Source organism: Suricata suricatta, chromosome 12 (genome assembly GCF_006229205.1).
Source record: "Suricata suricatta isolate VVHF042 chromosome 12, meerkat_22Aug2017_6uvM2_HiC, whole genome shotgun sequence".
In the NCBI taxonomy this organism is placed as follows: domain Eukaryota; kingdom Metazoa; phylum Chordata; class Mammalia; order Carnivora; family Herpestidae; genus Suricata; species Suricata suricatta.
In genome coordinates, this window is record NC_043711.1 from 86660655 (window position 1) to 86732491 (window position 71837).

Consider the following 71837-nt stretch of genomic DNA (forward strand, 5'->3'; position numbering starts at 1 on the left):
AATTGATCTGGGATGGGGCCGGGCAGCTCAGTTTGAGAACCAGTACTCAGGGATGGGAGGCTTTCCGGAAGGCACCGCGGTTTGACCGAGAGCCTGACTGGAACGGCAAAGGCCCAGGAAGGTCACAGTCACTTCTTTTCCGCATTGGGTGGTTGTAGCAGGAAAGGGAGCTGCGGTTTCCTTCTCATTCCGTACCTTCCCAAGATGCCCAGAGGAGTGTCCAGCCAGCAAAGCAGGGAGCCAGGACAGAGGCTGGAGAGGGGTGGAAACACAGGCTGGCACAGGAGACCGTGGCTGAGCCACAGTGGAGACTCGCCCAAGGGATCTCGGTCCTGCTTTGAAGACCCCTCCTTTGCTGGCGGGGGAAATAGGGAGCGGCTGGTTAAAGAGTATCAACTTGCAGCTCAAACATGAATCAGGGCTGAAGATCCAGAGGGAAACATGGTGGCCACAGTTGATAACACTGTACTGTATCACTGAAACTTGCTAAGAAAGTAGAACGTAAGTGTTCTTAACACCAACAACAAAAATACACTGAGGGGATGGACACGTTAATGACGTGGCAGTAACCCTTGCACAATGAATACACCTCTCAGATCACCACGATGTAAACTTAGTATCTTACAGGGTCATTTGTCAATTATACCTCAATAAAGCTGAACCTTCCCAGCTCTCCCCACCACACCCCTGCTCCTGTACTCCGAGCACTGATGGGGGGGTCCCTGTACAGCTCAACTGGGTCATTACAGAGTCCTGTCAGCACAGCCTCTTATCTATGACATGGGGGTCATGCTCTACAAATTCCTAGCACGTGTGGCAAGTAGGAGGTGCTCAAAAATCCTCGTCTACACCCTAACGCCCACATCACCATGGCAGAGTTTTCATCCCACAGGCCAGCCTGCAGCCAAATGACAGCAGGCACCTAGAAAGGGAATTCAAAGGGAGTTGGGGCCAAACTGGGGATCAGTAGGAAGGATGTGGGGGTTGATTAGTGATGTCTGCCAGGGGTGCAGGAAGGGCAAGTGGTGGCACAAATGTCGTTAATTTGCCATCCTGGTCTAGATGAAATCTGTATGAAGTCAGGGACCATGTTTTTCTTGTTCCCATTTGTGGCCTTGCTGTTTAGGAGAAAGTCTGGTGTCTATTAAGCCCTCAAATGTTGGTGGAAGGAAAAGTCTGTTCATCTCTCTTAGCTACAATTGCCTTGATTTTTTCTACCCCATCCTTCCCTGGGTCTTTTCTTCTCCCAAGGAATTCTTTTTATGGAGGTCTGGTTCCTTGTCTCCTTCTCTATAGTGACAGCAACAAAGTCCCTCAGCTTTTTGAGGGGAGGGGCTGCTGTGACGTGTGAGAGCCCGTCAGGGACCTGTGGGCTCACACCTTCCGGACACTACCCTGCCCTGGTGTTAGGTAAGCCTGCTCCCCTCTCTGAGCCTCTCCGCTGTCCTTTATGTCATACAGGAGGGAATAACACTAATTTCCTCATTGTCCCGAAGGTTACATGATTAAATGCATTTACAATGCCTCGGAAACATAAGTGCTCAGTTACTTGTGAATTTCAGTGTCCACCCCTTTTCCCTCCCCTTCCAGTGGGGTGAGTGCAGGACTGCTCATAGCTTCCTCTTGACCTCACCTCTTCACTGCTAAGTCCTCACACTTTGCCTCCCTAACCGCTAATGCCCCCCTCACCCTTCCCTACCCACCAGGCATCCATCGTTTTCAAGTCTTTCCTCAATCTAGCCAGCCCCTTCTATCCACATGATTTTATTTTTTCACAAGGAAGATTGCAGGGTGGTGCCTGCCCCACTGACCCCCGCCCCCCACCAGCTAGCTTCCTCCCCCCAACTCTCAACTGGGAGTTGAAGTGTTGGAGGTGATCTGAGTATCCATCCACCCCTTCCCCCAAAGCAGTGTTCCCCCCACTCCATTTATGTTCCTTAATCCATCTGAGAGCTTATTTCATATGTAGATTCCCAGACCCTTTTGGAGTGGAGATTTCAAATCTTCCAAATTTTAAGCACCCAGATGATTCTGATTCATTCTACAGTTTGCCAGTAACTTAGAGAATGTTCCTTCCATGAGAGCCCATTCCAGTGGTCCCTTGGGATGCTCTGCTCTTTCTGTTTGCCAGCTTTAGCCTTTTCAACTCTTTGTAGCTGGGGCTCTTGATCCGCTGCACACTAGATCCTAGACTGATTACATCAGGATTTTGGGGGGTGAGGCCCTGGCATGGGTACTTTCAAAGAGTCTTCCAAGTGATTTGCTGGAATGGGTGTCTGGGGCCGGGAACCACTGGATGGATCCCTTGGATTCCAGCTTCAGAGGAAGAAGGGAATCCTGGCTCCTCTCCTTATTTCAAGAGAAGCAAAATTTTCCTTGCTCTTCCATCTTATATCTTAGGGAGTGGGGCAGATTCTAGAAACCTGACTGCCCCTTGTATTCAGTGGACAGACGTACTGTGTGCTAAAACCCCCTTTTTTCTCATTGACCCAGCATTCCTTCTTCTCTCCCCTGTGGAACTGGCATAGAGGGTGGTGATTTTGCCCATCTTCTGCCACACATAGTTTAGTACTCCCATATCTCTGTTCTTCTGCCCCACGTGGATGGGAGGGGTGTGGTATTGTATCAAGATTCCAGGTGGGCACCAGAGGGCTGGGGAGACCCTCCCAGGACAGGGTGGCTCTGGCACACCACCAGTCCTGCCCCTTCTAGGACGAAACCTTGTACCCAGGAGCCCTGCAGCCTCTCCAGGAAGTATCTCCGAGGAAGCTTCCATTTCCCTGGGCTGCTGATTCCAGACTGGAGAAATCTGGGGAGCTGAAGTCTCCTGCTGCCTTGCTCCTGGATCACATGGAAGAGCACAGCTCTCCACTGAGGTCACTCTCTTCCCAAGTCTGCAGGAGGCTCCCCGACCACCCATGTCATTCAGTGCTGCCCTCTCCCCCAGCTGCTTATCATGTCTTGTCTCTATGAACCTACTTCAGTTGGCCATTATGTTTTCCTGTTCCCGTGTGTCTAGGCTCCATTAAGGCAGGGACTAAGCCTGTTTCATTCCTGGCAAGACACAGATGTCACACTTGCGTCCCGCAGGGACTATCTATATCTACAAGGGGTGGACGGGTATAAGAGATTCGGTGTGGGGAGGTGCAGTGTCCCAGGGCTTAGCAGCAGTAAGAAGCTGTTCCTGGGATGCCTGGCTCGCTCAGTCAGTATGGCATTGCGACTTTCGATCTCAGGGTCGTGGATTCGAGCCCCATGGCGGGTGTGGAGCCTACTTAAAAAGAATAAATAAAATTAATAATAATACTAAAATGAAGCTGTTCTTACCCAGTGGCTGAGGGGCAGAGGAAGGGACTGGCACCGGAACTTGGAGGAGAGGGGTGAGGGCCACTTGGCAGGAGGAGAGGCTGTAGGTCAAGTCACTGGAAGCACCTTGGCAAATACCTTGACCTTACTCCTACCTTCTGGGTCTCACTGGCTGAGTCTGACTGGAAGCCAGAGGGGAGGGGAGGCTGTGGATGCGTTTCCCTAAGGCCATTTTCCTGGGGTGCAGAGCGGAGTGGAGGAGGGTGCAAGTGGACCTGCAGGGGCCTGTGGAAGATGAGCCACATTCAATGTTGTATGCCCGGAGCCTGGCACAGTGCCTGGCACTTAGTAGAAGCTTATTAAATATTTGTTGAACTCGTGGAGTCTGACTCTGTATTGAAGAGAATGGTCATGCTGCCCGGTCCAGTGACCAGGTCATACAATTGGCCTTCACACAATGCGTTCCTGTGACCCCCGTCCAAGCGGGTCGTGTTTTTCTGAGTGTCCTCATGATTGTGATGTCCACCTAGAGTGTGTAGTCTAGGTGTGGTCTCATTGGCCTGAATCAGCGGCACTCCCCCCACCCCCTAACCCTATAACCTTTCTGAATACAGACTTGAGACCCTGGTATATTTGAGGGGATATGTTGTGATACTTCCTTGCCGTCGAGTGAAATCTCTACACACTCCCGTGAGCTGCTGAGTGTCTAATCAACTCAATGCCGGGCTATAGGTCTGCTTTGGACACTTTCACCGGGGACTATGGTCTCCACCTAGATCAAGAATGGCAACCCCACACAAAGCCAGCTTCCGCGGCAGACATTGTGAATCACCCGAGGCTTCTCTTCTGTGGCACCTCTGAATCCTTCTCAACACAGTGTTTTAGACCGTCACTCCCAATCTGTTGGAGGAGGCATATGAGATAAGACAGATTTTGCAGTTTTGTCCCAGGTGTCGTTTTGTTATTTAGGAAATGAAAGACGGAAGGTGAAACCCTCGGATCTTAATGGGCAAGGGATTGTTTCTAACACGTGCTTAGCCACGGTGCATCTATCTAACAGGGTCTTTATAAGTCTTGAGTAAAAGGATTCAAGTGCAATACAGAGCACAGCGCCAGGCATTCAGAAGGTCGGGATGCTGAAGCTGAAGGTAGGGGGAAACTGAGGCAGAACCTTTCAGTGGGATCTGGAGTGACTTGTGCAGCCAGAGGCTTCCAGCTTACCCATGGAGTTTACAGCCTGCTCTCGGCATGCAATGGGCTTGCACGATCTGATAGAGGGGTTTCTGCCTCAGTTTCTCTGGAGCCCAGTTTGTCGGATCCAGACTTCTGACTTTCTTTCAGTAGGGTGGATTCGGCTGCCCACCCTTCAGTGGCTGGTCTATACTCCATCAGCTTCTCTTGGCTGATCCCGCTTCATCCTTCAGGTCATGCCGTCCAGCAGAAACACGACGCCAGCACAGATGCGGGTTAGCCACACACCTTTACATGTTCCAGGAGTAGCGTTAAAAAGAGTAAACAGAAACAGGTAAAATTAATTTTGAAAATACATGTTACTTCACCCAATATATCCCAAATCTTATCAATCTGACATGTAGTCAATAACTAAATGACTAATGAGCCATTTTGCATGCCTTCCTTTGTGCTTTGAAATTTGGTCGTGTCAATTTGCATGAACCACACTACAATTTCCCGGGAGCACACGGAGGTGGTGGCCACCATAGAGGATAGTGCAGGTTTACGTCTTAGGAAGGTCCCCTGTCCTCGGGCATGGCTCTGAGCTGGGATATATTTGCTCCCACGTTGGTCTCTCCTTATCAAAAGAATTGTCATAGTTTATTATTGTTGATAGCTGACTATTTCTTTTTCCCTCCAGGTAATACGTTTCCTAAGGGCAGGGAGCTCCTCCCTACCCAGCTTGCCTGGCACAGTAGGGGCTCAATAAATGCATGTTGCATGAACAGGTAAACATGGCCCTCTATTCTCGAGGGACCCTGAATACCTCTGTGTTCTATGCTCCTCCCCATCCCTGCCTCAGTTTCTCAGATCCCTGCACATCCCATGGCTTCCCAGGCCATCAGTTAGGACAGGCTTTTATCTGGCCTGGTCCTGAGGCACCTGACAGCTGGGATTATTAGTAGGCAGCCCAGGCAAGGGCCTAATGGACTTGGGCAGGGCCCATGGGGGAGCCGGCCCCGTGCAGGGGGCAGGCTGAGCTGCCGGGGATGAAGGATGGGCCTGCCTGCTGGCCCGGGGAGGCGCCACGCACGTACTTCCCACCGATCGGTGCCAGCAAGCGTTCCAGGGACACTGCTAAATGCCTGCTGTAAATCTTGCTTAAAGGGCCATCAAGAGCAGCTTTTGGCTGCGAGCATCTTTGCCATTATTCTTTACTAGGCCCTTTTAACGTAACGGGGAACAGGGCAATATTTTGTTCATGTGTAGCTGTTAGAAAGAAGCTCAGTGAAGTTAATGGCTGAGCCCTGGACAGCAGGCTTACCCTGGGAGTGACCTGGGGCCAGCTGCAGCCAGGTCTCGGGCCCGGGGTGCTTCCCATCCTGGCTCTGGGGTCCCTGGAGCCTTTGGGGCTGCAGGAGGATTGCACATCCTCCCCAGGGCCACTTCGCACCCCTTGTGGGGGAAGGTGAAGACTTGATTCTAACAGAGGCCCCTGCTGACTCCTGGGTCCTGGAGCAGCCAAGGCACAGAGCAGGAGGCTCCCAGCAGAGGCGCACTGGGGCCAGGCAGTTCTCTGTCCCCAGGTCAGGTGTCCTTTCAGCTTCGACAAGAATAGCTTTGTCTTAGCCTCCATAGTTCTTCACTGGAGGTGATCTTCTCCCTTTGGGGACCTTCCGGCCCCAGCCCCCTTCATCCTCAAACTGTCCCCATGCAGTGTGCCAGTCCCCACCAAGCTGTTTCCAAACACACAGTTAGTAGCTCATAATCCTTATTTGGGAGAAGACACTTCTATCATTCAAGTATTTGAATTAGTTAAATAGCAACCAAGAGTCCATGTGGTCCCCTATGAGTTTCTCACAAATGTGGGGCTCCTTGGTGACCCTCAGGCAAGGATGACACATTGTCCAACTCAAGGAGGGCACCACTCATATCACACTCTGTGCGAATGGTAACTCCTCATTTGTGCAGTGCACACCTTGGACAACCAGACACGACAGCCCGCTCTGCAGCCTCCAGCAGGTAGGTCTCTGCCCTGGCATCATGTTAAATGTTGCCGTAAGGTCTGAGTGTGTGGTTCTCAGAAGATGTGCTCATGGGTTAGGTCCCCTCTGCTATCACAGGCGGGTGTGAACGTCTCTTCCTGCCACTTCAGAATTCTAGACTGGAGGTTGGCCGATTATGGAGTTTTACTGGACTGCAGCCATGCTTCTCTGTTCATGCATTGTCTGTGACCACTTCCAAATGACAGAGCTGAGTAGGAGCCACAGAGATCACATAGCCTTCCAAGTCAAGGCTCTTTACTATGTGGTCTTTCAGGAAACGGTTTGCCACCCCCACCCCAGGCTGCGGTGGAAAGAAGAATGGCTTCTAATGCTTACCTGCTTGGGGTCTCTGGGTCCCCGGGGGCTTTTAGTAACTGCTCTGATCAAGCAAGTCCAGACATATCTACAGCCTTTCCTGCCGCCACTGACGTAGTGGAATCAGGGGCGTCTAAATGTCTTTGTTTCACCCTGTTGTTGGCATCTGATTCAAGAACAGGGGCCCCAGTGCCCAACCCCGGCCCGAGAGCCAGGATTCAAGAGCTCATTCTGCAAATGTTTATTCTGCTTCCGGAGTGTCAGGAGCAGAGTGCTGTGGTCCAGACAGGAGTAAGACCCAGGCCCAGAGGCTGTCACCTGGAGGGTGTCACGGACTAGTAAGGGGGAATACAGGCACACAGATAACTGGAATGTGCTATGAAAAATGTAACAGACTATTGGGCCTGTGATAGAGTTTTCCATGGAGGATATTTTCTGGAAGAAGGGGGATAAATGAGTTGGGTTTTAAAGTAAGAATAGAAGTTTTCTAGGCATAGGAGGGAGGGGTATTCCAAACACATGGGCTCAGTCTTGATGTGGACTCAGTTCCTGTGGGACTGAAGGTAGGAATCTGGAAAGCACTCATTAAAGTCACTGCCCTGGGTCTAATGTCCAATATTATAACCCTGCACATACGGACAAAGATGCATGTCTCCAGTGTCTGTCAAGGTGCACTTGTCCTCATGCAATGGACGATTACATGGACGTGCTGGGGCAGGGTGATTGGTGGCTCGTGCACAGCAGCCTCATTCACCCCCACATGTGTTCAGCGCACGGCTTTGTGGACACGTCTGCAGATGCCACAAGGCTGGGGTGTACGCACAGGTGCCCATACACTTTTGCACGGGTGGACCTTGTCCTTGGCCTTCTGCCCCCAGTGTATGTGACCAGCCACACTTCATTCTCTACCGTCAGCAGTAAGCTGGCCTCAGAGCCCAGGAATGAAGGACTGGCGGATGTACCCGAATGTGGCAGCCCTTCTCTGGTTTCCTCTTCTTCCCACTCGGTCCCCTCTCCTGGTCAAACTGCCCTTCTCGGTGAGGACACATGGTCTGCGCTGCGATCTGGGGTCAAAGAATTGGGTGTGCTATCCAGGTTCAGGACCTGAGCTGTCAGGGGCCTTACTGACTCTTGTCAAAGCCAGAACCCAGGAGGCGCCCCTGCATCTGAGCACAATTTCTGCCATTGGCTCTCTGCTTCTTGGAAGTCAGGCCGCCGGGAAACTTGTCATCCACTTAGGGAAGGGGCAGCTGGACGAGAGAGGGGGGTGGTAGATTTTAGGGGTGCCTCCCCCACAGGTGTGAAGATGACTTCCTTCTCCTCCTGGTGCGTGTGAGTCTTGGACGGTCGGTTGGCGCCCACACTGGGCAGAGTGAATGTGTCCACAGATTCTATTTATCTCATGTACTTCCCTATCGTAGATTTCATTATGGGCAAATGCTCTTGATATTGTCCACTATCATAGAGTCAAACTATAAAAAAGTTGAAATAATAAAATGATCACGGTAAGGAAGATATCAAAAATATGCACATGGCAAAGGACCAATATCCCTAATAAATAAAAAGCTCCCGCAAATTAATAAGAAAGAGACCAATACTCTCATTAAAAAGCAAGCAAAGGCAAAGGGGAGGTAATTCACAAAATACATCTGAATGTCCTGCAAACATAAACACACACTGAACTTCACAAGTAATCCAAGAAATGCAAATAGAAACAGATCACTTGTTACTGGAAGACTGGCGATGGTTAAAAATTAAAAATAACTGACTTCTTCAAGGTTGTAGGGAAGTGAAACCCTCTGGCACTGTGGGGAGTCAATGTAAATTCATACACATTTTCTGGAGACACAACATGAGAAAGTGTATCTAAATTTTAAATGTATGCATGGTTTAAGCTGGTGCTTCTACGTCTAGTCCTTTATCCTGAGGTAGTAAGTGGACAGATTCATAAAGGTGTAGGTATAAGGCTATGTATCACAGCCTTGTGGATAGGAAAAGAAAGGAAACACCTTAAATGTCTACCTATGGGGGACTAGTTAGATCATTCTGATACAATGTTAAAAAAAGGGTGCTAGAGGTATGCTTTGAGAGGCACAGTAAACGCTCTTTGACATGGGAGTTAAAAATCAAGACAGGTGGTTTACTAGCATGATCTGTTGGTAAAACAGCACCCACTGTGTGAGGTTTGTAAATAACTAAAGGGCTGAATGTTGGCGGTCTCTGAACGTCTGAGACAACAGGAAGGAGTTTGGGTTTCCTCTTTGGACCTTTCTGAAGGTGGGAATTTGTGTAACAGCCAGCATGCATGATCTCTGTCAACTTAAACATAAAAACATGGTCTGCCACAGCACTGACTTGCTTCCCGTTGCAGGTTTGCCTGCAGTGAAATCTACCGAAAGGAAGTACAGGAGATAAACAGAATCTGTGGACACATTCACTCTGCCGCGCATGGGTGCCGGCCGACTGTCCGAGCCTCACGCGCTCCAGGACGGAGAAGGATGTCATCTGCGGGCTCCTGGGTGAGTGATGCATCCTTCTCCTTTTGTAGATGGGAAATTTTGTTAATCTCAGAGAAGAGAGTGTGCCTTCCTTCCTCTTTGCTCGTGGCTGGAGTTCTCCATTCTTGCCTTTGCCTCTCGATGGGCCTTTGAATGAACCCACTGGGCTCATCAACAATGATCTGTAATCAGACAGCCCACAACACCACCTCTCCATCATTGAGACTTTGGGTGGGAATTGAGGAACAGTTGAAGGAGAAGGCGGCATGGCCAGCCCAGGTGAGAGGGAGAGTCAGTCCTGGCTGGAAAGCCCTGTCCCCGAGCATTCTTCTGTGCCATTATCTTGGACATCAATGCTCAGAGTGAGACCAAAAGGGAGTCAGAGTCCTTCTATGCCATAGGGAGGGTCTGGAACGCTGAGCCCAGGCTGGAGGGCTGATGGCTGGACTTGTTAACCCCTCGAAGCCCTATTTGGTCGTGATGACTTCAGATACAGTATGCATCAGTACGCATCTATCTGCGGTATAGGGCCTCTGCCCCACGGTCCGGACTTTCCATTCCGTTATCAGACACGTGTCTGGATTTTGTTTGGGGAAATCTGGTGCCTGCACCTTTAAGTGTGTAATCTCCTTCAGCCTCGGTGAGAAAAAGAAAGGGATGAAGTTGGTATTTAGGTGTGAGTGTGAGTGAGCGGCTGTGTGAAGGAGTCGGGGGGAGGGTGCACACGCTGGGGGACCCCGAGATGTTTTCTTTCTTGCCTGTTTTTTCCACCCTATTTCTTTTTCCTCCACGTCAACACCAAACAAGACAGGACTAAAATTAATGGGGAAAGCGGCAATTAGCAAATTAGGTTAGCGGCGTGTTGCCGAGTGCCACGGCTGCCAGGTGCGGGGTCTCTCGCAGGATATTTATTAGGGGCTGTCAGAGAAGTGGCACTTTGATAAATGGAGTTGGGTAATCAGCCCCTCGATGACAGCGAGCATTGTGAGGCCTCAGCATGCGTCAGTGCAGGAGCCACCCTTTGTTATGATTTTTTACAATTTCAACATGTACCGAAGTAACACAGCGGAGACATCTGTGGCCACAGAGCCAGAGCCTGATGACCAAGCGAAATCACAGGTCCTTGGGCTTTCCCTGTGGAACGAGCGAACGGGAAAACTTGGTCAAAGGCAGCTGATGTGGAAAAGTCTTTCTGACTTTTAGCAATGCCCAGCAGTTGAGATTTGAAAAATAGGAGTGGGTTTTACAGAACAGGCGGCATCAAGAACTGTTTTCACTGGGCTCATCTGCCAAAGGTGACCATTGGCGAGGGGACCAGAGTGCTTGGGGGGCTGGGCCGGGGTTGGGTGCTGGGACCCCGGGTTGGTGGCCCTGCAGGGTGGAGGAAACGTCTCTGAGCGTGGCTTTCCCAAGATTCCTGCTGCGGGAATTCCTCCCCCCTGGCAAACGCACTCTGCTTGACTTTCCTCTGCCAGGGCTGCCCCCTGATCTGGACTGGGTCACATCCATGTCCAGAAGTCCTGCCATGCCTAGCAGGTCTCGTCAAGGCCCTGGCTCCATGTGAACAGGGCCCCTGGCCTCCATCCTGCTGCCCTCAGTCCTGGAAAAATCTTACATCTGCCATGCCCAGCCTTCCTCAGCTACCCACTGAGTGTGATTTCTTTGGCTTTGGTCCCGTGGCAGGGCTCCCGTTGACAGAGTGACTCACTCTACGGAGTCTCAGGTGCTGGAGTCCTATTCTAACCTCAGTTTGTGGCTGGAGCCCTGACTCCTGGGCCCCTCTTGACTCTTCCCCAACCCACTGGACCCTTGTCACTCTGGCCCTGGCCATTGTCTTGTGTCCTCCTCTGGATTGGACTCATATGGATGATGATCTAGGCTGAGTGGAGATAAATTTGTTCTATCTCTTTGGACACTGGATCCTGTGCGGCTGACCTCCCCACTTGGAGGCCAGGGCCACGGCCAGGTGGTCAGCCTCCAGCTGGCCCTGAGCCAGCTACCTCTTCCTACCCATCTCCCCCTGCTGAGGTCCAGTGAGCTGCGAGCCTGAACCCGCCCCACTAATGACTCGTGTGGGTGCCGGGGTCTGGGTTAACCTCTAGCACATGTGTCCCCAAGGCAGAGTCCAGTCTCACCTTTCCCTAACAGCATGGCTGTGAGTGAAAATGGCAGTATGTGTGGTCCAGGGGAGGAGGGGAAGGTTGTGACTGCTTGTTTCCAGTATTGGCCACCGATGTCTACTGTCTTGCCTCCACGTTGGCTCTGAGTCTCTGCACTTTTCTTGGAACTAGAATCAGACATGGATGATAGAGCCAATCCCCTTCCCAGTCTGCCCTGGGAATCACCACAGTCGGATCTCGCTGAAGGAAACCGAGGCATTGGTGATGGATTTCTGGGGTCTCACACTGAGGGGATGTAGGGGAACCTGGTGCCCCCATTACCACTTTTACCAGTCTGGATTTGGGATGAAGGGTAGTGTAAGCCGTGTTTACACTCATTTGCTAGCACTTTGCTGACATTCTGCCAGACACAGTCCTTGTCACCATTGCTTGGGCCTGGGACAGGGAAGGGGCAGACCTTTGACCCAGACACAGGGCTCCAGCAATGCTCTGTGTAGCAAGGAAGGACTGGAGAAGAATCTCCTGACCCACATTCCTGTTTCTGTCCAAACAATCCTATATTTTACAGGAGGGTCAACAGGATTCCAAATGCTTTTTCCCCTTGAGTTGGGGCCCATGCTTCTGCAAGCTGTATTTGGAGCCTCAATGGGTCACACTAGAATTAGCTTTGTTGAGATTCTTCTGTTCGTTTCCTCCCAACCTGCTAGTTTGTTGGAGTCATTTGGATTCTGTCAACTCGGTTACTTCTTAACCTTTGGAAGGGAGGCATTTACGTTCTTGTCACCCAAGTGGTTTATAACATTATAGAATTATGGAAAACATGGCAAGAACTGAGTCTGTGGGCCATTTCCAGCGACTCATATGATCCCTGGGCACTCCTTAGGTGAGATTCTACTAGTGACAACTAACACCAGTATCGTGAAAATTATGTTCTGAAGGACTTTTATGCGCATTTTCATTGGCCCTTGATTTAGGGCCTCTCCGTTACAGACGGGAAGACCGAGGTGTTGATTTGCCTCGTTCCTCTGCTAACAAGTACTAAACTTGAACCAGGCCTTTGTTTTTTTAAATCAGTCATGCTAGTTTATTGGCTTTGTCTCAACCACACTAAACTACTTATTTTTATCAGTGGCTCTTGGAAAGTTAGCACACAAAGCACACAGATCTGACACATGTAGCTCGATGAATTTTCAAACTGAGCATCCTTGAGTTACCAGCACCCAGACCAGACCAAGGATGAACACCTCCCCCACGCCCCACGGTCCTGAATTCCAGCAGCGTGGATTGGTTTTGCCCATTTTTGAACTTTATGTAAACAATCACACAGTTTAAGATGCCTTAGGGTATCTCATGGTGTGAATGCACTACAACGTACTTATCCATTCTTCAGTGGGTCAGCATTTCCAGCAACTGTGAACAGTGCTGCTGTGAACATTCTAGAACATGCCTCATGGTGAACCTGGTTCCTTTCTCTGTTGGGTATATACCTAAGACTGAGATTGTTGGGTCATAAGAGTGTGTATTGTACCCATGTATTTGGTTTTAAAATCTGCCTTTTATCATATTCTCCCAGTCCCTTCTTTGCTCCATTAATGTTCCCAGGAAACATTTGAAACATCTCTCTGAGCCTTAGTCTCCCAGGCAAGTTCTCCTGTCTTGATAGACTTCAAGTTGCTGTGTGGAGGTAGAACCCAGCTACCTGCCACATGGAACCTCAGTTAAAAAGCCCTCCTTCTGCATCCCTACCCTCCTCTGCCCCTCCTTCCCCCTCTCTGCCTCCGCTTCAGCCTCACGGGCCTGATGCTCCTCACACAACCTGCGCACACGCCTCGGACCCCAGCACACGTTTCTTCAGCCTGGGATGCTCTCGCCCCAGTGACCTGCGTGGCTCCCTTCCCACCTCCCTCAGTCTCAGCCCTGACATCTCCTTCCCCAAGCACCCTACCCGATGCTCCGACTTGCCTCCTCATCAGTCCGTCTCCTTGGCTTGCCTTGGTTTTTCCCTACGAACTCACTGTAATCAGTGGTGCTGTGCGTGTCCCCTGGCTGTGTGCCGGCTCTCACCGTGCAGCCCCCACCTGCCAGGACACAGGCTCTGCCTACTGCATTCTCCACACATCCACGGTGCCAGCTCAGTGCCTACATATGGTGGTCCCTCCACAAACATTTGTAGAGTGAATACAAATACAGATATTATCAGTCTCACGTGTAGGCACCTTGTCAGCAAGGAAATTAGAGTGACTTCATCCGGCATTCTCTGGGGAGGGCCGTCAGATCTTGGTAAACGCCTCATGCTTTGTACATTACTTGCTAGCTGAGCAGTTAAGAAGACCCTGAATTGTTCTTGAGATTGAGCCCAATTGCTTCCTTTTCTTAGAACATCAAAACGTTATTTATCTTCTGGCTTCTCTAACATTCTTGGTTTCTCTGAGGCCCTTCATGTGACTCTGAGATGACGCCAGCAAGCTGCTGCTGCCTCACCTTGTCGGCGATGGCGTTTCGAGCACAGTTTTCTGTCATCACCAATCATGACGAAGCCCTGATCCGTTAGTGGTGGCCGGTGCTCCGTGTGGAGAAGGAACTTGGGTCTGGGCTTCATGGGAAAGAGTGCTGTACTCGATGTGCAATGTCTGCCATGCGCACAGGATGGGAGCAATGGTACCCCTGTGCCTGCCCAGCTTATGTTCCCAGATAACCCCCACGCTCCCCGTGAACTGGACATGGTGGTCAGAATCAGCGTCTCCTTGGGGCACGTAAGAGGCACAGTTGATTAAGTCCTTTCCTGCAGAGGGAGTGTGGTGTAGTAGCCAGAATGCACAGCCTCTGGGATCAGCAAATGCTGCCCTGTGCTTAACATGCTCTGGTCACCACCTATTTACCAGGGAGCCTTGGGCAATATGTGTTACCTCTCCGAGCCTCAGTTTCCTCATCTGAAAAATGGGAATAATGTAACCCTTGGCTCACAGAGTTATGAGCATTACTTAGGGTTGTTCCTGGCACATAACAGGTTCTCGAAAAATGTAGTTTGTGATCTTCTGTAGAAATTCTGACGCTGTGTCTGGAGCCATAGACACAAAGGAGATGCTTATTCTGACTCTGGGAAACCCTGGGCACACACATCAACCCATTATGGTTGTCTGTGCCAGAGCAAGTAAGGCATCTTGGAGCTTCCTACAGTGAAAGGGGCTTTTAGGAGCTGGTTTGGGTTGTGGTGGTGGTGGGGGGAGTTAACATTGGGCAGGGTATGGGGAGAACTGGGACTATTTGCACAGTAACTGTGGTACAGGACCACGTCGAAGGGCCAGGTGATTTTGTCTTCAAAAGCCATAGGGTTTGGACAAGAGGATGCATATCTCAGGTTCCTGCCCTGACGGGTCTCCCAAATCATAACAGAAACCAGGATGTAGGCCCCATGGGTTGCGTTCACATTAAAACATGTTTATTTATTTATTCTGAGAGACCAAGAGGCAGATAGTGGGAGAGAGAGAATCCCAAGCAGGCTCTGTACTGTCAGTGCAGAGCCCGATGCAGGGCTCGAACCCACGAACCAGGAGATCATGGCCTGAGTCGAAATCAAGAGTCAGAAGCTTAAGCAACTGGGCCACTCAGGCACCCCTGGATGCACATTTTTACATATTCCCTCCTCTCCCCCAAAGTTACTGCCGTGACCAAAACAAACGGCCACCTGCTGTGAAGAAAGGTCCCTACTCTTCTGTCCATTGTGAGTCACCAATGCCTAGAGCAGTGCCTGGTGTCACTATCTACTATTTATAGATAATTATTATCCCTAGTAGGAAAATAGTAGCATCTAGCACGTGGAGCAGACTTGTGTTCACATTTCATTTGATTCTCACAGCAACCTTACAATTTCTGGCAAGGAGTTAGCAAACTATCACCGGAACACCAAATCCAGCCCATGGCTTACCTTGTAGCCTGTGAGCTAACAACGGTTTTGACATTTTTCAAGAGCTGCAAACAAAGAAGACTGTAAGAGGCCGTCTGGCCCACGAGACCTTGAGAATTTACTCTCTGGCTCTTCGCCAAGCTCTGAGACAGAGTATTTGTTAGGACAGGCTGGGTTCTGCTGCGGTGACAAAGAGCTCGCAAGCTCAGTGGCTTAGCCTAACAGAGGTTTGTCTCTTGCTGATGTAATGGCAGCGGTGGGTCCGTGCAGCTCTCCAGGGCATCTGTCTTCCAGGTGACTGGGCTGTTCCGATCCTGCAGCGCTAATATCTTAACATGAGGCTGCTTGGTCTGGGAAGCTCATGGGACCATTTGTTCCCGCACTCATGTGACTCTGGCTTCTTGCACGTATATTTCATTCACTGAAACTTCGTCCCGTGGCCCTGCCCTGACTATGAGGGGCTAGAACCATAAAGAGGCAACTAGAATGACTTAGAATGAGGTGACGGAACTCAGCTTCAGAGAGGTGACTCTCTCACTGAAGGTTATGCAACAAGGAGAAGGCAGAACGAAGACCCATGCCAAGCAATTGTGATTTCTGAAACCCGTGATCTTATCTCTGACACTCTCCTTCTTTTCTATCCTCCTTGTCCTGGCTGCAGACTCTATTAAACATCTCCCTGCTTTGGTGTGGCTCAGACAGCGTGCCCGGGGTGGCTGGCGTATCTCCCAGAGAAGTCCTTTCAGCTCTGCACCTCCCCCACCATCCCCAGCCTCCGTTCTCCTGGCCACGGCCCCAGTGGGGGTGGAAGGTGCCATGGCCTGAGTAACTCATGGCTCTGTTGGCTTGCGGCCGTGATGAATGACACCCATCCATCGTGGGCCCTGCTGACGGCCGAGCTCATCCATCATGGCCCAGTGCTCCCAGGTGATGTATTAGTGCCTGGAGAATGGATTGCTCAATAGCCGGTCTGGTTGGGAAGGAAACTGAGCCAAAGAATGGATTCAGTCTAATTGCCTGCTCACCCTGGCCGGGCTGAGAGGTACTCTGGCAGCCTCTTGGGCTCCCTGCAGAAATATGACTTGCAGTTCTTGAGCCACTAGGTCATTCCCAACTTATGGCCGATGAACAGGGCATTATCTTGAAGGAAAAGAAAAAAGTTCAAGGAGGGCCTCTTAGTAGATTTGCTTCCTGTTGGAGATCAGGCAGCCTCGGTGAGTCTTCTGGGGATGAGAGAAATGTGGGCCAAACAAGATCGGGGTGACGAATAATCGAGATGGATCAGAGGTGCTGGGTCAGCAGACATGTCAGTGATCCAGCCTGTGAAGCCTGCTGTCACGGAGACCTGGGTCTGTGTCCTATTTCTGTCACTTGCCGTGTAGTCTTGGGCAGTCATTTAATGTCTCTGAATCTCAGTTTTATTTTCTGTAAAATGAGAGTAATGGTTGTAAGGATTAAAAGGGAATCTCTCTCTTTCTCACTCTCTCTTTTTCACGGGCCAAGCATCTTAAACCCGACACACAGTAAACGATGATGATGGCGGTGACCACAAGAATGATAACTATAATCAAAAACCCTAAAATTGTTCTCCCTTCTCTTTGTTCTCTGGAGTTTGCACTCTTGCCAGGGAGGCACTGGGGGACACTGGTGGCCGCAGGTTACTTGTTACTTTTCCCCCCTCCCCCCAGAGGTGGAAAGACTAACTCATGACTGCTTCAACCAGGAGAATATGGAAGAAGCAATACCATGTCAGTTCTGGGCCTGCCTAGCCTTTAAAAAATCAGGAATCTTCCACTTTTTTCTTAGAACACTTGCCCTGGGGGAAATCAGCTGCGATGCGAGGGACCCAATTCTCTGGAGATTGCTGAGCGGTGGGTAGACCTGAGCTGTCCACCTGGGGAGGCCACGTGGGGAGCGACTCCCAGACAGCCCCGTCTCTTTCTGCCATCCCAGCTGAGGTGCCAGATATGTGGGTGAAGAAGTCATCTTGGATGTCCGGCTTGGTTGAGCCTTCAGATGACAGTACCAGCCATGTAACTACGACTGCATGAGAGAGAGAACGGCCAGTCAACCAGCCCATGAAAACATGAGAGAGATACATTGTTACTTGAAGCCACTGCATTTTTGAGGCCATTTGTTACGCAGTAGTAGGTAACTGGCACATCGTGAAAGGTAGCACAGTCTTCCTTAGAACATGAGTCTTAAGGACAGAACAGGGCGGGAGCTGCCACAGGCCACCTTGCTCATCTTGAGGAGGGGATGGACTCCCTGTGGACACAACCAAGAAGTGAGCAGAATCAAGAGACTGATGGAGAAGGGCAGGGTTCTGGCTATGGCATCCCTTGAATTCTGCGACGTTTCAGACCAGTTCTGGGTCTTAGATTCCCAGTTGTAGAGCCAGTATGTTCCAGCTATTACCCTTTTCTTTTCTTTTTTTTTCTCTTTTCTTTTTCTTCTCTCCTTCTTTCCTTCTTTCTTTTCTTTTCTCTTCTCTTCTTTTCTTTCTTTCTTCCTTCCTTCCTTCCTTCCTTCCTTCCTTCCTTCCTTCCTTCCTTCCTTCCTTTCTCTCTCTCTCTCCCTCTCTCTCTCTCTCTCTCTCTCTTCCTTCCTTCCTTCCTTCCTTCCTTCCTTCCTTCCTTCCTTCCTTCCTTCCTTCCTTCCTTTCTTTTTTTCTTTCACTTAAACAGTTTTGAATTGGGTTTCTGTCACTCACAACCACACAAGTTTGGGTGAATACAACTGATCTTTCATAGGTGATAAAGTTATGGCACTTATGGCTCCTGTCCCTGCCTTCTATGGCCACGATGGCCATGTGAATAGCCCCCAACACCCTTTCTCCCCGAGCCTGACTTGGCTTCGGGATCCTTCTCAGCACAGAATTCCAGGCAGCGAATCACATGAAATCAGACAAAGCGCACTTGTTATCTGCAAAGGCGCATCACATGACTGGGGTTCTGCCTGTCCTGACTCCGTGGCAGGAGGCCTGATCCTGCTCAGAGCCGCGTCAGCTCCGATCTCACCAGCAACTCTTTCCCTGGGAGCCAGGACCAGGCCTTTCATTCCCATTTGCCACCTGGATGCTACTCCAAAGTTACAAAAGTCTTAGGAGTATGACTCTGCTGCCTACCTGACGTCACCTGTGTCCTCGTGCTGCCACCCAGGACTCCCGTTCCCTGGATAACTAGAGACACGGCCGTGCTGCGATCCTCTGTGCACTGGGGAAAGCCCCTCTGCCAATGCGGCAATCCCACCCTGGGCCCTTTGGTCCTGCTTTCTGCCCTTTCCCCAGACTGTGACAATGGATTTCTAACAGTGGTCCCCCCACCATCTCATGGCGTGGGTTGTCCCCTCCAGGTGTTTCATGGAAGGCTGACATAGTCCCCTTTCCATCTGTTCTCACTTCAGTCAGGGTGCTCTTTCAAAGTGTACATGAGATGACATTACTGTCTGCTTAGAGCTCTGCCCTGACCTTCCACCGCACTTAGCTTAAATTCCATGGATGCCAATGTACCTAGACTTTCAGGGCTCTCTGTGTCTGGTATCTGTCAGGGCCTCCAGCCCCAGGCAGAACAACCACCTCCTGACTGTTTTGAAACCCTCTGAGCCTCCCTCCCAGTTACCAGAATGGCCTGTGCTTTTTCCTGCCACCGGGCCTTTGCACGTGATGTTCCTATTGCCCTTTGCCGTTCCTCTCCTTAATTCTGCTCATCCTTTAGGTGTCACCTCAGCTGCCACGTTCATGCGGAAGCCCTTATTCATCTCTGATGTTACCTCCCTCTATATGGAAGATCCAACTGTAATCATGAGCTAACAATATACAGCACTCACTTTGTGCCAGAGCCGTTAAAAGTCCTGCATGCATATTATTTCATTTCCTGTTGGCATCAACTCTGTGAGGTTGGGATTCTGACCTGTTTTACAGATGTGGAGCTGGAGGCACACCTTCCATCTCCATGTACCCCTGCTTCCTGCCACTTCATGGAGCTGAAGTGTGTGTTTATTCCTGCTTTTAAAAAGAGTGCGTGTTTCTAGCCCCTGCCCCCAAGGTGAGGCCTTGACAGGGACTGCCTCTGTTTTTGTTGATCACAGTGTTCGTAGTGCCTAGCATGGGGCCTGGCACCGAGTTATATATTGCCGTGGACTGCTCTGGCAGCTCTGAGCCCCAGCGGACTTCTCTGTCATTGATGCTGGTCCCCAAGCTGCAAGGGCAGCCCCTTTCTGGGAAAAGGTTTATGATGGGCTGGAGCACCTGAGGCAGAGAGCTGGGCTTTTGTGGGCGGCGTCTCAACGGTGAGCTGAGCAGCAGGCCCCGGAAGGGGACTCGGGCAGTGGGAGAGTGGGGTGCTGCAGATTAAGGAGGAACTCAGCGCACAGAGCAGGGCGGGGGTGGCCGCTTGGAGGACAGCAAGGGCGACATTTGGGCCGCAGAGGCCAACCTCTGTGACCTATTGGGATGGTTAGGGCAGAGCTTGGTGCTAGCAGCCTTGGAAGCGACAGTGACGGTGCTAGCTGCACCCACGCGGGCATCCTGGGTCCTGCCATGTGGGGGGCGGGGACAAGGAGCGAGCTGCGTGCGTGGCCCTGCATGAGTGTGCATTGTGCGCGAGACAGCTGCGACGGTTGTGTGCACGTTCGTTTGCGCCAAGGAAGTTGCTGGCAGGATGGCAGTTGAACTGCGTTTGGCAGAACACGGGTAAGTGCAGATGCTATAAATCCGGGGAAGGGGCTGCGTATATGCAGACGCAGCGTGAGGTCCCGCTGCACCGACGGTGTTAACGCTGTGGGAGCAAGTGGGTGTGACCCGTCCAGAGGTGACGCTGCATATGCACGCATGTGTGTATGTATGCTGGTGAGCAGAGACCCGCTAATGCAGCAGGACCTGCCTGCTACCCTTAAATAACGACACTTGTCGGCTAGTCTCAGATAACGACATAGGCCCCATAATAACTGGGTGCGGCACACACAGCCACCAATCCCGAGTGGCCCAGGAGCCAGGTGTGTCCTGCATAACACTGGCCATCCTCTCTCCCTGTCCCTCTCCCCACCTTGTGGGCACATGAGAAGCTCCAGGCCCCCTCCCACACCCCCGACAGGTGCCACTGTTGACCAGACATGGGACGCGACATGCCGACCCATCTCCCGGAGCCTTCGCACCTGCCAGTGCAGGGACATTTCATCCCTCCTGCAGAAAGAGCCCCAAGCAGTCGTTAGTGTTTGCTTCTGGAAGAAGCGAAGGAAGGAGGCTTGCAGAAGTTGAGGGAGCTTGGAATAGCATGAATGGGTCCAGACATAACGGACGGGGTATGACCTGTGGAGTCAGATCCCCATCTAACACTTATTAGCTGGGTAGCTTTGGCCCAAAATCACCGAAATCGATTTCCCGTGTAAATTTTACCCAGCACCGTGCCGGATACAGCATAGGCTTCTTGGTCCCAGAGCTGCGTTGAAGGAAGTACTTCCTAGTCAAGACACATTTATGGATGTCCACTGCTGGAGTTGTTTTTGTGGCTCACCGGTATTTCTGGTTTTCAGCCTCTCAGACAAACGGTAGAAATATATGTCCCTATCCTTTTGAAGTCATATGTGGCCATGTGACTTGTTTTGGCCAATGGAGTGAGAGACAAGTGCATGGTACCACCCCTTCCTGGGGGCGGAGGGGTGGGGGCTTAGAGGCTAGAGTAGCAGGTGCCATGTTTTTCCCTCTCACCTCCTTTGGCGAAGTGAAGTTCTGGAGCTGGGGTGAAGATTAGGGAGCAGAGCTGACCTCTGAGAGATGTGTCGTGTAGTAAGAAATACAACGTTGTTGTTTTAATGGGGAGATTTTTGGGTTGTTACTAGCTTACCTTGCCTGATCTGTTTAATACACACAGAGGCCTTCCCTTAGTCTTGTCTTCTAGTCTCCACATGGGGCAAGGATTTACCCTTATTTCACAAAGGACAAAACAGGCTTGGGGTCTGCAAGGTATATCTTGTCAGTAAACAGATCAGCTTTCCAATGTAAAAAAAAAAAAGGCACATTTGGGGCCTTTGGCACAAGAATGGTGATTTAGTCTCAGAACCATTTCTGGAGAGGGGTGGGGTGTGGGCCAAGGGAGGGAGAATAGACTCTCCTACACAGGGAAGAGTCTGCACAGTGCTTTCTGATCTGACTCAGACAATAAGGGAAGCCCCAAGATAGGCAAGGGTGACATTGACGATTCCTACTTGCCCATCCCCTGTGGGCAATTCACCCAATATAGTGCACGGGACAGAACAGCTCATTTTCATTTATTAGACTTGCCCAAGTTATACATGATCATTGTGTAAAATTTATGGAATTCAGAGAAATGAATAGAATTTTTTAATAAAATAAAAATCTGAATGTATGTAGCTGGAATCACACTGTATGTAGCCTTTTCAGAAAGGTTGGCTCCTTTCACTTGGTAACGTGCCTTTAAGTTTCCCCCATGTCTTTTCATGGCTTGATGGCTCATTTCTTTGTAGCACTGAAAAAATACCCCATTCCTGGACGTAGTATACTGTATTTATCTGTCCACCTACGGAAAGATATCTTGGTTGCTTCCAAATTTTGACAATTAGAAATAAAGGTGCTATGAGTAAAACCATGCAAAAAATGCAGACCTTTGTGTGGATGCAAGTTTTCGAATCTCTTGGGTAAATACCAAGAAATACAACTGCTGAGTTACCTGGTAAGAGCATGTGTGGTTTTGTGAGAGACCAGCAAGCTGTCTTCCAACGTGGCTGCGCCATTTTGAATTTGCACCAGTGTTGAACAAGGGTTCCTGCTGCTCCGTGTCCTCACCAGCATTTGGTGGTGTGTGTGTGCTCTGGATTTGGCCGTTCTGATAAGTGTGTAATGATATCTGATTGTTTTATTTTGTATTTTACTGGTGACAGGGTATGGAGAGTGTTTTCGTAAGTTTATTTGTCACCTGTGTATCTTCTTTCAGGGAGGTGTCAATGAAAGTCTTTGGCCCATTAAAAAAAGATGTTTATTTTTTTTTGAGAGAGAAAAAGGCGCATAAGTGCCTCTATCAGTGCAGAGTCTGACATGGGGCTGCAACTCACAAACTGCGAGATCATGGCCTGAGCCTAAATCAAGAGTCAGATGCTTAACTGACTGAGCCACCTGGAGCTCCAGTCTTACTTATTTTTGAGAGAGAGAGAGAGAGAGAGAGAGAGAGAGAGAGAGAGAGAGAGACAGAGCATGAGTAGGGGAGGGGCAGAGAGAAAGGGAGACGCAGAATCTGAAGCAGGCTCCAGGCGGTCAGCACAGAGACTGATGTGGGGCTTGAACTCATGAGCCATGAGATCATGATCTGAGCTGAAGCCGGACACTTAACTGACTGAGCCACCCAGGTGCCCTGACCCATTTTTAAATCAGGATTTTTGTTTTCTTATCATCGAGATTTCAGAATTTTTGTGTATTTTGGATAACAGTCCTTTTTTTTTTTTTTATCAGATTTATCTCTTGGAAATGTTTCCTCCTAGTCTGTGACTTTTCTTCTCATTATCTTAACATTGTCTTTTGCAGAACTGAAGTTTTTAATTTTAATGAAGTCCAGTTTATCAGTGATGTCATTCATGGATCATGCCTCTGGTGTTGTACCTAGTCTCTTCCCCACACTCAAGACCACCAGGTTTTCTCCTATGTTGCCTTCCAGGAGTTCTATCATTTTGATTTCAACTATGTGATTCTATGTGATTCTTGGAAAAAACAAGACTATGGAGACAGTAAAAGGACGAGCGGCTGCCAGGGTTTGCGGGTTGGGAAGGGACGAATAGGTGGAATGCAGAGGACACTTCAGGGCAGGAAAAATGCTCTGGATGCTCTTATAATGTTGGATACGGGTTCTTGTACATTTGTTCAAACCCACCGAATGCACAAGGCCAAGAGCAAGCCCTCACGTAAGCTATGGATTTTGGGTGATGGTGATGGGTCACTGTAGGCTTGCCAGTGGTAACCAGGGTCCCACGCTAGTGGGGGGTGTTGTTGAGGAGGGAGGGGGCATAGATGGGGACAAGGAATATACAGGAAGTCTCTGTACCTTTGGCTCATTTCACTGTGAACCTAAAACTTCTCTAAAAAGTAAAGTCTACAAAACATTTAAAACCATTTCGTATTCTGCTCTCTAGAGATAACCACCATTAGTATCCCGTCTTCCAGACTTTCTCTATATGTACTTTAAAAATGGTGGTTTATGGGGTGCCTGAGCAGCTGGCTTGGTTGAGCGCCCAACTCTTGATTTTGGCTCAGGTCATGACGTCATGGTTTTGAGATTGAGCCCCGCATCCAGCTCTGAGCTGACAGAGAGGAGTCTGCTTACGAGGCTGTCTCTCCCTCTCTCTCTGCCCCTCATCCGCCCAAACTCTCTCTCTCTCAAAATAAATAAACATTTAAAAATAAAATGGTGGTTTACATCTATGTATATATTGTTTATAATTTGTTTTATCCCAGTCATCACATTGTGAACATCCTTCCATTTTAAGTAAATAGAGGGCCACATCACTATTTTAAAGGGTTGCATAGTATTCAGTCATAAGACACCTTTTTTTTATTAGTAATTATTAATAGTCACAGGAAGCCCTGTACTTCTGGATCTTTAGGCTATTTGCAAGCTCTGGCTGTTGGAAATAATCCTGTGATGAACATCCTGAAAGATACATCTTCTGGCACTTACCTAATTATTTCCTAAGAATAAATTCTTTGAAGTGGGATTGCTTGCTCAAAAGAAATGTTCTTTTCAAGGGCTTTTGTTACATATTGCCAAATTGCCTTCTAGAACCATGGCATTAATTTACAGTCCCAGCAGTAATGCATCGGAATGCCCTTTTCTTGAATCCCGTGTCAATAGTGGATATTGTCAATCTCTTAAATCTTTGCTAATTCTAGCAGTGAGAAATTGCACTTCATAGTTCCAGTGTACGTTTCTTTGATTCTTAGCGAATTTGGACTTTTTGTTTTTTCTCTAAAGGTGCATTGTTAGAATATCTTCTCGGTGTCCCTGTTGGAATCCCAGAACTCAGAGGGCAGAGTCATTCTTTCATTAGACGTGTATGTTTGTACTTAAGTGTCTGGCACAGTTTTTGGTGTTGAAGTTACAACCAGGAATAAGACACAGTTCCTGTTCTAGAGCCCACAGAGAGCAGTGCAAGTGGGTGTGGTGGAGGGGTGTGGCTGGGTACGAGAGACTTGGTTTTAGCCCAAGGGACATCAGTTGCCTGAAGCAGCAGCAGAAAATGAGAGGAATCAATGACTCACTTACACTCTGTGCTGTGCTGAGCTGTATTGGAGTCTGACATAAAAGGAAAAATCAGTATGACTGATCCGGTCTTCATTTAAATTTTGATATTTTGTTAATCATGGATTTTTGCATTCGTGGTGATTTTTTAAACATGTTGCATTATATTATTTATCTTGATTGCAGAGTTTTCTTGGCATATCTTTAGATTTTGCTCCCGAGATGAGTGCTTCATGCATCTTGTCCTAATCCTGGACCTCCAGGTGTATTCCTAATTTCTAAAATGTCAGTGCACACACAGGTGAGATCCTGCAACCTGGATTTAGGGGTCTCCTGACTTATGAATGGATGTTGTTCTGACTACACAGCTGGAAAGGTTTCAGGTCACTCTAATAACCATTATTTTGAAGGAATGCTCTGTGTTAGCCCCTGCATCAGACACTGGGGACAGAAAGTCAGGGCACTTAGTCACTGTCCCGTGGTGAGATTCAGAAGCCCAAGTAAATAATATGCCCCGTAATGGTCCATTGGCCGCCCCTGTCCCTAGAAGAACATGGCAGGTCATTATGCCACTTTGTTCCCATCCTGGCCACGGCCTTTGGTGGATTGATTTCCGCATTCTTAAGGGTCTTGGGCAACTAAGTATTAATAACATCAATCTAAGCATAATTGTAGTAAGTACAAGCTATGTATATGCCAAGCATGACACTAAGCACTTGTAACACGTCCAGCAAGGAAAACAGAAATCATTCTAAGTACTTAAAATAGAGGGGATCTAATCAGGGAGTTGATCGCACAGGTGATGGGAAGTTGAGAAGCCAAACAGGAAGTGGTGGGGCCACCCAACGTTTATGCGGTGGTGGAAAGTCACTTCAGCACCCCCCCCCCCATCTATGGGGCTGGAAAGACAAAGGAAGGAGATGGGGTTATCAGAACTCGGGAGAAGTTGGAACTTTTAGTTGGTTTTATAGGAGCTGAAACCATGGAGGAAATTCGGCTTTGTAGGAGATGTTGCCTGAGAAAGAAAGAAGTTGGTAATAGAAAAATACCTAGATTTTGCCTTCCTCCTACCTCACGGTATCTCACCAGTGCTTCCCATCGGCCCATCTCTGCCTGAAACCAGCTGACCTTGGAGCTTAGCCAGAAGTCGGATCTCTTTATGTTAGAGAACAAATCAGGGGAAGAGGGAGGAACCCAGGAGATAGAAACAAGTCAAAGAACAGCCTCCTACTGCACATAAATTTCTCATTATTACGTTGAAGTTAGGACTTGATTCCATTTTTAAAACAAGGGATCAGAAACCCAGAGGAGCTAAGAGATTTACTACAAGGAAATATAACAAGCAGTTGTTGGAAATGTATTTGAGGTTAGGCTTGCTTGGGGCCAGGATCATACTTTTCCTGCCCTTAGTCTTCCTCTCTGTCCTGAATCCTGCTGTCATCAGGGCATCTTGAGTGTTCGTGTGGGCCACCCACCCAGTGCCTCTGCTTCACAGTTTTTTGGCAGCTTCATCTCCAATGACCTTCACTTACTATTCTAAAGCCCAGGGCCGCCATATTGCACACTTCACTGAATTCTAGATTGTTGGGCTTCCTGGAGCTATGCAATGTGTGGGCCTGCTGACAGCTACCCAAGCTCAAGGCCATGGCTTCAACCTCTCATGACATTTGAACTCTTGGTTTCTGAAATCTTAGGTTCTAAGAGTCTTTTCTCTGCTTTTTCCTCTTCCTTTCCCTCATTCTCATTGACTTGCCTTTTGACCTTCTTCTGACACCATTACTATTTATGTTCAAATGTTTATCAGTCTGCCAGCTCTTGCTGGATCTACCCTCATGTCTGCCCAATCTAGGTCTCATGGTCATATATTCTTCCATAACTTTCATGCTACACTCACTGGTCAGTCCTACTTGACCTTTAGTGTTCTTTGATGGACAAAACCACACAACTGTGTAAGTTGGATTCATTATTAACTCATGATTTCCATACCTGTTTAATGCCCCTGGAAAGCATTTTCTTTTCTCAGCTGTAGTTCCAGAATTTTCCTTTCCTCACAGTAGCTGCTCCTAACCTTATGATAGCCTCTTGAACCCCAGGTTGCTTTTTCCTGGAAAGGGTCTTGGTACCTACAGTTGGATGACCCCAGTTTTGGGCTGATGCCAGTTGGAAATGCAGGAGTGAGGGGCAGGTAAAGCACAAAGATAGAGGTGATGATGGAGGCATGATTTACTAAGGAGAAACGCCAGAGACACAGGCAAGAAGACTGGGCCCAGAAGTTGGCATTTTTTTTCCTTTTCTTTTAAATTTTTTAACATTTATTTATTTTTGATAGAGAGAGACACAGAGTGTGAGTGGGAGATGTTTCAGAGAGGGAGACACAGAATCCAAAGCAGGCTCCAGGCTTTGAGCTGTCAGCACAGAGCCTGACATGGGGCTCAAACCCACAAACTCTGAGATCATGACCTGAGCTGAAGTCAGTTGCTTAACCAACTGAGCCACCCAGGCGCCCCATTTTCTTTTCTTTTTTTAAAAGTTTATTTATTTTGAGAGAGAGAGCAAGTGAACATGAGGGTTGGGAGGGTCAGAGAGAGACTCCCAAACAAGCTCTGTGCCATCAGTGCAGAATCCAATATGGGGCTCGAACTCACGTACTGTGAGATCAGGACCTGAGCTGAGATCCAGAGTCAGACACTTAACCAACTGAGCCACCCAGGCACCCCGGCATTTTCTTTTAGCATGTGCGAAATGCTCCTTTTTCTTGAGGGTTTCCAATTTCCTAGGAATTCTGGGCTCAGTGGCTTCACAAGGGTTAACATACTCATACTCTCTCCATCCTGTGGCCCTGCCATTAATTACTCCAGTGGCTGCAGACACTACCCGGAGCCAGGTCCTTGTTCCAGCTTCAGAGAGGGTTTATTGCCAACCACACATTATAACAGACTAATTGTGAGGCCCTTGCACCTGCTGGTTCCCCTTGTGGCTGGGACTCAGGGAGGGAGGGGGGTTATTAATGAGCTTGTTGCTCATTATGACAAAACAATAGGGAAGTTGGCAGAGGGGCCAGAGGTCTAGATATGGCATCAGAGAAGGCTGGCTGGCATTTCTGGGAACATGACTTTACAGTCTCATCACCTGCCTTCCTTCCCTGGTTCGTGCTGTTGACATTAGTGATAAAAGGGCCGTCATCCTGAGGGACACGTGCAGTCCTTGTGAGCTCCTGGCCGTGGGGCACCACCTGGATGGAGCAGTCGCTGAGCCAGCGGTCTCAGCTGGGATGGTGCAGGGCACTGGGCATGCTGGGATCTCAGCCCCAGCATAGAGGGGACAGATATGGACAGACACAGCTGGGCTCCAGGTTACCTGGGCTTAATAGATGCAGCTGAGAGATGGAGTGAAGCCAGCAGGAAGCCACCCGAATGACAACCCTCTGCACTTTGAAGGGCTCTAGGTATCATCCTGCTTCCAGAACAAGCACAGGCTGGGGCCAGGGTGAGGCAACTGGGGTGTCCAGGGTACAGAATTTAGGGGGGGGGCCCATTTTCAGCTCTGCAGATGCAGGGGCAGCACTAAGAGTAACGGTCTCCTTACCTCTGTGCCCTGAGTGCCTCACCCTCATCAAGTCCCTCACAGGTGGGCAGCTGTAGCCAAAGGGCCAGATGTGACTCCTCCTCCTTCGGGTCCCCAGGGCCAGCCTGTGCCCAGTATCCATAAGGTGGATTCCCCTATATTCCTGGAGGTTTTGTGTCAGTGGACTCAGAGCTGTATTTCGGATGATGGAGTCTTCAAAGGAGAGACATCTCTTTACATTTTAGAATGCGAGTCAAAGCAAGTCTGGACACTGTTGATTACCAGATGACATGCTGATAAGATGCCTTTGCTCAGGACAGATGGGCAGATAGGGAATGTGAGGGAGAAATCAGTATCTTTAGGAATTTGGCTAGTCTCTTCATTAAGGGAGATAAACTTTCAGATTGGAAAGGGTAAAGTTAACCTTGATGAGACAGCTCCCAAAGGTAGAAATTATGGATTGCTTGAAACTCGTTGAAATATTCTGAGTAAGATGAGTGATCACTGGGAAATTGCAGACCCTTGAATCAGAGAAGTGAATCTTTAGAAATCCTAGAGAAGGAACAAGGTGTCTGAAGCCTGGAAACTGCGGAAAAAAAAAAAAAAAAAAGACAACCTTTCAGTTTTCCTAAAGGAGAAGAGAGTGGAGCAGCCCTGGATAAGATTCTAGCATTGTTTGTTAAAGAATGATTTGTAAGCATCTTGGAGATCACCAGGAACTAATACTGACTCACTAAGAATAAGTTATGTGAGGCTAATCTCATTTCTTTCTTTGACAGTGTCTTTAGGATCTCAGAGTAAGGTAGTGACAGATCTGTTAGGAATTGCAGAAACCGAAAAAAGAAAAAGAAAAGAAATTGGCTTACATCATTAAGACGTTTGCTTTTCTTGTGCACCAAGAAGTCTGGAGGCAGGTAGTATCTAGCATTGGTTTTAGAGACTAAGGACTTTTAGAGCTGAGGGGAGTTTGTGATTGCCTTGGGTTTTCCTTCATGGTTGCAAGATGGCTCCAGCATCATATCCAGTATTCCAGGCAGGAAGGGCAAAGAGTAATCTGTCTTCCTTTTTTGGAAGGTCTGCACAAACATTTGTACTTTGACCTCAATGGCCAGAATATGTCACATGGCTGCTGCTACTTGCAGGAGAGCCTAGGAAATGTAGCTAGTACCTTGGCATCCTGCCTCCCCAACAAAGTCAACAAGAATGGGTGTTGGGCGATAAACTAGTAATCTCTAGTGCTATCTCATGGGGCAGATTGCTGATCTGGGTTTCAGCAGAACTTATAAAAGAATCTTCAGCTATTCTCAGGGAGAATACTGAGCAGGATTTGAGAGGATCCCAGTAGATTAATAATTAGTTTACCTACTGAGAGCAGATTAAGGGGAGGTCCTGACTAGAGCGCATCAGGGCTCTGTCTCAGCCTTGATCCTACTTAGCAGTTTTAATATATGATTTGGATGAAGCGACAGAAAATCCACCGGTATGATTCATGATGAAATAAAGGTAAAAGAGTAAGTGTGAAAAGGCTGGGTAAAAGAAATCTAAAAAGGTCTTGCCCACCTGTGTGGGCGGGCAGAGGAAGAACGGGGCGTCTTGCCATGGGATGCGGAAGCAATGGCTCCCGTCCAGGACAGGGGATGTCCAACTTGCACTGTGGATCTGTAAGGTTTTGGGACTATTAAGTGACCGTTAACTTCATATAGCCAAGGGTGATGTGGACCTCCAGAACCAACTCACCCTCAGACAGTGTTAACAGAAACATCACAAAAGGGGAGAGACAGACTGGAGAAGGAGAGCTCAGTGGGCAGAGCTACCAAGGGAAGCATGAGCCTCCTTACTTCCCTCAAAAATCTTTGGTGAAAGATGTTGGATTTCTCATTTTGTGAAAGAAGGAGGCTTGAGGAGATTAGAACCATCAGTTCATAAACCAAAAACAAAAAAATAGCTTGAGGACTTACTTGAAGGCATCCAAGGGGCTGGAATAAAATTTTCGGGGAGATAGTGAGCTCCCTGTCACTAGAAGTATTCAAGTTGGGGGAAGGGGATTTAGAGGCGATTTAAACATCGAGTGGAAAGATGGGCTAGTTGCACCATAACGCACTCCTGTTCTGGTCATGAGGCTCTTCGATTCTCTGCATTTCCTGAGGACCCCTGGGGCCACTGGGATCCGGGGAGGTGCTGGCCGTGGAGGTAGGCCAGCTGCTGGCCGAAGGCTCCCAAGAGGTTGATGAAGCACTGATTCAAGCCCCCACGATGAAATGTGCTGTTTCCAAATAGTCTGTGGGTTTGGCCACAGAAGGATAAACTGAGTCGGAATTGAACATTCGCTAACCCAGGTGTGGGCATGAGGGGTCAGCACACTATCCTCTAACCTTGAGCTTTCCTGGGCCTTGGGAAGAAGGGGATCAGGGGCTGGAGAGGGACCAGGTTTATCCGTTGGCTTCATTGTGGGCCAACCAGCTGTGGCTTCATTAATCATCACTTCCTGGCGTGATGGGTGTTACCATAGGGGTGAATGTGAACGTGGCACTTAAGTTTGCTAAGCGGTTCTAGAACACTCATTATGTGCCAGACATTCTATAGGCGACAGAAGTGTGGAGAAGCATCAAGTATGGTCGCTGGGCTGGAGGGGCTCACTGCCCAGTGATGGAGAGGACCAAAACTCAAACAGATGTTTATCGGCAGAGGCCTTGATGGGCAGTTGTGCTGGGTGCAAGAAAGGCCAGTATTCCTGCCCATGGGCAGGGGCCTCAGGGGACACCTCCCTGAAGGGGAGCCATGAGGGGCAGTGCTTTAGATGGAGAAGACCACAGGGTGGGCTTTCCAGGTAGGGGAACAGCAGTGCAAAGGCCCAGTGTTGCAGTATCCTGATGCATCCTGGGCATGGGATGCTTTTCTGGGTGGCTGAGAGGGGGAGGTTCATGGCGAGGGGTGAGACTCCTCAGATTTGGAATTGACAATGAACCCACACTGAGGCAGTTGTGCTTCACTCTGTCAGCACTGAGGAGCCTCCTGGGCTTTAAAAGTAGGACAGGGGCGTGGTCAGATCTTCGTTCCAACGTCCCCCTCCCGGGGTTCTGGAGTTGGTGGCCGGGACAGGGCCGAGGCAGGGACTAGGAGCCCAGCTGGACCCAAGGTGCCTACATGGGGACTGTTTTTTCCTTTGCTGCCATTAGGTTGTCCCCAGAGTGGGTGATTCATGGAAGGAATTTGCTTCCCCAGCTTTTTCTCTTTTCTTTTGGGGTCTCATCGTCCTGGGGGAGGTGCTCTATGCCTGCTTGGGGATCGTTCACGGGGTTTAAGACAGGTTGGCAGCTGAGGGCAGGGGAGACAAATCACTCTCTGCTGCAAGCCTGGCCGAGCGAGCGTCAGGCGCTTGGCACAAGTCGTTTGCAGGCTGGCTTCCCGATGTGGGAAACGAAGCCCAGAGAAGTGACAGAACTTGTGTGAGGCCTCCCCGCTGGCCGGTGGCAGAGCTGGTATTCTAACCTTCATGCAGCTGCTCTCTGTCCAGCGCCCTTCACTGCGTCCCTGTGCCTCCTGCCCACGGAGCGCGGGGGGCGGGAGGGAGGGGTGGAGTGGGGTGCTGGCTGGTGCACCCCGGGCTGGCGAACTGGGCATCTGGAGGCCCCTGCCCACCCTCAGGTGGAGGCAGACAGGGCGGGACGGCCCTCTGGCGGCTCCCCCGGCCTGTCTTCGGCCTGTCTCTCGCTCAGATTAATTGCTGCCTGCCCGCCTGTGATGTTTCCCCGCTGGCAAGTGCGGGAGGGGCGGGAGCGCCCATCCGGAGCCTGAAGCGGCACAGCCGGCCGTCCGCAGCCCGCAGCCCGCAGTCCGCAGCGCACCCTCCCTTCTCCGAAAGCGATCCATCAGCCGGCAGCGGCCCCCACTGCGAAGCTGGCACCTCTGGGCCTCGTCAGGTGTGACGGGCCTCTGGGCTGGGCCTGTGTGCCTGCCTCTCGGAAGCCTTCCCCGGGCTGGTGGAGCCTCGTCTGACCGGGCCCTTCACTCTTTGGAAGGGAGGTCTTTGGGGGAAATTGTAGGTTGCGGTGGGGGCATTTCTTGAACAGAGCCCGTTTTCCCCCTTCAGCTCCCCAGAGGAGCAAGGACCCACCCCCCCAGATACAACCCCCCTCAGCATCCCCAGTAGTTCCAGAGACAAAAATGTCCCCCCAACAATGAGGCTGGGAGGGCCTGACCGGTGTGTGAGTTTGCTTGCAAGAGGAGGCCTGAGGGGGCCTCAGGCATTGAAAGGGTTCTGCTCATTCCCGACCCCGGGGATCTGCCCTCCCGAGACCTGGATGGGATAAACTTGAAGTCCCAGTGGTTCCTAAACGTGCCCATGTGTCAGAATCACCTACGGGGCCTGGTGAAACTAGGATTGCCAGGCACCCTCCCCACCCCCCGGCCCCCCTCCAAATTTCAGATTCACTAGGCCAAAGGTGAGGTCTGGAATCTGCACTTGTGACATGTTCCCAGGTGATGTCAGTGCCACTGGCCTGGGGTTCACACTTTGAGAACCAGTGGTTTAGAGAAAGGCCACTCTGTGCCCTGCTTCAGTCCCTAGGGACCTGTGGAACTCTAACCTCGCCTAGCTTCTCTGGGCTGTTGGTTCCTGCTTCATTTCCAGCCTGCCTGGGCGGTCTCACCCCTGAAATCAGGGGCAAAGCTCAGCCCTTTAGGGTGACTGACGGGCACTCTAAGGTGCGGCCGGCTGCCTTCGGCGTGGTGGGAGCAGCCGGAGAAGGCGTCTTCCAGAGCGACACAGCACAGTTCATTCAGATGCTCGCTGTTCTAAGTGTTCTTCAGCCACAGGACATTTGGGGGCTGGCCTGAGATGGATGTTGAGCTGGCTTACAGAGGACGCACAGTCAAGGCTAATTTCCCCGTCCATCTCTGACTCCTCAGCAGAGACAAGTTTGGCTGCAGTTGAGCCCCAGAATAAGCTGTACTGAGGGCAGCATCCTGGGAATGAGGATAAAAGACGCTGCCTCTCCCAGGGCCTTAACCCTGCGTGCCCCAGAGGCCTGGCTAGCTTCGTTCTTTCACCTTTTTTTAGTGCTAGGAGCCGACTGTGTGGTGGACCCCAGCTGGCTGACCTTCGTTAAGACCCCCGGCTGCTCACACCACTGTCGTTAGGCAAAATCCTCAACTTCAGCCTTCTTGCTCATCCTGCTTCCTGGGGGGTTTGCATCCCTCTGTCTGGAGCTATCTGCGACCTGCTGGGTGTCCTGAATGCCAAAAGGGTTCCCACATTTTTCAGGGCTCTGACATGATGGGAGGAGTCTCAGATACCGACTTCCTGGGGGCTGCTCACACACGCTGTGGGGTGGACAGTATGGCTGGAAGTTTCAGGCTGAGTCTCAATGATCTGAATCGTCGTAACTACCAGAGAACGTTCTATCCCTAATTCCTGTTGGCAAGCCTTGTCTCCAATACCACGCACACACACATGCTCAGCTTTAGCTTTGGTCCTGTTGAGTTCCCAAGGGAATCATGTACTCTTTGTCCTAATAAGTGGGACCCTGCAGTTAGGGAAATAACCCTGATTCTTTCCAGAGCAAACTTAAGAAGGCGCTTCAGCAGAAGGGGCATGGTTGCATTTTCTCCTAAACTATTCCTCACCTGAGATATGTAATATTAACTCCCTGTCACGTCTCATGCTCACTTACCAGGGCTGCAGCAGTAGCTGACTCACCCCTGCCCCTCTCAATCATTGCATTTGTCATGTGTGTCCTGGACAGCAGGGTGCCAGCCTCTGGGATTCTGTTTCTTGGCTCTTCTACGGGTGGGGGATGCCAAAGGCAGGGTCAGACAGTGGTTAGAGACTGCGTCACATGGGGCCTTGACTTAAGCCTAGAGAGTATATTTTGTTTTAACAAGGATGATTTCGTCAAAACTAATTTAATTCCTACTGAAGACATGGGTGATTGAATCCATCATTTTCACTTTCTGCAATCCTCTAAAGATGAGAAACATCAATCCACAAGGCACGGAGCAGAAGGAGGTCACATTCTTAGACTTGGTGTTAATCCCCTACTATTGAGACGGGATAGAAGATCCGGGCTTTGGAGTATTGTCCTTAGTAAATGCCTCGAACAGGCCTCGGGCTTGCCCTGCCCACAGCCTCAGGAGGCAGCAGGCTCTCCAGCCTTTTCTGTGAACCTTGCCAGTTTCTCTCTGCACCAGTGCATAATGTCAAGTGAGGGGCCCCCACCAAGGCGCCTGCTGCTTGCTGCCAGGCACTCCTGATGACTTCAGCTAATTTCTGAGTCTAGAAACATTGTTGACAATGTGATTTCTGAGACGTGAAAGGCGCTATCTCGTCGTGCCATCTGCAGCATGTCTGTCTGAGCTGGGGCTTCCGCTGCTCCTCTGCCCCCTCGAAGCGACTCTCACTGCTCCGTCATCATCTCCCACAGCTAATTGCTCCAAACTGACAAGGAGCCTTTTTTCATTTAGAGATACAGGGAGATGGAACTTTCTTGCTGATGTTTCCAAGTCAAGCGTGCCTTTTGGAATTGTAATTTGATCTTTTGGGTTCTGGAGGGGTGGAGGGAGTCTGGTTTCAGCACCGGGTCAGGGACAGCTCCTGGGAAAGAAGGAACCCAGTAGTCCTGGCTGGGATGGAAGGCCCTTCTGGGATTCTCTTACAGGAAGTCTGGGGTTAAATGGAATGAGCTGCCTTGGGAGGTAGTGAATTCTCTGTCAAATGGAGATGATTTTTTTTTTTTTGGAAAGTAAATAGAGCCAAGTTTTAAATGGGTGACATCTTCTAGCTCAGAGACTCCTGGAACCAGTTATTTTCAGGGGAAATGTGAGGTAGAGGAAGATAATAAAGGGGTCAGGGCTAGTGTTGTGGTTATCTATTGCTGTGTAACAAATCACTTGAGCAGTTCAGTAACTTGAAACAACAATAATTTTTTTCTCACATAGCTTATTTGGTCACTAATTCAGACCGGGCACAGTAAGGCTACTTTTTCTCTGTTTCATGATTCCTGAGACCTCAGCCTGAGGTCTTGCAGACTAGGGGGCTGAACTCCCCCGAAAGCTTCACTGGGGCTAAGGATCCATTTCCAAGGTGGTTCATTCACATGGGTGGCAAGTTGATGCTGGTTATTGGCAGGAGGCCTCAGTTCCTCACCACATGGACCTTTCTAGAGGGCTGCTTGAGTCCTCATGATGGCCAGTCTCTTCAAAGTGAGAAATTCAAAGCAGAAGCTACAATGTCTTTTATGACTTATCTTTGGAAGTCATACACTATCATTTCTGTAGTCTTCTCTTGGTCATGGAGGTCAGCTTGAGTCAATATGGGTACACAAAGGTGTAGCTACCAAGAGGCAAGGATCCTTAGGGGAGGATCCTGGAGGTTGACTATTATGCTAGGTAATCAGATGGCAAAGCAAAGTAGCCAGGCTCTCTTAGTTGGAAGGGGAAGACAAGTTCTGAGCTTGATAATATCCAACAGCAGGAAGTTGGCATGGGCATTAATTCCAAGTTACCTTGGGTTTCATGAAACATGTTCTCTTCTTTCTTTACTCACTCCTCTGTGGGATCCCCTCCACCACCATGTACTCTGTGCTTCCACAACTTTGCTGCCAATATTGACCTTTTCCTTGAGCTTCAGACTTATATTTACATCTCACTCCAACTACTCTGGCCTTCTGTCAGCTTCTCAAATACATCGTAGTCTAGCATATTTCAGGGGCTTCTGTATGTGCCATTATCTCTACCAGGAATACTGTCCCTAAGCTGTCATCTTCATCCCACCACTGGTCAGCTCACTGATATCATGGTCCAAATGCCACTTTCTTGAGCAGTCTTTGCTGACCTCTTCTATGGCAGATTGTATTTTCCAGAGATGGCTTTAATGATACATATCTCCCATCTCACATGCTCTTCTTACAATATAATGATGACATGACTTTATCAAAAGGTGGATTTCTATTTCTTCATCTATAACTTGAGTGGACCTTTTTTACTGCCTTGATCAGTAGAAGGTGACAGAAATGATGCTGGGTGGCTTTCAAGGTTAGGTCATAAAAGGCAGCATCTTTCTCTCTCTCTTTCTTTCCCTCTCTGTCTCTCTGTCTCTCTCTATCCCTCTCTCCACTAACTAGCCCATGCAGAAGCCACTTGGAAAGCTGACACTGCCTCTCAAACATGTGGGTGAATGAGCCTTTGGATGATTCCAGCTCCCTTTTGTGGAGCAAAGGCAAATTACTTTCAGGGTGCCCTTCGGAATTCCAGACTTACGAAGCTGTAAGAAATAATAAATGATTATAGCTGTTTTATGCCACCAAATTTTGGAGTTGTTATGTAACCACAGTAACTGATAAATCCCCAGACTCCATTAGATTTCCTTGTAATGTGCCATCATAACTTCTGGTATTTTCCCTTCATGGCATTCTTCAGGAGTTTGTAGTTCTATATGTACAGGTTCAATTAATTTGTGTTTGCTCTTTTAGACTGTAAAATTTATGAAGGTAAGCACTATACCCATTTCACTCACCAACACCTTGCCAGAGCCTGGCATAAAACATGTGCTCAATAAAAGTGTTAAATGTATAAATTAATGAATGATCCTTTCCCCCTTAATGCCTCACAAATACTCCAAATTCTTCATATACAAGCGCAAGTCATCATCCTTATCTCCTGACTCAGTCCTCCTCTAGCATCTTGGCAAGAGCACCATTGCCTCTGCAGGTACTCAGACAACACACTTGGAAATGACCTTAGTCTTTTCTCATTCTCCTTCTCATAAAAGACTCCAGGTCTGTGCATTCTCCCTCTTACTGCATTCCCATTCCACCCCCTTTGCCCCACCTTGGTTCAGTCCCTCATCCTTTCTTCCCTGCATCACATCAGTAGACTCCTGACCACTTCAGTTCCCTCCAACACATCATCTAAACTGGCAAGGTGAGCTTTCCACAGTGCACGTCTGAGCTTGCTATGCTTCGGATGAAACTTGTTCCCTGGCTCTGCATTGCCTTTATGATAAAGTTCAAAGTCCACAGTAACCTCCCTGGATCATTTGTGGAGAATGGTGGGATATCCATGAAATACAACAAGGCTCCTGGCTGTGTCTTACAGTTAGTTCCTCAGGGATCTGTCCTGGGCTTATCTGTTTGCCTTCATCTCTTACAACCCACCCCCGCCCCCCACTGTGTGCTCTAAACTTATCACACTCTTTGGGCTTTTCCCAGGTCACCTCTATTGATTTGGTTGCAAACAACAAGGATCCAACTTCAGCTATAAGAAGAGTTCATTGACTCAAGGGAGGGCAGGGCCAAGAGCTCCCAAACAGCCACACCAGGGACTCAGGGAGCACCTCTGTCTCTCCATCTGTTCCAGCAGGTCAGCTCCATCCTCCCTCGCTAGGGAAGGGCTTTCTCTATGATTTGGATGTTGCTGCAAGCAAATCACCTTAATCTTAGTCGTGGAAAACACCAACAATCATCTGTTATCACCGTCTCTCATGGTCCACAGGGTTAACTTGACACAGCTAGCTGGTTCATGCTCCGGTTCTCGTAAGGGGCACAGTCTGATGCCGGCTGTGCCTGCTGCCTGGAGCACCTTTACATCCTGGTCATTCTTCTTTGTCTTCTCTCATCTGATGAACCACCTCCTCTGGGAAGTCTTCTCTTTCTTGAGCCCCTCGTCCACCTCCCCTCCCCACCAAAACTAGAATAGGCATTTCTTCCTCTCACTCTCAAAGGCCTCTATGCTTACCTTACTTCTACTCATTCCCTGAAGTCATCATTTGACTTCTTTTAAACATCTATCTTTCCTACCCAACTGTGAGCTTCTATAGGGAAAAACCTGGATTCCTAAGGCCCCTTTCAGGATCTGGCGCTCAGTAAGTGCTTGATGATTGCTTGTGGAATGAGTGAATTAACCAGAGCACAGAGGAGGCTGCCCTCAAAATGAACTGCTCTGCCCCCTGGTGTGAGCAGATGGTCCAGCTGTGATGGGCCGGGGCAGAGAGAGGCCAACTCCCCCCGCAGCTGCCCAGTGCTGGGGCACCTGCGGGCTGCTTCGGGAGTCCTAAGCTGGCCTAGCAGGTGGAGGAGGGCTGAGGGCCCCACAGTCCTTTTGAGCCTCACTCTCTCTGAAGGGCCACCAGAGGCCATGAAAACATCTGGGAGAGGAAGCATACATATCAGCTGTTGAGCCTCATGCAGGTGAAATCACCAGCCTTGGCCTGAGGTTCCAGACATCTGCTTGTGGAAGGGCTTGGGGTTAGGGGGCCCTGTGGGACGGCACTGAGTGTAGGCTTGATTAATTAAGTTAGGGCAGCCGAGCCAGAAATTTAGGGGCCAGGCAGAAGAACAGCTAGAGCAGCCATTTATTGAGTCCCTACTATATGCTGAGCAGGATGCTAAGCTCTCTGCTTGAATGTTAGCTGCTTTTAACCCTATGAGGCAGGAACTCCTGTCATCTCCACACTGCCCTCCTCCACCGCATTCTGAAAAGGCCACAGTGTTTTGATAAAGCCATGTATCTGGGGCCTGAAAGCTGGATTTGAACTGTGGGCCTGTCTCTTCTTAGTGGTTTGGTTTTGGTCATGCAGGTTTTATTGTTTTGTGTAGCCTGTATTTCTCTATAGATACTTGGCTTTGTAGATGGCCACCTCTCACTATGTCCTTACGTGACAGAGTTCTGGTCTCTTCCTCTTCTTACAAGGATGTTAATCACATCACGAGTCCCCACCCTCATGACTTCATTTTAACCTAGTTAGTTCTAGGGTGCCCAAGTGGCTCAGTTGGTTAAGCATCCAACTTTGGCTCAGGTCATGATCTTGTGGTCTGTGAGTTTGAGCCCCACGTCGAGCTCTGTGCTGACAGCTCAGAGCCTGGAGCCTGCTTCCGGTTCTGTGTCTCCCTCTTTCTCTGCCCCTTCCTTGCTCATGCTCTGTCTCCCTCAAAAATAAAGAAAAAAAATTAAACCTATTTAGTTCTTAAAGGCCCCACTTTCAAATACAATCACATTGAAGGTTGTCTTCAACATATGAATTTGGGGTGTGGGGACACAAACTTTAAGTCCGTAACACCCCTGCTCATTATGATGTTACTTCAGAGTTTACAGATTCATTCCTTCATTCACATAATTTATATTGATTGAGTCCCTGGCATGGGCCAGTACTAACTATACTGACTGTTCCATTGCAGGTCCAGTAAGTCAAGCAATCAGTGAGACAAAGGGCTCAGATGAGACAGGGAGGTAGGGAAGTGGGAAGCCAGCCAGAGTAGACCGCAAAGTTTTGGTATTCCTTTATATGGTATCTGGAACTCAGTGATGGTTGCTTCTTCATTTGCATATTCTGGTATTTTCACTACTGCATAGGGCTTATCTGTGCAATCAATGATATAGTGATGGGCATGGAGGAGGGCACTTGTTGGGATGAGCACTGGGTGTTATATGGAAACCAACTTGACAGTAAACTATAAAAGAAAAAAATAAAACAGACTTGAGAACTAGAGTCAAAAAAAATGATATAGTGTGAAGATGATAGTGTGACTTCTGAGGTTCGGTTGAAAGAGAAGACATGGCTTCCATCTTGCTTTCTTTGGATGGCTGACTGCCACACTGTGAGGGTACTGCAGCAGCCCCGGGAGAAGTCTGTGCAGTGTGGAACCAAGACATCCTGCCACCACCCAGCACAGATGTGACAACCACAGTGCGGGAGACATCTTGGAATCCGGTCGTCCAGACTCAGCCAAGCCTTCATAAAGCTGCAGTTTTAGGCAGCATCTTGACTGAGACCTCATAAGAGACTCTGAGCCAGAACCACGTGGCTCAAGCAGTCCTGCGTTCTTGGCCCACAGAAACTGTAGAAGGTAATAGATGTTTATGGTTATTTTAAGTTGCTAAGTTTTGGGCTACTTTGTTATGCAGCAATGGATGACGAATATGGTTTTGGTTCCTGGAACTATGTGCTTTTGCAATCCACCTACGGATTTTATTTTATTTGTATTTATTAGAAGTTTTTTTAATGTTTATTTTTGAGGGAGAGGGAGAGAGAGAGACACACAGAGCCTGAGGTGGGGAGGGGCAGAGAGAGAGGGAGACTCAAAATCCAAAGCAGGCTCCAGGCTCCTAGCTGTCAGCACAGAGCCTGATGCGGGGCTCAAACTCATGAACCCTGCGATCATGACCTGAGTCAAAGTCAACTGTGCCACTCAGGCACCTCAGCCCTATGGATTTTAGACTTGCCTAGCCACCTTCTACAAATTGTCACCCAATTTCTCCCAATAGCTCCTTTGCTGTATATCTCCTGGTTCAGCTTCTCTGATTGAAGCCTGACTTATGCAGGAAATGTCAAGAGGAAAATATGGTGAATAGTGTTAAGTACCACATAGACCAGTGATTCTCTGAGGGTGCTCCGAGGAGCACTGGCTTCATTTAATAGGTTTTAGGAATATTAGCTTCTATAAAATTAAATGCTTTTCTTCACTATTACTAGAATAATATATATCGAATGTTGACTATATGTCAAGCATTTTACTTCACTGATTTTTCACTTTGAATATTCCCAACAGATTCCTTTTCTTTTCTGACTCATTGATTTGTAGCTGCCTGTTTTTGTTTCTGATCTCCTGTTTTTGGATTATCGATGCTATTTCAGCTTATATTTCTTTGAAAATTTTGTACCCTTTTAAATGCATTGTATTGTTTCTATTTCCTTAGAGAGAAATTGTCCCACTGTTTTATTTATGGGACCTCTGTCAAGACGTTGATTTTTCAATTTTGGTTAGTAATTTTTTTTTTTGAGTGTGCATCTTAATTGTGGGCTCCTCCCCTGCGTGCTCCTCAGGCCCCGCAGGGCCAAGGTTGTCTCCACCTGGTCTCCGCCATCTGGAGCTCAGACCTGGGCTTACGTGAGCAACTCAGTGCTCTCACCTGCTGAGGACAGAATAGCTTCAGCCACTGAGTCAGAGAAAACAATTCCAGGTCCCTGGATACCTGTGTGTTCTTCTTTCTCCTTCCACCATGGGCCCCCAGCTCAGTTCTGCGCCGTTTTTGGGTAAATGATGGAAATCGTCAGCCTGTTTGCAGGTCAGGGGAAGCACAGTCACTGTCCCTGGCTTCACTTGCAAGACTCTCCTTTCTCCTGCCACGCACGAAGAACATTCAGTTCCCACTCTTTAAAAAAAATTTTCTTTTGGGAAATGTTTATTTTTGAAAGAGAGAGAGACAGCACAGCGGGCAGAGGCAGAGAGAGAGGGAGACACAGAATCCAAGGCACACTCCAGGCTCTGTGGGGCTTGAACCAACGAACTGTGAGGTCATGACCCGAGTCAAAATTGGACGCTGGACCGACCCACCCAACCAGGTGCTCCCCAGTTCCCATTCTTTTGTGGACACCAAGCTCCTTGTCCTCACTCCCTGGTAATAGCTGCAGTGCCTGGTGACACTTCAGCCTTGGGCCCCACTCAGAATTGTGGAATTTCACTTCATTCCCAGTCCAAAGAGATTGAAATATGATTTCTGAGCATGATTACACCTATATTCAGAATACTTTAAAATTTTATGTGCCATTTGTATTAGTTTGGAAAGGAAGATGAGACCATCCTATGACCTGGGCAGCAGTCCATTAGTACTTCATTTGCATTATCTCATTTAACCCTCACAATAACCCTGTGAGGGTACTATTATTATCTTTGCTCTTCAAATGAGAAAATTGAGACTTGAGTAGATAAAGTGATCTATCCAAAGTCATTCACCTACTAAGCAGTAGTAGATTGAGGATTCAAATCCAGGCAATATAGCCAACCCCAGAGCTCATGTGTTTAACATTGCTGTATACTACAGGACTTCTCAGTGCCTTTAGTACACTGGTGGGCACTATAAGTCTCCAAGAGTGGTTGTGCAGAATTTCCCAAATTGATTTGACCTGATTCTTCTTAAGCTTCTTTCATCACTATGGCTCTGAAGACATTCTTTGGAAACTGTTCCTGCAGGGACAGACCAGGATAAAGGGAAGTGCATTGTGTCATAGTCAGCTTTTGAGAAGTAAGACTGTGGTAACAAAGAGTCTTTTAAAAATTGGTACTTTATCAAACAACCTAAATTATCTTTGTTGTCTGTCACATCTTAGCATTTGCAGTTTAGAGCTGCGGCTCTGCTCGGTATGACTTTCATTTTGGGACTTGTGTAGACAGACTCACCCCAATCCACAACATGGTTTTCTCGTGGCAGAAGGGAAGTTCAGGAGATCAGAGGAGACTTGCAACACATCTTAACTTCTGTGTGGACATCGCATAAATCACATTGCTCACTGGTCACTGACCAAAGCATGTCAGATGACCAAACCCACAGTCAAGGAGATAGAAATGTGTGCTGTCCTTATAGGTAATGAAGAAATAATTCCAACAGGAATACAATCTACCACGAAGGATGCAGCCATCTAAAGGTGCGTGCAGGCCTTTTTGGTGGTAGAGGGAAGGGAAGTTGGAAGCTGTACCCTAAAGTTTTCAGGGCAAGCATGGGAGGTGTGAAGGGGGAGATAACGGAGGGCATGGGAGCTGCTGCTGACTTCACACAGCCTCGTGGGTCAGTGGCAGAAGCCGTCCGTCCTAGGACATCATGATGGAAGCAGCAAGTCACATACGGGGTGTGTGGGCTTGGATGTCCTCTTTGATACCAGCTTCTCACATTAGAAATGTCCTGATGGCTTGTTCATTCCCATGTGCTTTACACATTCAGAGGACTCTCTCCACAAACTTTGAAAAAAATCTATTTATGTACCTTCATTTGCTTTCCTTCCCCTCTTTCGATTGCTCCCTAATCAGGAGCTGATGATGCCACCTTATAACCTGAATGTGATGTCATCTTTGGTATCGTTCAAGACACAGCACTTAACAGTTGTTAAATAGGGAGTTCATTTTTAGAACACTGCCTGCTTATCTTCTCCTGCTTTACAAAGGTGATTAAGATTTATTTTTAGTTGGACAAAAACAGCCTTCATTGATTTCTGCCCTATAGAGAAATAGGAGGACACTTGCATTACCCAGAGAGGAGGTTAACCCTTTTTCCCCCACTGCCATGGAGGCCACATACTGCCTCCTAGGTTATGCTTGATGGGTAAACAAAGTCAAAATGGTTCTTGCTTGGTACCAAAGCAGCAGACACTGGAGTCAGAGAATGTGACCTCTCTGTGCTCAGGGTTAGGCTATTTTGAGGATCTGGGTCCTTGGGAAGCTTTTCCAGGATAACTTCCAGGGGGGAGTGTGGCTTGAGCAGCCCCACTGTGGCCTTCTCTTCTCTCAGGCTGGGGTCTGGATGACTTTCCTCCCTTTTGCCCTTCACAGCCTGTGCCCCCAAACTCTGTTTCCCTGTCTTGCAAGAGATACTCCCACTTCGTTAGGTGTTTGTTAATATCGGCATCCCCCTTCCCGGCATCAAAATCTGCATGAGTTTTCCTACTGATGCTTTGACCAATTACCACCCACTAACTTGCTGAAAACAACATTATATTACAATTCTGGGAGCTCGCAGGCCGAAGTGGGTCTCACGGGACTAAAAGCAAGGTATTGGCAGAGCTGTATTCTTTGTGGAGGTCCTGGAGGAGAGTCCATTTCTGTTTCTTCCAGCTTCTAGTGGCTGCCTGCATTCTTTGACCCGTGGGCCCCTTCCATCTTCAAAGTCGAGCGCAAATGGTCAGTCAGGTGTTTCTCATGATGTCCTTTCTCCATTTCTAACTCTTCTGCCCACTTCTTCCCTATCTAAGAAATCCTTGTGATTACACTGAGTCCATCTGGAGAATCCGGGATAATCTTATCTTAAGGTCAGATGGTTAGCAACTTCAATTCCACCTGCAGCCTTAATTCCCTCTTGCTGTGTAACCGACCTCTTTACAGAGTCTGAGGACTAGGACTTGGACATTTCTTTGGAGGGCTGCTATTATGCCAACCCTAACACCTAATCTTTTGCTTTTGTCCAAATGTGCACATGGAGATGATTTTTTTTTTTTTACCAGCTTGGAAAGCCCTGGGGGTCAGGGACAAAAGAGCAATGTATAGTGTATAATATAAACCATTTCAATTTATTCCTATGAGATTAGTATTCTAGAGAGTTCTTTGGCCACTGCAACGATGCAGACCTTCTTGGGTATACCCTCCCTGTAGTTTCCAGACTCCTACTTGGTTGAGGGCAAATGCTTCCATGTCCTAGCTGTTCCTCGGACCCGGTGTGCCTCGGCTGTAGAGACTAAGCGAAGCTGGATGTCTAAGTCAGGGTTCTTCAGAGAAACATAACCGATGGGGTAGATAGAGAGATGCATATATGAGAGGAGAGATGTGTATATGATTATAGGAATTGGCTAATGTGATTATGGAGGCAAAGGAGTCTCATAATCTCTAGCTAGCTGGAGAACCAGGAAACTGAAGGTGTAAATCAGTTCAAGTCCAAAGGTCAGAGAATTGGGGGCTAATGGTGTAAGTCCTGGTCTGAGTCTGAAAGCCAGAGAATCGGAGGGGAAGAAGTTTGAGGACAGGAGAAGACAGTTGTCTCAGATCAAGCAGAGAGCACAAATTCACCTTTCTTTTATCTTCTTTGTTCTTTTCAAGCCCTCAGTGGATTGGAGGACGCCCCCCACCCTGGCGCAGGTGGTCATCCTTACTCAGTCTACCGCTACAATGCTAATCTCTTCTGGAGATGCTCTCGCCGACACACCCAGAAATGGTGGTATACCAGTTATCTGGGCATCCCTGAGCACCGTGCAGTTGGTAAGAGCTAAAGTCCACAGGGAGCAGACCATGCATGGCTTTAGAAAACATGGTAAGAATTTTGGCATTTATTCTGAGATCCATGGCATGTCCTTGGCCCGCCCACCCCATCACCCCATGCCCTTCAGGGAGAAAGATGTCTATATTTCTAGCTCGAGGGACAGTAAAATTTCCACCGCAGTTATTATATGAATAAGTGAATGAATGAATGAATGAATCAACATATATGCTCGATGCGTGTTTAATACATGCATATAGATACACATATTCATGGGCCCGTGACCTCTGGTTTCCACCTTCCCACACGTGGCATTTATTACCACAGAAGAACAACTGGCGTTTGGCAGAGGCCAAGTTCCACTGCAAGCAAAGCAGTTACAGCACATCTCACCTTCTGGAAACATGCCAGGCAGGCTTCATGAGGGGCAGGCCAGCTCCTGGAGAAGCATTTAGCTGTTAAAAGAACCTGACATTGGATTTAAATCGACTGATGAAATGGCACCTGATTTGCTTACTGCCAGCCAGTCCTTGGTAGCTTTTGGAAAGCCCCAATTTCTTGCTTTTGGGGGAAGGGTGGTGGTGATGGTGGTGCTGGTGGTGGTGGGGAACTTAAGGACCGTTAATAGACAAACCAATGGGTGCAGAAAGGGTTGCTGGAATTCCCGAGCCCAGACACAGGAGGTGCTCTTATTTTTTTTAATTTTTAAAAACGTTTTATTTATTATTTTTTAAATAGTTTATTGTCAAATTGGTTTCCATACAACACCCAGTGCTCTTCCCCACAAGTGTCCTCCTCCAACACCCCCACCCAGGAGGTGCTCTTAAATTCCACAGCTTTCCAATAGAAAGCTTGCAACACTGGATCACAACGGTCTGAAAGGTGTACTGTCATGTGAAAAATGCTTACTCCCAAACACCATATGGGAGACAGAGCAGAATATGGAATTGTGTAAATGATTATTTCTGTTTATGTAAAAATATATCTAGAAAAACGTAGGGAGGTTCTGACCTCAAAACATGAATAGCGGTTGTGTGAGGATCGTGGGACTGTGGTTAATTTGCTCGCTAATAAAAAATAAACACGGCTAAACTTCCTTGAGCCTTTAGCATGTGCCTGGCATTATATTCAGCGATCGTTTTTGTGGATCATCTTATTTAACTTCATAATGACCCTGGTAGGTAGGTGTTCGGCGGGTCCGGCCGAGGAAGCGGCTTAGCGAGGCTCAGTGGTGCTCTTCAGGCCACTCAGGTGATGTTTTCGTCAGAACAGAACAGGGTAAATTACTCTGTGGAAGCAAAACCCCGACATCGCAGTGGTTTTCGTTTTTTTTTAACAAAGTGAAAGCTTCTTTCTCACTCATGCTATGGCCTGACCACATCATGATCTGACCATGTCATGGTCTGATGTGGCTCAGACGACTCTCTTTGGTGGTTCTACCTGAGGGGTGACTCAGGGTCCTCAGAAGGCCCCACCTTGTAGCTCTGCCCTCTCAAAGTTCTCACGTCAAGCTTTGCATACCAGATAGACAAAGTGTGGAGAAGTCACACCCTTGAGTTAAGACCAGGCTTGGACCTGAAGTGACTTCACTCGTATCCCCATTGGTAAGAACTTTGCCACATGCCTCCACCCTAAACGTGAAGGAGTCTGGGAAAAGGCATCTTTCTGTGTGGAGAAGCAGAGAAAATAGTGTTGGAAACACATAGCATTGCTTCAGGTAGTTTCCCTAGGAAGTGGTGGAGCTTGAACTTGAACTTGAGTCCAGCATTTTGACTCCAAAGTCCGAGACAAGCAATCTGGAGACAGTCCTTTATCTCTATTCTTCTGCTGATAACCATTTAGAATGGTCTGAGTGGTTTTGTATCATAAATAGACTTTTTTTTTTATTCTTATCTTAATCATGTGTATTTATTTTTTAAAGAATTTTTAAAATACAATTTAATGTCAAGTTGGTTTCCATACAACACCCAGTGCTCATCCCAACAAGTGCCCTCCTCAATACCCATCACCCATTTTCCCCTCTCTCCCACCCCCCATCCACCCTCAGTTTGTTCTTAGTATTTGAGAGTCTCTTATGGTTTGTCTCCCTCCCTCTCTGTAACTCTTTTTCCCCTTCCCCTCCCCCATGGTCTTCTGTTAATAGACTTTTAACAGTCTACAAATAGACTTCATATCATAAAATAGACTTTTAAATAGATTTTCTATAGAAAAGTCTATAGAGGATGGGATAATAATTAGATTATGAGGTTTTCATTATGTTAAGATACATACAACATAAAATTTATCATTTTTAATATTTTAAAGGAACAGTCTCGTGGCTCTTAGTACATTCACAATGTTCTGCAGTAGTTACCACTACCTAGTCCCAGAGCATTCCTGTCACTCCCTAAGGAAACCCCATGCCTGTTGTCAGCCACTTCTTTATTCCTCCCTCCCACCCAGCCCCTGGCAACCACTGACCTATGTTCTGCCCCTGTGGCTTTGCCTATTCTGGGCATTTCGTATAAATGGAATCATACAATAGATGGTCTTTTGGGTCTGGCTGTTTTCGGTCAGCATAATGTTTTCAAAGTTCATCCGTGTTGTAGCGTGTGTCAGAATTTCATTTTTTATGATTAAATAATAGTCCATCGTATGGATGTAGCACATGTTCATCAGTCAATGGACATTTGTATTGTTTTGCCTTCTGGCTCTTATGCACAACGCTGCCGTGAGCATTTGTGTACCAGGTTTTGGGTTCGAACACCTGTTTTGCATCTCCACAGTGGCTAGTGACATGGGGCACCTTTTCATCTGCTTGTTGGATATTCATGCAACTTCTCTGAGAAAGTGTCCACTTCGGCCTTTTGCTCATTTGAATCAGGTGGTTGGTCTTTTTGTTGTTGAGTTTTAAGGATTCTCATGTGTCTGGATATCAGACCCTTATCAGGTTTCCTCCCTGGTTGTATGTTTTTTAAATTCCCCCTTCTCTCTTTACCTGCCCCATTCACGCTGCAGGAAGGGCTGTCCAGGCGCAGCTCCGTGGGGTTGTAGAGGGGAAGTCGACGAAAACAAACAAGGATCATTTGCATTAATGTGCATTTGCAGGTCTGTGTAACAGGGGCAGTAGTGTTGATTGCCATGGCTTTCAGTCAAGGGCTGGGAACCTGGGAAGGAAGAGAATGTCTGAGTCCCCAAGAGCCAAAGTCTAGAATATAGACTTTATACCGTGAAGTGAGGAGAAGGGAAGACTGGAGACGACAGGAGTCATTCTTCTGCCTGAAAGGAGATCAACGTCTCATCAGTGTCCCAGAAAGATAGGCTCTCAGTGGCGAGCCCAGAGGTTTCCACACTGGTAGGTCCCTTCAGGTGCCCAATGCTGAATCTCATTGATTGGATTTGGGGCAAACTTGCCAGAATGATAGTTTTTCATAGACAACTCAGATGAAATTTGAGAGTCCCAGCATAGACGGGACCTTTTTCAAGCTTTCAGGGACCTACCTAGAGAAGTGATGAGTTTCAGAAAGCAAATGGCCCCTTGGAGATAGAGTGGGAATAAGATAGCGGGGAGTCTGCCTGGCGGGCCTGGGGTGGCATAGGTGCTCTGCATGCACATGGACAAGAGGCAGGAAGCCATCCCCCAATCCCGCAGGGTCTAAGAGGCATGGAAGTGGGGGAGTTTGGGCCACTCCTGTGGAGAGAATACGGAGTTAGGATGAGCCTTACGGACCTGTACCCCATTCCCCTCCAACACCGGGTGAGCCCCTCATACCCAAGCTCTGTCCAGGGAGAGGGCAGGCAGTGGAAGGTGAGTGCAATGTCAAGCCAATGGAATATTTGCCACCAAGAGGTCAAGTTTTAGGTCAGTAAGAACAGATTTTTCTAGTAAGTAGAAAAGAGGCTCATGGGAAAAACCAAATCATCTACAGTTGTAGTTCTCAGACTTTTGGCACATCCAAATCACCCGGAGGGATGGCTAAGGCAGATAGCTGCGCCCCGCCTCCCGGAGTTTCTGCTTCACAAGGTCTATGATAGAACCCGAGAATCTGCATTTCTAACAAGTTCCCAGGGAATGCTGGGGCTGATGGGGTGAGGACATACCTACAGAATTACTGATTTAAAGAGAATAAAGAATACTAAGTATTCATTTACAAAACTTCTGTGAAATAAATATGCAGTGCGCACTGCCATGGGAAAAAATTCAGACTGCATAAAAATGAGTGTTACTTCACTCCCTCCGCCTGCCCCATCCGGTCTACACTATATCACGGAGGCAGCTTCTGGAAACAGGTTCTTGTGTATTATTCAAGTCATGTTCTACTTAGAAAGATGTATCTGTAAATACAAGTGTTTGTGTCATATATCAGTTTTACATAAACATAAGCTCACTCTATGCTGTTCTGCAACTGGGTGCCCCCCTCCCCATTCATGTCTTAGAGATCATTCTGAAAGATTAACATGTAGATTGACATCATGCTTTTTAACACAGCTTTGAGTTCTCACTTCCTTATATTTCCCTAATCATTTGTAATACAGTCATATCTCATTGGGAGCAGTAATAACAGAACATTGAAAATAGCAGCAGAAAGAATTGTCATGGTAGCAATTTATTGAGGGACACTTTATTAAGTGCCAATGCTATGGAAGCCTTTATGTATTATCTTATTTAATCCTCTTGGTGACTCTGTGGCATAGGAGTTGTTCTTGCCCTTTGCAGATGAGGGGAGTCTGGCTTAACTGGTTTAAGTCACTTGGCTCAATATTTTATAGTCTGTCAGGGTCTGAACGCAGATTTAACTTCCCTCAAAGACCGTTCTTCTAACCATTACTCCTTAGAGTTTCTAAGTGTTTATCAGAGCCCATTCTTTGTAAAAGTCAGTAGGAACAACCAAGTCACATTTAGTAATGAGAGTGAGAGGGGCCTCATGTGGAAAGGTAAATGATGATGAATTAGTTTAATCACCACAGAGGACAGAGTTATGAGAAACGCCGTGGGTCAGAGACTGGGTAAGGGCCCCAGGAATGGCCTGGATGGTATTTGCTCCTTAATCCAGCATTCAGGGTGAGCTCAGGATTGGGACAGTTAGTGTCAGAGACCGCACATTTTCTTTAGGTCGCTCCAGGACCTACATCAGGTCAATGTAGTAAGAACGAACTTGATCTTTCTTGTCCTGTGCCTCTTTTCTTTCTACAGGATATTTAGATTTCTTGTTCTTCTTGGCCCAGTGCTGGACCTTGATATTAATCCTTGGCTATCATAGTTATGATACATTTGATTTGCAAATTAAATATAAATACAATTTTTAAAACTTGTCTGCAAGTAAAAATTTAAAAAATCCAATTTACACTAACCTAACTGACAAAGGAAATCTATTGGGTTATGTAACTGACTAGTTTAGAGATATCAGGCTTCAGGCACAGTTTGATCAGGGTGTTGATTATGTTAACTTTGTGAATTATCTGGGTCATTTTTATGATGTGTCAACTTGGATCAAACTGCATCTTCCAGAATTCCCTTTCCTAAATGTTTCATGTTAGCAGACATCTTTAGGCAAGATTTAGAGGGTAGAAATTAACCAGGAACCATTTTTGTTAGGGAGTGCCTTGGATCTCCTATTTCACAATCACACGCTCTATCCCTGATCCTGAAGCTCTGTTAAGGCACTGGGCTCAGTGGAGTTTCCAGTCTTGGTTATGTGTCCCAGAACTGTAAAACCTTCAGGCTGGAGTGAACACAGGCCAGCAGTCCAAGCTCCCTCTCCCTTCTAGTGAATCTTTTCTTGGAGCCGTTATTGTCTTCTTGTTCTGAAAATAGGCAGAGCATTCGATCACCTCATAGATGTCTAATAATGTTGCACCTCATCCCTCAGCTCAGGCGCAGGATTTCAATCCCTTTTTTTGCACTAGGATTCCTGGGAGAAGTGGCTCACTTCTCCTTACTAAAACATTTCTGCAATCCTAGGAGCATTGGGAGAAGCACCTTGTGTTAGGTGAGGAGCGTTACATATTCTGAGCCCACCCTTCCCCTCCTGCTGTAAATGTCTCCTCCCACTAATTTGCATAAAAGAGAATGCTTCCTCTTTTACCCCCTCCTTCCCCCCAGTCACTCTCCCCAGTCAAGAAGGCAGAGTGCCTCGCTGATGCACTTTGGCAGATATGTTCACCAGCAGCTCTTGTAAAAGAACTGAATTTCTGTCTTACTAGCAACCACTTGAACCTGAACTGACCATGTGTGTCTCTTTGAGCCAATTTGTCATTGCTCACCTGGTGGATGCCCATGACCCTGCCTTGGGATCTCGATCACAGCCTAGAGCTCGTTTCACATAAATACAACTTTCTATTGGGTCCAAGTGTCCCAGGGAGACCCCGGGAAGAGGTGGGCTGGGAAGGATGGGCAGGATTTTGAGGGGGAACCTGGGCCTGGGAAGGGAGGGGTGCCATAAAAAGGCATGGGGGTGAGACCAGAGAAGGCTCCAGTCCCCCGGGAGGTGATGAATCTGGGGGTGGAGGCCTGAACTCTGGCCCTGCCATGGTCTGTATGGCCTTGTCATGGCACTGTTGACTGCTGTCCAGTCCCACATGGAGCAAATCTGGATTTGTTAGTCAAGAGAGCCTTTGTTCAGCTGATTGATCAGCTGATTGAGAAGGCAAAGAATGGGAACATGGGAGATTGGCATCTGGCCTGTCAAAGGAAATATGGTGGCAGGGGGCATCTGTGAGTTTTACCTAAGTCTGATGGTGGTGGGTGTATCTTTGTAGTAATCTGTTTCCAAGGATGCTGAAGGGTGAGGAGATATCTCACCCACTGTTTTCCCAGCTCAGACTCGGATAAAGTTCAGTATCGTCACCAGAGTCTGGATGGTCCCTTCCACCAGCGAGGTGTGCTGCTGAGGGCTTTGCCACCGACTGCTCACACCTGTGACCATCTTCAGAGGGTTGCCCTTGGCATGGGCACCATGCCCTGCCCCAAACTGTGGCCCACATCCCTTGAAGGAATGGCTCGCAAGTACAAAAGCCCAGCTCCTTTGCCCGAAGCTGGAAGCAATCTGCTGCCTGCAGGGCCAGGCTGAGGCTGAGACTTCACCGGAAATCACGCCTTTGTTCTTTCCTCTTCTGTCTCGCTTCCTCCACGCCCTTGTGGAGTTTTCTCAGAGCACCTACACTCAGATCTTCTGGGAGAGCCCAACCTAACACAGCCTAGGTTTCTCCTGTGTGCCTTGGGATCAGCCATTGCTTTTAACCTTTTGCTTTGACTGCAGATCCCTTTCTGTGCCTCCGGTGCTGTGAGGAGTCCTGAAGGTGTAACAGGCAGAAGCTGCTCAGGTCCGTGTGGAGTAGAGGCCCTGTGGCCCCTCCACTAGTCCCAGCATCTTCTCTACATTGGGAGCAGCCCCTTTCCCAGCCCCTTGGGGTTCCACAGACACAGCATGGGGTCCGGCATGGATGGGCAGAGCTTCTGGTCAGTCCTACAGCCTTATAGTCTGCTTTGAGACCCCAAGTTTGCAATGAGGTTCCCACAAACTGGAACCCACACACTTTCCAATTAGTGCTTTCAGTTTATGCCCAAGGATTTAACTCCTATGGATCCAAAGACAACCAACTTCAGGGAGGAGCTTTGGGGTCTGGTCTCCCAGGTGTGAATCAGTGGGGGCAGCCCAAGGAGGCTAGGAGGGTCCATTCAACTGAATGGACGTGCCTTGCTCGTTCAGGACACGGGTGGCAGAAACTGGGGGGAAGATGCGGAGGCTGAGTTAGTTTGGGCCTTAAGTTGGTCCACTTCCTTCTGTTGGTGAACATGGCAACAGTATTATTGACTCTTTTCACATTTATTAAGGCCTTAATATGTGCCAGGTACTGAGCTAAAGGCATCTAATCTTCACAAGAGCCCTGTGAAGTAGGTTCTAGTCTTATTCCCATTCGACAGATAAAGAGACTAAGGCTAAACTATGTGTGTGCAAGGCCACACAGCCAATGAGTCAGAATTGGGTTTGAATCAGGGTGGTCTGATTCCCAATGCACCCCACACAGCTGTGCCCCAGGGCCCCCTCAGACACACTCAGGACATGGCCACATGCATGCGCATGTGCGTGGACCTGTGGGCACACGCGTGTGTGCAGGCTGAGGACAGAGCACAAGCTGAGGGTGAGCCGCTGTGTCTGCTGCCTGTGGGCTCTGTGACTGCAGTCAGGCAAAGCGCTGGCCTGTTCCAGCTCACTTTTATGTTTTTATTTAGAAGCTTCAATACCAGAGCCGATGGCAGAAATGTGCAGTAAAATGCGGGAGGCCGCTGGGTAATGGCCCCTGTAAAGTGTTAATTGCCTATTGAGACTGCAGACTTTGTCGATGGCGGAGATCTGAGCTATCGACAGGCCCTTATTTATTTCGGGCCCACAGAGCGGGCCCCTCCTCCGAGCAGGCTTCCAATCAGTCACACTTCCCTGGGCCCGCCAAGAAGCGCCAGTCGATACTACACGTCTGCTTGCTGCCTTAACCCTTGGAAGGTGGCGGCTGGGGTGGTAGGGCTGGCTGAACCGAATGTCATGGCACAAGGGGGGCCTCCACACACAGTGGCCATGAGGGAAAGTCCCTGGGGACGCGTGTGCTGATTCTGTGCCAAGGGCTCCATGGTGGGCTTCCAAGACGCTTTTCCTTGGACCGGCGGGTAGCGTCCGTCTGTACGGAAGGGGCAGTCCAGGCTCAGACACATTGAGTGAACTGCTGATTATCGAAGCCGCTGACACTGCAGACCAGTGCAACTGAATGGTGCTCCCTCCAAATTTGCATGTTGAAGTCTTAGCCTGTGGTGCCCTAGAGTGTGATCACATGTGGTGGTAGGGTCCGTACCAAGATTGTTAAGGTCAAATGAGGTCATTAGGGGAGGCACAACACGACCCCATCCTTGTAAGAAGAGGCAGTCAGGACCCAGAGGGAAGACCCTGTGAAGACACACAGAGAAGGCAGCCATCTACAAACCGAGGAGAGAGACCACACAAGAAATCAACTCTGCTGGCACATTAATCTCAGACATCCGGCCTTCGGAATCGTGGGAACCCCGGTTTCTGTTGTCTAAACCACCCAGCTCAAGGTGCTTTAATATAGATCCCAAATGGCTGGCCAAGCTTACATCTAGAGACTATCCCAGCGGAAGGGGTCTGAGAGGGACAAAGCGTGGGCCCAAAAGAATAGTTGTTGAAGAAGGTGTCCCAGAGCACAAGCTTGCCACTCCTCTGATATGATCAGATTTGCACCTCAAAGGAAAAGATAACCCTGGTCACTGTGCATAGGGGTGGAAGCTAGGCTGCAGGAGCAGAGCAGGGAGACTGGGGGGGAGGGGGTTCTGCACGCCCAGCAGGAGAGGACAGTGACTTCACCGAGTGGTGGCAATGGAGGAGAGGTGGGCAGGCTTGAAATGGGCTTTGGAGATGTGACTGGCAGAACCCGAGGATGGACGGAGAGCAGATGTGAGTGGCACGGCGTCAACAAGATGCTGCTCTACTCTGTGGCTTGGGCAACTCAGTCTTTGCGGGAGCTGGCTACTGAAAGGGAAGACATGGAGAGAAATCAGCTGGCGGCAGGTGGTCATTTGACTTAAGTGGACTGACCTCTGGACAGGATGACTTTATTGAAGGAAGGTTGTTTGAATCTATCATTCCTTTCCCCACTCATGCACACATGTGAGTTCCAGGTGAACCGGAAATTGTGCAGTTGCCTTTTCTGCATCAGAACCAGACTATATTTTGTCCAGGGTTACACCAAACTTCCTGAGTCCTCTTCAACTCAAGCCCTATAGGCAGTCCTGACCGCCATCTTGTATGCCTTTTGTATGTTACCTTTGATCTTGAAACTTCTGTATAAGGCAGACTTTTTGATTGTATGGTATTTGTAACATAGAATTTATGTTTTCACCCCTATCAAAGGAAAGTACAGCATGAGTACATTCATGGTGTACAATCACCATCACCATCTGGTTCCAGAACTTCTGATCCCCTCAAAAGGATATCCTGTTACCAATGGAGAAGTGGCTTCCCTCTCCCCTCACCCCTCAGCTCCTGGCCACCACTAATCTGTGTTCTGTCCCTATAGTTTTACCTGTTCTGGACATTTCATATCAATGGAATCATGGATGACATTTTTTGCAATTACATTAATGTTTCTAAGACTCTTCAGCATGACCACTGATGCATACTGTAGCCTGTATCAATATTATGTTCCTTTTTTATGCTGATACTATTCCATTGTCTGAACAGACCACATCTTGTTATCCATTCATCACTCTTGGATATTTGGATTACTTTAACCTCTTGGCTCATATGAATAAAGCTGTTTCAGTAGGCATTTGTGCAGATGTTGGATTGGATATCTGTTTTCAGTTCTTCTGGGGAGATACGTGGGAGTGGAGCCACTGGTCAGATGCCAATTCTGTGTTTAGCTCACTGGGAGACTTCTATAAGGCACCCTGAAGATAACCGTGAACTCCCATCTTAAGGAAGAGGAAATGGAGGCTTATGGCGGTCATAACTACCACCTGTGTGTTGTCACCTCTCAACTCTTTGACTCCTGCCCAGATAACCTCCCTGGTCCCTACAACTCATCCATTTGTTGCCTGGCTGAAATTTCTCCCTGGATATTTCATGGTGCCCTGAATGCGGCGTGTCTGAAACTGAGTACATCATTTCCTATTTCCATCTCTGTGAATGACACCCCCATCCCATCAGCCATCAGCCATCAGCCGGTCATCACCCTTGGCTTCTCAGAGGATGGCAGTATTATTAACTGCATGTCAATGGGCAGGTTATTCATCTCTCCGTGCCTGGTCTCCTTGTCCACAAGTGGGAGGTAACCTCACTGGACTGTGTGAGAGTCAAGAGAGACCTCTCTCTCCTTCCTTGACTCTGTCTCTCTCTCTGTCTCCCCTCGCTCCCCTCCTCCTTCTCTCTCTCCCTTAGCAAGGTGTGTGGCGCACACCGTGAGCTCAGCAATGCCATCATTCACACGGACACTTTCTGGGTGAGATGCGCTGGCATCCCGCGAAACGGGCGCGTCACAGAGTGCAGTTCAGGGAACTGGTGAGCACCAGGAGTGCAGCGTCAGCCTACCTCACTTCCGTGGCACCAGAACACTGGCGGGTGAAGCCTGGGAACCTGCGCAAGCAACAGACGCCTCAGGTGATTTTCATGCTCAGCCAAGATTGGAAACTACTGCATTCAGCTAATTATGTTCTGTTATTAATAAACGCCTTAAAAACATAGATTGGCAATTCCCATCCAACATAAATTTCACCATTTCCACCCCTGGAGCTAATAAGAGCCTCAGCCCATGCACCGTCAGACAGGTCTCCATTTCTTCCCATTACTTGTATTGAACATGGGCACCCTTCTCTACCTGGTCCTCATGAAGTTGTCTTCTTTAAAGATGTGTCTTTGCTGTCGTGACTGAAAGCACGCTTCATGCACTTAGATACCCCATCGGCTATAATGTTGGTGCACTTTGCACCTTGCGACTTCTCTCACCCTGCCCTTTGGGGAGAATGCTTGGTGTTGACCTGTCCTAGGTTGTTTTATGCAGAGCTTAGATTCAGGAAGTGTTTGTGATGGAGGGAGACGGTGAGTGATATTTCAAGGAAGTAAGTGTTCTGTGTGCAAACCAGCTTGGGGAACGTAGGGTTAAACAAAGTGACCCAAGTTCCTTTTCTGCAGGACTACTCAGGGCCTTGAATAAGGTAATGGACACTGGGTATCCTCAAGTGCAAATAAACCATAGCTTCAAGTGACCCAGATTGGAGAAGGAGGGAGGCTTCCCAAAGGGAAAAGTTTCTAGGTGGTTAGCATCTGACCACCCTGGTCTCTTTGAGCAGAGACAGAGGCAAAGCTGAGACGGAGCCTTCCTGAGGCTGTGTGCTGAGGAGGGACTTGGCATTGAGTAGTGGCTGTGGTAATGGGGGCGTGTATTAGACGTAGAGCATCCATATCTCCCCATTGGTCCATTTTGGTCAATAGCCATCAACCTTTCTATGTCCCAACAATCTGGACCACCCTGTGGCTCTGGAAAGCACCACTTTGGTTTCTAATGACCTGGGCACTGGGGCTGTCACCATGTCATCCGTCTCCAGTGCCACATCGATGTCTCGGTCACACCTTCCATTGAGTCAAACTGTATGTACCTCTGACTTCCCATTATGAGCCTCCTGAGGGCAAGCCCCGTGTCTTATTTTTCTCTCTCTTCCCACCCTCCTCACTCAGTGCTGGGCACACAACCTGTGGGGGTCAGCGTTTCCTCGCCTGTTCCATCAAACTATGGGGCTACTGTTCTGTAGGGAGGGCAGAGGGATGGGGCAGGGAGGAAGGAAGAACGTGTGAGAGGCAAGGCAGCTGGTAAATTCCCGGGGGCTGGAGGCAGAGGGACCGTGCTGCCACTTGTCTCCAGACTGTCACCACTAGAGAGCACAGCGTACCTAGGAAGAAGGTCTGTTCAGCCCTGGCACCTGCCCAGCCCAGCTCTGCTCAGCTCCCACCCCCCGCCTTCGCGGGCAACACCCCAGCGGGCAGTGGGGATTTGGATGAGGCTCAGCCCTGCCTCAGACACTTTGCAATCTTGGGCCTAATTAAAACACCACAGACGGTTTGAACCCCGCATTAAAATTTGATGAGGAATTGATCAACCAAGCAAACAGGAAATTTAGCTGTGAGTGAAGGTAATGTTTGCTCAAATGTGTAATGAGGCCCGCGGGGAATATTTGTGGGGACCTCAGTCATGTCTGGAGCGACTCCTGCTCTTCAATTTCATCTTCCCCGTGAGCCTTTCCCCTCAAAACACACCAGCTGCTTCCAGAGGGAACAGAGATCTGGAAAAGTTTTGGCTTGACTTGCTAATTGCCTTTGAAAACCCAAGGAAGTCTGGAGTCCCCCACAGTGTGCTGGGACCATAGCACAAGACAGGGGCAGACTCAGGTGAGGGTCCTGGTTTTGCCATTTGCCATTTGGGGTCCTTAGTTTGCAATGATCGATTTAGTAGTTTGTCATTGAGTACCTGCCCTGTGGCAGCTACACTCTAGACCCTGGAGACAGAGTGGAATGCAAGATAGTCGTGGTCCTTGCCTCCACCATGTGTGTGGTTGAGGGAAGATCCAAGCTCCAATCTCCCCATCTGTAAAATGGGGGTATTAGTATCTTATCACTTGGGGCTGTTGGATGAATTAAATTAGAAGATAAACACATGACACAGAGGACAAGGCCTGCATATAGATGAAGTGTCAAATGAAGGTTCCATATACTTCCTTCCCACAGCCTGCATAGACCTCTTCTAAGGGGTTTAACTTATTCTCCTAATTAGTTCCCTGCAGGTGACCTAACCTGATGCTCACTCACTTATGTACTCACCGCTGGGGGATATGACCGAGGCTGAGAGCAAAGCGAGTCACACGATGGATATACTTGTCAGATTTGGGATTGGTTTAGAAGTTCTATCAGAAAGATCGAATAGAAGGAGTCCTTAGCTCATCTGGAGTATGGGAATCTATTCCCAGGGTCATAAATAAGTAGGTTGTGTTCTTTAAATTTCTGGGATAATCCCTTTCCTTAGTGTTAAGGTGAACATTCCCTCCCCTCATAGATTTCAATGTCTCTGCATTCAGATTGAGCCTATAAAAAATGTGACAGTCTTGGCATTGCTTTAACATTCTCTTAGAATAAATAGGTCATTAAAGTTTCAAAGATGGGAGGAGAGGCCGAGATGACCTCTTCCTGTGTCCTAGAGAACTTGAACTTCCACGTCGACACAGAGACTATCTAACTAAAGCAGTGAGCAGTTTCTGGGCGTAGCTTGAGGTTTCCTTTTCAAGTTCCATTAACATGGAATTCTGTTCAGGGAAAAGCAGAAGCTTGAGTTTAACCAAATAGGAAGGTAGGAAAAACCCTGGTTTTCTTCAGTGTGCTTCAGATGCCAATCACCTCTAACATCCTCAGGAGGGCCAGATTTGGGAGCATAGAAATAGGGGGAAGCAACATGTCACCTGGATGCTATGCACAGATGCTGGCGGCCAGAGAGATTCCCCCAGAAGGCCCCCTGGGCCCTGAAAATGATTGTCAATGACCTTGGTACTGTGGATTGCATATTTCTCACTGAACTATATAAATGTTTATTGATGACCCCCTGGAGAGCTATAGATTGATATATATTTATTTTCTATCTTGCTGTCTAATGAAATATTACTAGCTTTTCAAATCCTCCTATTCTTTTATATCTTCTAAATTTACAATAATAATGTTTGCAAACAATACCTATTTTGATTCTCTCTTGTGAATAGTTCCACACTTACACTTATTTCTTTTTAAAAAATTTAAAAAAATGTTTTATTTATTTTTGATACAGAGAGAGACAGAGCATGAGAGGGGGAGGGGCAGAGAGAGGAGGCACAGAGCCGGAAGCAGGCTCCAGCTGAGCTAGCTGTCAGCACAGAGCCTGACGTAGGGCTCAAACCCACAAATGTGAGATCTGACCTGAGCCGAAGTCGGAGGCTTAACCAACTGAGCCACCCAGGTGCCCCTTACACTATTTCTTATTGCATTGGTAAGAACTTTTCTCAAGATCAGTGTATTCAGATTTTGCAATATCTGTTGAATCAATTTTGCTCATTAGAACAGTGTAATTTTTCTAGAGTTTTTCTAAGATCATCAGTATATCCCTGTACAGCATTTCCCCTATTAATTTTAAATTAAAAAAAACGTTTATTTATTTTTGAGAGAGAGAATGAGCAATGCAGGGGCAGAGAGAGGGCCACAGGAAATATGAAGTGGGCTCTGTGCTCACAGCGTGGCTCAAACCTACGAACCATGAGATCCTGACCTGAGTCGAAGTTGGATGCTTCATCAACTGAGCCACCCAGGCGCCCAGTTTTAAAATCTTCTTCATATATGCTTTCTCATCTCTCCTTTTCCATTGTTAAATTTGTGTAACACAAGTCTTCCAGTCTCATGAGTATCAGATATCACTAAGAAAGAAAGTCCTCCTTGCTAGTAAGACCAGTCAGAGTGCAATCTGAAGTCTTATTAATTTTCTTGCCCTAAATCCCAGGGGTAAACACAATGTACATTTTGGAGTATAAAACATCAGTTCTCGGGGTGCCTGGGTGACTCAGTTGACCGAACCATCCAACTCTTGGTTTTATCCTGGGATCGAGCCCCACATCGAGCTCCATGCTGAGTGTGGAGCCTGCTTGGGATTCTCTGTCTCTTTCCACCCCATTCTCCCACTCACACACACTCTCTCTAAGATATAAGAAAAAAATTTTTAAATGTCAGTCCTTTATGCATGTGCAATATGCATAAGCAAAATTTTATTTCTCATAGTTGCGATCATATTATATGCTGTCTTGTGCCGTGTATCTTTGGTGTGGACTTTAGTGGCATCCTAATACGCTACAGTACAGATGAGCCATATGCTGTTTACTCACTTCCCTGTTGTTTCACTGTCAGGTTCATCCATTTGTTTGTCGTCATAAGTAATTTTATGATGAACATTTTTGATAAATAAATATTTGTTCACATTTCCAATTATTTCCTTAGGATACAATCCTTAAGTGGGTAGGAATGATTTCAGCATCTCTGATACATATTGCCAAATTGCCCTTTAGGAATTTGAACAAATTTGTACACCTCCCTGCAGTATACGATGTCTAACTTGCTTCGCTGTCACCAGTACTGAATTTTCCTAATCTTTGGAAATGTGATAGATTACAGATGAAATCCCATTGCCATCTTACTTTGCATTTCTTTGATGGTGAGTGGGCTGCACCTTTTACATCTTCTTGATTTGCTATTTGTAGTTCTTACGTGAACCTTCTGTTCTGTCTTTGGACCACATTTCTTTATCTCTGCGTTTGATTTTACTGCTTAAGGGTGATCAACCCTTAAGAACACCTTGATGATATTAACTCTATCACATAAGTTGAAAGTATTTTTTAAATCTGTTCTTAATTTTAAAATTGCTGGGGCGTCTGGGTGGCTCAGTCGGTTAAGTGTCTGACGTCAGCTTAGGTCATGATCTCGCGGTTTGTGGGTTTGAGACCCACATTGGGTTCTGTGCTGACAGCTCGGAGCCTGAAGTCTGCTTTGGATTTTGTCTCTCCCTCGCTCTCTGCCCCTCCCCTGGTTGTGCTCTGTCTTTCTCTGTCTCAAAAATAAACTACAAGAAAAAGATTAAAAAATAAAATAAAAAATAAAATTTCTATGGTTAGGTCCATAAATTTTTTGAAGCTTTATTGTTTTGCCTATCGTCATAGCAAATTTTGTGATCAGTAAAATACTGATTTCAGTTTTTCCCCGCAGATTGAATGTAGGGCTTTCTGGTGAGTTTGGCACCGAGGCACCTAATGCCAGTGGGAAAATCCCTCCTTTATGGAGAAAGAACATTTTCTCTGAATGAGATCGCAAAGTTGGGAAGGAGGAAAGTGGCAGAGCTGTGGAGGATTGTTTACAGTCCTGCCCACCCATCACCTGGCTCAGCCTGGCAGGCTTGGGTTGGCCTGTGTCACAGCCAATGACATTCTCAACAGTGTTCTTTTGAACTTAGAGTTTCCTTCTTTATTTATTTGTTCAGCTTAAACATTTCATTTAAAATTTTTACTTTAATTCCATTTAGTTAGCATACAGTGTAACACAGGTGTACAATGTGGTGGTTCAACACTTCCATATGAACCCAGTGCTCCTCACAATGAGTGCCCTCCTCAGTCCCCATCACCTAGTTCACCCACTGTCCCACCCCCCTGGCTTATAGCTTCCTCCTTTATTTATTTACTTTGAGAGAGAGAATGGGGGAAAGGGGCAGAGAGAGAGGGAGCGAGAATCCCAAGTAGGCTCCATGCTGTCAGTAGGGAACCTGATGCAGGGCTTGATCCCATAAACTGTGAGACCATGATCGGAGCTGAAATCATGAGTCAGACCCTCAGATGACTGAGCCACCCAGGAGCTCCTATAGTTTCCTCCTTTAAATGTAATCTTTAATCTGTTTAAGTCTTAGTTCAGTGCACGTTTGAGATGAAGCTCTAATAATATATGTGCCAGGCATTTGCATCCTGACTTTACATATAGTTTATGTAGGTAACACAAATATGTATACTGGAGCAGAGCATAACATACGTGTTATTTCCATTAGATCTCACAACAGCCTCATGAGGTAGACAATGAAATAACTTAAAGGTTAGGAAACTGAAGGTAATTTGCTCATGAGCTCTGCCTTTGGCATTGACCCAGAACGCTCCTGCCTTTGCTAGTCTGCTGCATGCAGCACAATGAGGACCTGGGGCACCCCCACCTGCTTCATTGTGGGAGGGCACATGCTTCTTGCTCCATCTCCCAAATGGACTGGGGGTTTCTAGAGAAGCTTCTATGTGCTCCTACATCAGTCCAGTCTCCACACTCCTCTTTGCCAACAGAGCTGAGATGACGAAGCCACACCCTGACTTGAGAGCATCTGGTCCTATGTCTCTGAGGGTGCCGGCGACAAAGGCATGCCCAAGGGTATCTGTCTCACATGCAGGCTCTAGTCGTGGGTTCTTCCACCAAGCCCTGGTGTTTTTGTCACTCTTGTGGAGTGAAGAAGGCCCTTGCTGACGAGGTGAACCCACACTGGATGCTTTGGATGGTCGCACTGGGACTTTAATCTGATGGCTCTGTTGAAGCTTTCTGCTCATACTGGCTTTGGGGTGCATTCCCTCTAACTTCCCAGGTAGTAATGATCCCAGGAGGTAAGAGGGACAAAGAACACTTCTTCCCCCTGATTTATGCTCATTCAGTGGGTATCTCATTGTGAAACTGCCTGGGTTCCAAATATATTTTATAGTGCTTAGATTTAACACTTTTTCAGCTCCCTCTCTCCCCCTACACACACCTAAGGGGCTCATGTGTTGCAAACATCCATGAAGTTCCTAGGTTGTAAATAACAGAAATCAACGAGCTAAATTCAATAAAAAGGAAATCAGTTGGATATTTGAACTTCAGAATTGTTAGAGGTGGGAGACCAGGCCAGAGATGAGCCCTGTAGGTAAATGAATCAGGAAGCCCAACAGCTGTCCCATGGCAAGACTGGTCCAGCCAGGAGCCCCCATGCTCTGCAGCAATGTGTGGACCCTAGCCATTTCTTTCCACAGCTCCCTTCTTCTCTCAAGGCTTAGATCCTCAGGGAGGGCATCAGACTTCCAACCTTAGCCCGCTAGCTATGCCCCGAGTCTGCTTAGATGGTAGCCAGAGGAAGGAAGGTCATTTCTCATTGGTCTCCCACGTGGGAAGCAGTCTCCTGTAATTGCTTTCCAACCATAGTATGCACAAGGGGGAGAGACAGTTACCTCAGAAGAAACTAGAAAGGGGAAACAACCACTAGGAATGTGCTTCCCTGGTCAAGGAAGGGGCTGGAACCAGCTTCATCCATATGCATGGAACCAAACCCTCCCCAGCCCTTAGATTGTCAAAGTTGCATTGGCCTCCTTGCTCTGGTGTCTTTGCTTTCTAGGCATTTGCTCTGCAACTCAAGGTCCTCCCTGTCATATGGCTTTATTCCCTTTCACTCTTGTCCTTGTATGTGTTTCTATATACTTGAACCTCAAGGAGGGTCAGAATCCTAGTTCTTATCTTATGGGAAGGTAGGGTCTCAGTTCATGTCTTCCAGAGACAAGGACTTGGGTGTGGGCTCCTTTATTTATCTGGAAGGTGATCCCAGAAAGCACAAGGGAAGAAGTAGAGAAAGCAGGACAGAGAAGGAAGAAAAGTCCCCCAAATGGCATGCTAATGAGTGTACCATCACAGCTGTGGGGGACTGGGGCTTAATCCTGCCAGGGACCCCCTGAGATACTCTATGGTATGTACCTTACAAGCTTCCCAGGGCAGTAGGTGGGGACATTTATCCACTGACTTCCATACCCCATTGGTGGGAGATTGTCACAGCCATTTGTGCTTGTAGGAGATGGACACACTCAAGGATTGCTAGAAAAAGTCATGAGGCACAGAAGAAAAGAGATACAGGAGCAGGAACTGCAGGGGGTGCCTTCCCCGGGGAAATGTCTCCATCCGCTGCTGTAGGTAGGTCATGTGGGCCAAGGGGAAGTGGGGTGGGCACCAGCAGCATCCGCTAAAGAGGAATCTTTCCATCTACTATGCAAATTGTGGATTCATCTCAGTGGGAAGCTGCCTAATACTGTCACAGAAAATTGACAAAAGACCCCAATATTTTATCAGTCTTTCAGTTCCAACAGGCTCTGCCTACTCCACCTTGTCCCTTTTTACTATCTTAGGTCAAAAATCACTCAGAAATCAAGGTCAGAAATGGGGAACATTGACACTTGTTCCTTGAGTCACACACATTCCAAGTGCTTCTCAACTCAATTCTCTTTTTCCCCCAGTATTATCAACTATGGTCACCATGTTATACACTAGATCCTCAGACCTTACTCATCGCTGGAAGTTTGTACCCTTTTAACAACCTTTCCTCATTCCCTCCACCCTCCAGCCCGGGCAACCACCATTCCTGGTTTCTATGAGTTAGACTTAAAAATTTTTTTTAAATTACTTTTTTTAGATTCCACATACAAGAGACACTTTCTCTGTTTTGCTTATTTCATTTAGCATGATGTCGTCTGGTTTCATCCATGTTGTCTCAAATAACAGGATTTCCTTTTTTTTAAGGGTTGAATAATATTCCATTGTGTGTTTGTGTGTATATTACATTTTCTCGGTCCATTCATCCATCCACAGGTGCTTGGGTTGTTTCCATTTGCCTCTTGTGCCTAATGCTGCAATCCGCTGGGAGTGCAGAGATTGCTTCAAAATAATGATTCTGTTTCCCTTGGATATATACCCAGAAATGAGACTGCAGGATAGTTTGGTGGCCCTATTTTTAACTTCTTGAGGAGCCTTTATACTGTTTTCCACACTCACTCAGTTCTTTAATTTATACCAGATTAATACATGGCCATAAACCCAGCTTCCAAATGCAACAATCACAACAATCACGGGAAAATGTAATAGGGAATTATATTGATGATAAATTATTTTTAGCCACATGTCAATATAAGGATACTTACTGATTTCCATTGTTACTATTATCTCTACATATGCCTCTTGCCAATGTCCAGGCGGTGGCTAATTGGCAGGATCAGTAGTTGGAAGTCTTCGGGAAGACTTGGAAAGTTTTCCTGAGTCTTGGTGATGAGTAGGCACGGATGACTACTGTGAATAGTGTCTAGTTTTGTTCTCTCTACATGCAAGCTAAGGGACATGATGGGATCTGCGCAGCATATTTTTGTCAGTGAAGGACTGTTTGACCTGCACGGTATTTTTGGATGATGGTGTCCCCACTGTTCACGTGCCTTTGGCTTTTTCTTTGCCAACCTTTGTCGAAAAGACCCACGCGCCAAGACACCTCTTGCATCATTGGGATGCTCCAGTAGAGAATTCTGCACTGTGGTTTGGCTAATTGGTTGGGCAATAGATGATTTTCCACCAAGAACCCCCACCACGGTTTTGCTTCCCTTCTCAGCAAAGATGGAAGAGGTCGGTTGTTTAGAGACTTCTCCAAGGCATTGTTACTTTGACAAGATATACCAGGGTTATTGACTAGTCTGCACTTGGTATTATCATAAATAATTAAAACAAAGCTATGCTTCTCAAAACCAATGCACTAAGCAGTATGCCTGTTTTGCTGAATCCCATGTTCGAAGGGATTAGAAGATTTAGAACTGAACCAGGTTTGTCTTTAGACACTGCCCCCCAATGAGTGGCTGAATATTGATCTGTGTCCTGGAAGAAATGACATTATAAATGGCCATGGTTTAACAAGACATGGTAGGCAAATGGTAGGCAGCAAAACTGGGTTAGAATTCTGATCTTTGTTTTGTAAATGTGCCCTCAGGTAAGCTTGTGTGCTTGGGTTTCTGTGACCGTGCTGATGAGAGAGGCCAATCCTTCAGGAGAAGCATAAAGGCGAAATGAGAGAATGTATGAGCAAACACTTTGTAAATTCCATAATGGTATGTAGACGGTCCACGCTTCTGTTGTTAAACATGATATATAGCCCACTTCTCATCCCTCCCTCTGGGTTCCTCTTGAAGGCAGGGTTTCTCAGCCTCAGCATGTACCTGGGGATGGATAACTCTGTTGTGGGGGGTGTCCTGTGTGTCGTAGGACATTTATCAGCATCCTTGGTCTCTAGTCACTAGATTCTTAGTAGCATCATCCAAGTCATGACAACTCCCAATTTTTCTAGACATTGCCGTATGTCCTGGGAGTGTTGGTGGAGTGGGCGCAAATTAGACCTTGGTCGAGGGCCTCTGCTTTAAGAGAAGAGAAACTGCCAAAGTCTCTGGGAATTCTTTGGACCTTGTTTCTTTACCATTTGGTGGCATCTCGTATGTTAAAAGGGCCTGTAGTCATTCTCTGCATTTCTCTTTCTTCCTTTCCATGTTGCTGGGGGGATGCAATAGGCAGTTCAGTCTAAATTAACTATGGTAACAAATAGCCCCCAAACCTCAGTGGCTTAAAATAGCAACACTTTGATTGCTGGCTCACCCTGAGTGTCCTTTTCATGTTGGATATGGCTCTCTTCGACATGTCTGCCCTTTGGGACCCGGGCTGAAGAAGATGCCTCCATGGGACAATGGGACATTGCGAGTCTGTGCCAGGGAGAAAGGAAGCCATGGCACACCATGAACCCACTCCTACAGCTTCTATTCAGAAGTGGCACCGGCACTGGTTACTCTACCCACACTGCACTGGCAGAGGGAAGTCAAATGGCCGTTCTTGATTTCAGCGAGGCAGGATCATTCAATCCTCTTCCAGGGTGGTGTAGCACAGGTCACATGGCCATATCCAACCTGCGTGGGACAGGGACATATAACCCTCCCTCAGGGAGGGCAGGAACTATTGTGAAGAGTAACACAATTTACCCCAGTGGGTACGTTGGTCATAGAAGTCCTTTGTGTTTTATAGATACTGCCACTTTCTCCCCGCTATTCCTTGACATACCCCTCCCGTGTACTAGCCTGAGGGGGGCTACATTCTCATGATTCATATTCTACTCTGGGCCTCTCGGACCTCTCTTCTGGCCTCCCTGGCTCTGTGCTAGTGTGTTAGACACGTGTGAAGCTGATAATCAAGGGCCACTTGGATACTCCTTTGCTTTTGCTCACATCTTTGGCTCATCTGGGGACTTCGCTGAGGAAGCCTGCTAAAGGTTTCAAGCACAGATGTGGCAAAAGCGATCTACAATCTATGTAGTGTCACCATGTGCTTGGTTGGAAAGCCAGTCAGTCAGTCACGCCCTTGGTGTGGTGGTATAGTAGCCATCACCTGGTTGGGCTGGTTTTGTTGCTTAACTGATGGGGACTGTCTGCTGCTTAACCATCCAGCATCACCTGCCTCCCTGGTGGCCCCGATGGACCGTGTTCGAAATTCTGTCACGCCAGTAGTCAGTCTGTGGAAGTGAACCTCACAGTGGGGCTGAGGGGTCTACACCTAGATGCACACGACAGATTGACTTCTCCACGCCATGGTGGTGGCCAGATACTGGGGCAGACAGTCCCATTTCACGATTCACAAAGCGCTGTGCTGTCTGCAGCCTTCCCTGGAAGGGCTCCTTCTGCCCTTTCCAGCTGGAGAACTCCTACGCATCCTTCCAGAGCCCACTCAGAGGTGAACTCTGTGGCCTTGCCCTGACTGCCTCTCCTCAGGATAGAGTTTGCTTCATCCTCTGTGTTGTTCTGACAACACCTCTCTACTGGTCTGTGGATTCACAAAGTCCGTCTTCGCATCCCAGGAACCCGCCGTTTTGCCTGGCGTTGGGTGTGCACGTAGGAATGTGGCCGATTCACTGAACAGCTTACTTTAACTCCTGCAGTGATTCCGTAAGCCGCACAAGGAAATGGAGATTTAGAGATTCATGTGCTTGCTCCAAATCTCACAGCCGACAAGACATGCTGAGGACACAAACCCACCTCTCCTTGTGACCACTTCTTTCATCTGGGGGACTGACCACTAGTCTGTGGGGTGTCTGATGGAATGTGGGGCAATCCCAGGGCACTGGGATCTCCCTTTGTGTTCCTGGTTAAGTACCTCTGTGGGTTGAGGATTTTAGTCTGCTGTAGGAGAAACAGGGGATCCAGGTTTAGCCGTTGGAGAGTACTGTCCGATATAACTTTGTGACCCGAAGCTCAGTGTCTGATGTCAGAAAGACCTAGATTTGAATTCCAACTCTTCTATTTATTAGCTGTGTGTGGCTTTAGGTGAATTTTAACCACTTTGTGCCTTAGTTTCTTTACCTGTGAAATGGGAATCCTAATAGTGTCCATCTCACTGGATTATTTTTAAAGAGTCCATGAAATAATGTATGAAAAGATTTTAGCACATTGGCAGGCATGTATTAGTCGCTAAATACTTGTTATCCTTACCTCCCAAAGAGTATATTCTATTTTCGCTTGGTGTGTCAGGTCCTTCCTTCCTTCAACCAATTTCGTCAAGGGTCTTCTCTATCCTTGTGCTGATGTCAAAAAGATTCCTTAATAGCAACCAGCACATGGTTACTGTAACTTCTTGAGTCCTTCCTTCACCTGAGGCATTATCCATTGGTCAAGATCAACAAAGCATTAATCATTAATCAGTGGCATGCAGTATTACATGTAATCCGTATCACAACTGTGTTAGGAAGAATTCGTCCTCCCCATTTTACGGAAGGGAAAATTGAGATTCAGTTTGCTGAGGGAGCCAAGGGAGGAATGGATGGGGCAGGGTGTGCTTGCATAACAGAGGGGGACAGAGGTGTGGCTGCCTGTCCTGGCCACATGGTGTGGAGGAGAGGAAGGCAGAGGGCCATCCCGTGGGTGCCAGGGACTGGTGTTTTCTTGAGATGATTGTAGCTGCTTAAGGAAAAGATCAAGACACTTTCCCACTCTCCGGGGCCACAGCCCGTTGTAGAGGGTCAGAGGATGATGGCCAGGAAGCCTGGAGGGCTGGTCTGCAGAGTGTGACAGGGCGCCCGACCATCAGCTCCTTTCTGGGAAGGGCGAGGGCAACTCTGAGGAACAAGGAAGTCCAGAAGCCACCAGAGGGAGCAGAATCCTGTTGTGCCTCTTCCATCAATCAGAGAAATGATCCCTGATTGACAAAGCCCAGGGCCAGGCTGGCTGCCTGGAAAGGGAAAACCTCACCCAGTTGTCTGCTTTGGGACCAGCCAACGTACAAGTAACACAAAGACCCATTTCGAACGTCCGCTATGCGCCGTGCATTTTCCCGGCCCCATTTCGTGAACTCTCTGGAAAGGCATGAACTGTGATGGTCCCTCCTGCCCAACTTCGACAGTGTTTTCATTAGTGTGCCCAACATGCTTTCAGCACTTCTGTGTTTGCAGCATGTGCTGCGTGCTGGCGGTGTGGCGGTGAATGGGACAGCCAGGGCCTTGGGGCTCAGAGAGGTGAGGTCACCTGCCAAGGTTACACAGCACCTTAGGCTGCAGAGCTGGGATGTGTGCCTCTGGGGGCTGAGCCCACACACCACACACCAGAAGTGGTCTGCCTGGGGGCTCCCCTTCAGTTCTCCACACTAGTTTCCACCTGCAGATGCCAGACATCTTTGGGGGCCAAGTGACGAGTCTGAGCCTTCCGAGCGGGTGGGGCAGGTGGATGACCTCAGTTCAGCTCCCCTGTGGGCAGAGGTGTTCCTGGATTCGGGCTTTGCAAATGCAGAAAAGACCACTCGGGTTTCCATCATTTCTACTCATCTCAAGAGAGGCCCCTGCGTATCTGATTTAAAAGACACCTCCTGAGTAATGCCACTGTGAGCCAGTGCTGAGCTGACCGCAGCCCCGGGGTCCTCCAGGGCTGACCGTGGGGAGGTGACAGTGGACACCAGCCCTTCTTTGCTGGGCGTATCTCAGCTTGTGCTCCATGGCCTTCTTTCTCCAGTGAACCACTTTAACCGGGCCTTTCCATACCTGACTCTGCATAAATCACCCGGATCTTGTTACGCTGCAGATTCAGCTTCCGTTGATCTGGGACGGGGCGCGCTAGCCAGCTCTCTGCTGACACCAGCGCTGGGGTCCACGCACTTGGCTTTGTGTGGCAGAGATCCAGGTCAGCTTTTGCATACTGGTTTCCACAGAACCCTAGCGTGCAGCAAGATTTTGGTCTGTACCAAATCAGGTAAGTTTGGGACATGGTAGGTTACACAAAATCAAATAAACCTCTTCACTGCAGGATTCCTCAGAACCTTTAATATGTTAATATGCACATGTGTCTCCAAGACTCGGATTTACATACACAAATCCTTATTTTTAGGAGAAAGCCCTCATCTTCCACTGACCCCTCCCAAGAGCACCTACTCATTAGTGTTCTTTGTAGAACGGTTTAGACACCACAGCTCTGGGCTTCCTCGTTCTGGAGGCTTTTTCCTCTCCACGCCAGCGTGCTTTCCTCCACACTCCGTCTTTCTCCAGTGTCTGCATACGTTTCCCTTCCCCGGCTGGAGATAATTCATTAAAGCAGCTCTCCCCCTCCCCGCCTCCCTCTTCTGATACACCTTTCCACCTCCTAACACCCTGACTAAAAAACACCATCAATATTTCATAAACTCACAGTGACAAATTTATTTTAATGTGGTCCACCGAGAGCCAGAGATTGATTGGTCCCTCAGAAGTGTGACATGTTTCAAAGCAGGATATTCATGGCGTGTTTTAGTGCCTACATTAGTCAGAGAGAAGCAGAGCCTGGATTTATCATCGTTATGACTTTCTTGGTATCTATTTTCCCCTAGTCACTGGCAGCAACTCTGAATGCTCCCTATTGATTGGCTTTGTGTCTTTAAAATGTGCTGGCCAAGGAGGCAGGAGAGGGGTGGGGGTGGGGGGCCTGGTTTCCATCAAATTGAGCTTGGCTGGCTGAAGTTTCCACATGTTGGTAGCCCGCGTTTGGGTTGAAGCCAATTGGAATATTTTGATTTTTACCTGCGAGGGCACTTCGGGGAGGGGGCTGGTCTCCTGGAATCTTGAAGGAGATTGGTGATTGGGAAGTGGGGCAGCGAGGCCTGGGGGCCGTTCTGCTTGCTGTCACTGTGTGCCCGCAGCCCCAGCTCGGGGGCTCCTAGGAAGGCAGGTAGAGTTGAGACCTCCATCTCTAGGGTCCTTGACCCCCCAAGACCTCATGAGTTTCTTCTCTGTTGGTGGGGGCGTGCCCAGGGCAGGGCCAAAATCATCTTCAATTTTAGGAAACCCCCTTTTCCACAGATTAAATAATCATTATCAGCAGGCAACATTTATTGAGCGCTTACAATGTACATGACAGACACGGTCTCTTCTCACAACAGCCCCAGGAGGAAAGTATTATTATTCCGATTTTATAGACAAGTAAACTGAGGCAGCTTAGAGCATTTAAGCTGCCGGAAATGGTGCAGTGAAAATAAAGCCCGGGGTCCTCGGACCCCAGCTGTTAGCTGTTCAGGTGGGGCAGCCCAGGGAAAGTCTGGTTTTCCAAGCTCTGTGTTGAATTCGACGCGTCCTTATTATTCATTGATGCAGAGTCAGGGCCTATCTCCATCTATCCTCTTGGGCTAATTTGATTTTCTGCATGATATTCAGAGGAAATAAGCTATTGTTCTTTTTGTTACCCCCATTTCTCATTAATTCAGAGCTCCCCAAATTAATACGAATCAATAAGACCCAATCGCATCGCCACATCGCTGAAAGTCACATTAAATCATACGTGGCATGCCTGCCTTCCATGCACATGTCCTGAATGCCCACCCAGGCACAAGCTCGACCCAGAAGGGGTTTGTGTTCTAGCAAAAGAGACAGGCGGGTACACAGCTGGCCGTGCACAAGGGCGGATTGGGGTAAGACTGAGGGTCGTGACGTGGGTGGAGACCTGCGGATACACCAGGATGTCACCGTGGGGCCTATCCGGGCACTTTCTCTGGTGAGGTATCAGTGGTGCTGGG

At 48.1% G+C, this 71837-nt stretch overlaps 1 long non-coding RNA gene across 2 annotated transcripts; it reads left to right on the forward strand.

Annotated features, from left to right (window-relative positions):
- The first annotated feature begins 19973 nt into the window (after positions 1-19973).
- On the forward strand, positions 19974-56077 carry LOC115275368. Of its 2 annotated transcripts, none has more exons than XR_003901514.1 (3): positions 19974-20054; positions 44739-44949; positions 55821-56077. It is a non-coding gene; the product is annotated as an uncharacterized LOC115275368 (long non-coding RNA). The 2 variants fall into 2 exon arrangements; XR_003901515.1 differs by lacking the exon at positions 19974-20054 and adding an exon at positions 31874-32087.
- Positions 56078-71837: the final 15760 nt, after the last annotated feature.